This window comes from Solanum pennellii, chromosome 3, assembly GCF_001406875.1.
Source record: "Solanum pennellii chromosome 3, SPENNV200".
Taxonomy (NCBI): domain Eukaryota; kingdom Viridiplantae; phylum Streptophyta; class Magnoliopsida; order Solanales; family Solanaceae; genus Solanum; species Solanum pennellii.
Genome location: NC_028639.1, coordinates 57,688,276 through 57,760,364, shown reverse-complemented (window position 1 = coordinate 57,760,364; position 72,089 = coordinate 57,688,276). Strand labels below are relative to the sequence as shown.

Genomic DNA, 72,089 nt, shown 5'->3' with positions numbered 1-72,089 from the left:
TAATCTCTACAATTAATACCTCTTAAAGAAATATTTTTTAAAAGAAATAATTTAACTAGAAAATAATGGATTCATTAAATGTTTTGAATTTCATGAAAATTAGTAATTTTATTCTCAAGATGGAATATAATTATTGAAATTATAAATTATTATTTTAATTTTGTAGAGTTATTATCAATAAACTAATAAATATTACTTTAAAGAATGTTTTTAAAATTTAATGAATACACCTTATTCTCCTCTTAAAGTGATACTGAAACAGAAAGAATAAACAGCAATAAAAAATAAAAAAATTGGAAGAATAAATTACACTAAATGCTTCTTGGACAATTTTTTTTTATTGGACAGAAAAAGATTTTAGGCAGGATAATTTTTTGAAATCATCATGTGGTTTTGAGACTTTTATTTTAGTAATTTTACTTTAAAGAGTATTTTAAATACGAGAAATAAATGAATTTATCTAATCATCCTTTCTATCCGGGTGAAATTACAACATTACCTGAAATTTACTGCTATTTCGATTTCATGCCATATATATTTATTGAGATAGAAATAAATACGAATTCTTTGATAAGTGTCACATCCTAGTCATTTAAATAATTATGGCTAGTAAATCTTTTTGTAGAAGTGTCACATCCTAGTCATTTAGATAGAAATTGTCACATTCTAGTCAAATAAATAGAAATTATTTTACTCAATTTCCTTGTTATTGGTTAGTCTTCCAAAATAGTGTAACCAAGAAAACATCAATTTGCTGCTATGAACGCTCTTGCTGCAACCAACCGCAATTTCCGCCAAGCCGCTCGAATTCTTGGCTTGGATTCCAAAATCGAAAAGAGTCTTCTCATTCCTTTCAGAGAAATTAAGGTTTTCTTCTTTTTTTAATGACTAATGAGTATTCTGTTTTAAATTTTGAGTACAAAAAATAGAAATTTTCTTTCAGGTGGAATGCACAATTCCCAAGGATGATGGAACGTTAGTTTCCTATGTTGGATTTAGAGTGCAGCATGATAATGCTCGTGGCCCTATGAAAGGCGGAATTAGATACCATCCGGAGGTCAATAATAACTGTTACTTCACTGATCGTCTTTAAAATCAACTATGATTGTTTTGTTTGTACTGCAAATTTGTGATTGGATCTTGTATTTTATGAAAACTTTGTGAGTGATCGTGGATATGATATGGTAAAAAGATTACTGATTGGGGATTAGGTGTGGAATTTCAATCATGATGCATAATCGTCTGCCGTTGTGTTCTTATTCAAAGAGAATCCTTGTAACTTCTGATGTTGGTTTTTGAGGGATAGGTGATTATAGCAAACTATAGTTATGATGAGTAATTAAGTAGTATAAGCTTGCTCTGCCATTGCTCGACTTATCAAGACAATGATTGTTAGATGGTTGGTTATTGATGCTAGATTTTAGTGAATCCAAATGCAATTAGAAATGATAATTTATTCGAGTTCTAGTTTCAATAAGATTCACTACTATATATGCGTATAGACATTTGCTTGTAAAAAATATCATGGTATCGATAACTCATGTTATGCAACGCTTGATGAGGTGTTTCAGACATGGAGCACTGGTTTTATTAGAAAAGAAAAATGTTACCGTAGCTGTGGAATGGGATTTAGTTTTTCAGCTTTGCGAAAGTATTTTGCAGACGGAGGTTCCCCACATATAATTTTTGTAAAACTAGTAGTTGTTTTATCAGCCATGTCTAGAGACTTAAGTGTTTGTTGCAGTTAATTGTTGGTCGTTGTTGTTACAATTACGTTTAGTGAGGTGTTATGCTAAAAGCTGTTTTAGTTGATTAGACATTGACTGTAATCATAAGGATAAATGTGAGATTTAGAGAACTACTAATTTATTTTAAAAGACAAAAAGTATTTAGTATTGGAACAAGAAGTTCCAGAATACATCGGAATTGATATATAGCATTCACACTCTTGAGCTGTAGTTTATCGATTCTTCTGACGATCAACTCTCATAAATTTGGTATAACATTTGTATCGGAAGGATTTCTCTCTTTTATAGTTGATTTAACTTCACTACAGTCTACATCCTTCTACAAATCTACTACCGTTTTATGATAAGAGCTCCACTGATAAACGATTCTATACTGAGATGCTATAAAATTTCTGTAAGGTTGACCCTGATGAGGTAAATGCCCTTGCTCAACTGATGACTTGGAAGACCGCTGTAACCGACATCCCATATGGGGGAGCTAAAGGTGGAATCGGCTGTAACCCAAAGGATTTAAGTGTGAGCGAGTTGGAGCGACTTACTCGTGTTTTCACACAGAAAATTCATGATCTAATTGGAGTTAATACTGATGTGCCTGCCCCTGATATGGGCACTAATGCTCAGGTTAGTAACACAATTCTATTTGCAAGATTGTCGATATATGTTCTTCATTTTGAAACTTTAGAATAAGGTGCGATTAATAGTCTATGTAATGCTTGCTGTCAACAGACTATGGCCTGGATTTTGGACGAGTACTCAAAATTTCATGGTCACTCACCAGCCATTGTTACTGGAAAACCAATTGTAAGATTTTCATAATGTACTACTACCTTTTACTTTTAAAACTGAAACAATTCATGTGTGACTCTTGTAATCATCCTTTGCTGCATTTTGTTTAGGATCTTGGAGGGTCATTGGGAAGAGAAGCTGCAACAGGGCGTGGCGTCGTCTATGCTACAGAAGCTTTACTTGCTGAATATGGGAAGCACGTTAGGGATTTGACTTTCGCAATTCAGGTTATTATGCAATTAGATTAGTCCTAGCACATCCCGCAATATTTGGTCGAAATGATGTCATAAATATGTATTTGGATTCCTTAGGGATTTGGAAATGTAGGAGCCTGGGCAGGAAAGCTCATTCATGAGAGAGGTGGAAAGGTAGTTGCAGTGAGTGACATAACTGGAGCGATCAAGAACCCCAATGGGATCGATATACCAGCTTTACTCAGTCATAAAGAAAAAACAGGAAAGCTCATCGATTTTGCTGGTGCGGATGTGATGAATTCTGATGAATTGCTAATGCATGAATGTGACGTTCTCATCCCTTGTGCTTTGGGAGGAGTTTTGAACAGGTTCAACCTTTATCTTGTTGTTTAATTCTTGAAATTTGCTTTTGTGTCCAGAAAATGGAGAAGTCAATGTCAGCAACAGTTCCAAAATTATGGGCATAAGCTCTGCAAATAGAAACTTCTCCCTTTTTTGTGAGCTAAATGTACCTAATGTAGAGTATCTTACTTGTCCTTGTATGTTCTGATCTTTTTTTTTTGTTTGAAGAGAAAATGCTAATAACGTCAAGGCCAAATTCATTATAGAAGCAGCAAACCATCCTACTGATCCAGATGCTGATGAGGTATCACTTTTTTTCCGAGACTCTCGAGTCTCTTGGACTAGCATGAATCATAGTTCTCCTCACACAATTGCCTTCTGCAGATTTTATCGAAGAAAGGAGTAGTAATACTTCCAGACATCTATGCCAATGCTGGAGGTGTGACAGTCAGCTATTTTGAATGGGTTCAGGTAACTTTTGATATTTATGCCTCCCAAATATTTTTGCCATTATAACATAGAGCATCATGAAGGGTTTATGTTGAAAAATATTTGAAGCGAAAATCTAGTGGGAGATGCAACAGTATAGTTAATTGGGAATCTTGCATCTTTATCAAGACAGTCTTTGTAAAGTCATTTCTCGAGAAAATATAGTTACTAAATTCCAATTTGCTCAAACTTTAAATCTCGCTTTAACTGGTGTTGAGATATGTACTTAGTCTATTCTTTTTATCTGAAAACTGAGATGTAATGAACATTTGGAGTTCTTATTCTCAAGAAATCTTCTTTCATATGCAGAATATTCAAGGATTTATGTGGGATGAGGAGAAGGTTAATAGGGAGCTTAAGAAATACATGACAAGAGCCTTTCATAACCTCAAGGGCATGTGCCATTCACATAATTGCAATCTTCGGATGGGTGCATTCACATTGGGGGTGAATCGTGTTGCGCGTGCCACTCAATTAAGAGGTTGGGAGGCATAATGGCACTCTTTTCACAGCACAATGTACTCATCCTGCAGCAGATCATTCGCACTTCTTCCTTTCAAGTACGAACTGAAATGTGTACTTGAGACATTAATCATAACTTGAGTCATCAATTACTTAAAATTTTATGTTTTTTTCATTTGGGACCTTGGAGCCATTTGGCCCCTATCGCCATTTTCTTATGAGCTCAGGTGCTTAACTGTTTTTTCCCCTCATTTTCTAGCATGAGGATTGCCTGTTATGGAGTAACTTATACTAAGAGCATGCTGAATGCAGATTATTGCATTGGTTTATCTTTAGTCTGATGTGATGCGACAGAAGTAGTGGTTTTGAAATTCCTTATCTGTTCCAATTTCTTTGATATTATCTTCCTTTAAAAAACAGTTCCGTAATTTGGAAATAATTAACTTTAAACTTCTCATTTTGCCTTTAACGAGAAGTTTTTATAGTCACACAAATGTTATGACATGTTTATAACGGCTATAAGTTTTTAAAATCTTCATATCTTTCTTAAACATCTTGCAGAGTCAAACAATAAAGATGAAATCCTATCTGGTGCAATCAATAGGCCATAGTTGCATGGACATATATACTAAAAGCAGCAGGTTTCCAAATTCTTACTCCAAACTCATTGGGGCTCAAGGCCCCAAAATATAAACAGAACATGCTTGATTCACTGCTGGTGCCAGTAGTTTATACCCTGCTCATCATACAACAACATATCGAGTGTAGTCCCGTAAGTGGGGTCCGAAAAGGGTAGTGCGTATGCAGCCTTACCCCTACCTTGTGAAATATAAAGAGATTGTTTTCAATAGACCCTCAGCCTAGGTAACGCGTATCCTCTGCTCTTGTTATATTCTTAAAAATAGTCACCAAAAGTGGAAGCAGATATGGTCAGGATTAGACATGGGCTGCCATGCCCATGATATTGCAGAAAAAAGTTATAAGCTTTTTTAATTTCAGAATGGGCCTTATTGCTTCTTATCCTTATCACCATTTCATTCAAGATGAAAAGATCAGTAATTTGAGCCAAACCAGAGAAAACACTTACAATTATGGCTGCTTTTACTATTACTTCATTTACACATACACCTTGCACCTCCCATAACTTCAAGAAGAAACAATGGCCTCGTCAAGCCAAGTCGATGAAGATTACTAACGTTATGACTCCAAAAGTCGAAGAACAAACACACTTAAATGTTGTTGAAATCAAAGATAAATCGTCTTTGCTGATTGATGATAATGCAAAGACCACAGGGAATGATGATGAAGTGCAAGTTGATACTACTACAGGTTCATCAGAGTCTGAAGATCTAATAAGGTTTTCGGATAAGCGATGGAAGAGTGGGACATGGGATCTAAATATGTTTGTCAAAAATGGCAAAATGGATTGGGATGCTGTCATAGTAGCAGGTAAAATTACAAAAGAACAAGTCTTTCGATTACTAAAACACCGCGATTTTTCAAGTGAATTAATTTATTCATTAATTAACGGTATGTACGTTGCAGAAGCAAAGAGAAGGAAATTTCTTGAACTATTCCCAGAAGCAGCAACAAATCAACAACCTGTTGTCTTTAGAAGTTCTATCATACCATGGTGGGCATGGATGATGCATTCTCACCTCCCTGAAGCTGAGCTACTAAATGGTTTGTATTATCTAGAAAAAGTACACAAGACTGTACTCTCTGTGTTTCAATTTATGTGACATAGTTTGATTCACTAAGTTAAAAAAAAAATAAACTTTTGACCTTAAATATTGTCATAGCATTTGTATTTCTGTACTAATAAGGAAATAGTGTTACGTAAATTGAGACGGTACTGATAGAGTACGGTTATGAGTTTGCAGGAAGAGCAGCAATGGTGGGATTTTTCATGGCGTATCTAGTGGATGTACTAACGGGACTTGACGTAGTAGGCCAAATGGGAAATTTCTTGTGTAAAACTGCTCTTTTGGCAACAGTTGGAGGTGTAATTTTGTTTAGGAAAAGGACAGATTTTGATAATTTAAAGAAACTGGCTGATGAAGCTACATTTTATGACAAGCAATGGCAAGCATCATGGCAAGATCAATCTTCTACTAATGATGAGTCCGAGCGACAGTGAAAAAAATGAGACTAATTGAGTTGTTGTATTTGTATTTGTCACACACCATGATTGCCTAATTATATACCACAAATATGTTATATTTGGATGATACATTTAAATATTGAAATAGTTTCAAAATCGCTTTCTGATTTTTCTGGTAATTTTAAAATATTATACTAACTTTGTCTATATAGATATTTTTAGAACAAAATTTATTTAAATGATAAATTTCTATGTGCTTTGTAATTTATATACCCTTTCGTGACATGAATAGCCGGATATAAAAATAAAGTAACTTGAATGTTCAAATTAAATCAATTAGCTTATTTTAAGAGTTTTAGGCTAAAAAATAGTTTTTAAGTATTTTTGAATTATTTAGGTAAATGTAAAAGTGTTAACAATAGCTTCTTCTTTTTTTTTTTAAAGTAGAAAGGACAAAAATAAGCTAAAAGTTATAAGTTAGAAATCCTAACTTGTAACTTTTGACTTATAAGTGAAAAACAATTTTATAATAATGATTTTTAATGATAGGTTCTAAATTTAATATTTATACATATATAGTTAATTTATTAACAAAAATATATTGAGTTTGAAACTAAAAGTGACTAATAATTTAAAAGCAACAAGCTCTAAATTAAGTTTTTTTAAAAAAACAATCAGAGGAAAAATTAAAATTTAATTTTAATAGATTCTAAATTTTAAAATAATAATTTTTAGTGATAAAATTAGGTTATATAATAAATTCATTAACAAAATATATTAAATTTGACCAAATCGACAGGTGTGCTACTAGCCCCACCCCTACAGAAGTTAGAGGTGAAAATTAAAGGAGTAGTATAAACATGTTATTGTTGTAAAGAAAGCTCAGAATATAAGAAGAAAAAGACAAGAAGTATAAGATAGAGGAGATAATTTTCTTATTCAAGTATATATCAAATGGTGAGTGATATCTCTATTTATAGTGTTGAGATATCACTCCCAAAAGTCATTTAACTAGTAGATACATAGTTATCTACATTGTTATCCAAAAGGGGGGTTCATATCATCTAGGGAATACACATACATGAATTTAGTAGTTCATGAATAAACCAAATGGTCATCCACTATTCAATGGATTTATAACAGTTATAGCTGATTATTTTATATTTAAAATTAAATGTGTACATTTTTAGTTTTAACACGATATCAAATCTCTAAAACAAACAAAACAAAATTATGAGTTACTAATTTTCTCAAAAAATATTAAACTAAAAAATTATTTGTAAATAAATAGAATACAACAACTAATAGCATAATTTAAAATGACAATTTTGATCCTTATTATGTCTATATATTTTTTATCCATGAAAATAAACAAATATGTAATCGAAAAATTATGTATAATAACATATTATTAATTTAAATTAAATATATTATAAATATATTTTGACTTAAATATATTCGATATAAAATTATTGTTATTTTTGCTTCTCTCTGGTGGAATCTCGCTCGTCACTCTCGTTTTGGTGGCGATCTCGCTAGTCTCTCTCGCTTTTGTACAAACATACATGTTTAAAATTGTGTTTGTGTTTGTATAAAACGAGAAAAAATTATACAATTATTTTGTTTGTGAATGTATAGCGAATTAACGCATACAAATATAATTTTTATGTTTGCTAAATTATATTTTCTAGGATTTAAAACAATATTTTGGAATTATTACATCATCATATACAAAAATGGCTAATCGCTGCATATCTTTCAAAGTTACCCGAAATCATCTCTCCTTTTTCTCCCAGATCAGATGCGAGACCCCTCATTGATCGCCTTCTCTGCAAAATGCGTCCTCTGTCCTCTTCTTCGCCGCCGGTTTTACCCAACGACGCTTCTGAAAGCGGTGACTCCGCCGAGCGCCGTCTTCATGAGGCGGAGGAGCGCTTAAGAGAGGCAATTGAAGAGCTTCAACGCCGGCAACGTCGTGCCAGAGGTATCTATCCGCCCTGTGACCATGCCGATGAATCATGTGTTGCTAACGCAATTGGTAACGTTTGCCAAAGTTTTCTTCTCTCTTATGGTGTGCGCGTTGGCATCGGTATCCTCCTCCGTGCTTTTAAGCTAGCTCGTCGCCAGTCCTATTCCTCTCTACTCGATCTCAAGGTTCCAAAATTCTTACTTAAGCATTTGTTTAATTATGTAACTTATCATTAATTTGATTTATGAATGTTTTTAGTTTTACACTAGACTGATCTCAGCTAGGTTACATTTAGAAATGTTCCTGTCCTCGGTTGGACAATCTATTTTAATAGACTAAAATCTTTTGAACTGACTGTTACTCCTTTAGTTTTTCAGTTTCGTACTTTTGTTGAATGCTTGCCTTTGTTGGAACTAAAGCTTGCTCCTTTGTAGTTCCTGATACATCTACTTTAGTTTTGAGAAGATCATGATCTAGAAATAAACTTCCTTATTAGAAAGACATTCCTGTTGAAGTATAGTTTCAAGATCAAGATTTTCTTTTTTTCGAAATTGCTTCAGTTCTGATGAAACCAGTTTAGGATTTGTATTTTATTTTTCAAATTGCTCAAGTTTTGATGAAACTAGGATGAAATAATTTTGCACAGATGTTATACATGTTTTTCATAGCAGCATTCCTATGATTGCAAAGGAAGGGGCATTTTGGCTTAGAAGCACCCACAGCCTTGTTAGCTTTGTGTTCTAAATGATTTTTTTGATTTCCTCGCATGAAGAATATTGATTGCAATTCTTGATAGATTGAATGGATATGAGTCACTCGATATCTACAGATTGAAGCATCGCGCCTTATTTGATTGATTGATATGTTGATGGAATGGTTATCAATTCCGAGATAGGATATCTTGGTCCTTTAGTACCTTGGAGTATCATAGTAATGGTGATTACACTCCAAGGGAAATATGTTCTGGCAGTGTATGTATTGTGTTTCCATGATTTCACCTGCTACTGGGACATGTGGGTTACCAAAATGCTTGGCCATAAGGATATTTAGTCAATCAAAGATTACTGAGCTAACGCTACTCACTCTCCCTCTTTGTGTGAGTGTGTTGCACGCTCCTGTGCGTCATGCATTTCACCTGCATTAGTGTATCTTAACACCATTTGAACGTCAGCTGATGTCAAAAGTCCTACAGGAAACTTTACGCATGTGTTACTTTCCTATCTCTCACTTCCCTTCTCATCTTATTTTTTTGGATAAAAGTCTGCTCTTTCAGGAAGGGCGAACCATGTGGGGTTTTCTCCCAAACACTTTGTAAATCCAATTTTCCCTCTGTCCCACTTTTTGTTCCTTTTTCTAGTGGTGAAATGCTGATAGAGTAAACTTTGTGCTCTGCTCTCCACAGTTATTTTAAGAAATGAACATATTACGATCTAATCATTTAGGGTGTCTTTTTAAGAAATACTTATATTAATGCAGTTTTTAAGGAATGGAAGTTTGAAGGGGCTGGATCTTTTGACTATTTAATGGTTTAAACTTGTTTCACCTTAGTATTTTCCTCTTGATAAGTTTCTTGGAGTTGCGAACCTCACGAAGTTCTGTGAAATAATTTAGCAATCTCAACTGTAGCATAAATGATGAATGGAGGTTATTCAGATCTGACCCTATGCACAATCCTCAAATCCTAAGGGAAGAAGCAAAAGAGAAAATAAAAGAAGATTTTCTAGAAGAGGATATTATAATTTTTAGTGTACATGTGTGCTGATTTCTGTCTGTTCGACTGTCCTTGGTCTCATCTATGAATACATGGGAGATTTTATTCTTTTCTGCAATTGTTTGAATCCTTGTGGTTTTGCAGCAACTTGTGTCCGAAAAAGACCTAATTGTAAGAGAGGAAGCATGTCGAATTGGTTTGCTCTTTGGGGGATTTAGTGGTTCATATCATGCTCTAAGATGTTTGCTAAGAAAGCTGAGAAGAAAAGAGACACCCCTAAATGCGTAAGTACAGAATGCTGAATTCTCAACTTAAAAGTTTTTACTTACTTTTCTGTGGTTTTGCTTTGAGAAGCTTTTGATAGTTGATATCCTATCCGATATATTTGACTTGGCTAAAGGGGATGATGGGCAGAATTTTAGCAGGTTCAGTGGCAGGTCTGTCTATTTTAGCATTAGATGATTCCAACAGGCGGCGGACTCTTGCCTTGTATCTTCTGGCAAGGCTATCTCAGGTATAATCATGCTTTGGCTATTCCCCTACCCCGCACCCTCAGGCAGAACAGAACAAAAGAACTACCAAAAAAAAACGAAGGATAAAGATAAAAGCGGCTAGTACTAGATTTACCTGCTAAACACAAAGTCACCAGTACCAGTTTACTTGAAGTTTTTCATTTCTGTTTTTCTACTGGCTTGTATTCTGATGACTTTACAATTGTCAGTGTGCGTATAATTCTGCCAAATCCAAGAACCGGTTTCATCTCTGGGGAAGTCACTGGAGTCATGGGGATTCTTTACTCTTTGCATTCGCATGTGCCCAGGTAGTTCTCGTGTTGCTTAACCTTTGTGGCGAATGTTGAAGAGCCTTTTCCGTCCATGTTTTAATTCCTTGTACTTACCCACAATTTGGTGGTTGGAAAGAGGTGGCTGGGATATCATAAATGTTTAAATATCCAAGTTTAAACCCTAGGAGATTGAACTTCTTCTTCAGTTCTTTCTTGCTTTTCTCTTCTTTTTAAATAATGTAATTCAAATGTGCAAGGGGATTGAACTTCTCTGCGATACTAACGTACTAATGATATTAGATAACTTGTTCTCTTTTATATCTGGACAAAGTAGTTATATATCTATCTTTGTTCTTAAAAAAATGTTTTGCAGGTTATGTATTCCTTCATAATGCGTCCTGAGAGCCTTCCAAAAGCATATAGAGATTTCATTCAGAAGACTGGGCCTGTTGCAGCACCAGTATACAAAGCTGTTAAGGATTGCTGTAGAGGCTCTCCAGTTGATGTTGCTTCATTACATGCCTATTTGTCCAAAGCAAAGGGCTCTACTACTATAAAGTTGGAAGAGTTTCCTTCTATTATCCCATGCTCTGTAATTCACCCTGGGACCAAATCTTGCTTAGTTCACGATGCTAATGCAGCGGCTGCTACTTTCCGGAAAACATTTCCTCTTTACTTCTCTTTGACTTTTGTGCCCTTTGTCGTTCTACGCTTGCAGAAGGTACAATTTATTAATATTGGTTTCTGTTTCACCTGTCTTTCTGCTTTGATTTCTCATTAAGCTGTTTATGGAAAAAATCATATAACTGCGCTGCTGGTACTTCTGTTAAACAAGATGAGATCATAGACCGACATGATTTGCTTTTCCTTGGTATATATATGTTGGACTTTCTAGAGTTATAAGTTGTAAATACAATGATTAAGATACTAGGGGTGCAAAGTATGTTGTCGATTCGGTTATATTTGTCTTCTGTTGTTTGTTGTTTGAGTTGCTTGGGCCTGGTAGGAAGCAGTATTACGAGGACCAAGTGAAGGAAATTATGATGGTCTACACTTTTAGGTTATGTAATTGTAAGCTGGAGTGGTAGAATTGCTACTAAAGTAACGAAGTTCCAAAAAATGCTCCCGACACATTTCTCAAGGTAATACTCTTAAGGAATCCTGTATGAGGGATAAAAAATAATAATCCCTGGATAAATGCAGGATTATTTTATCTTGTATTTGCTTAGGGGTATTAGTTATCCCATCATTTAATACTATAATGATGGGAAAAGTTATCCCATATAGGATTGGAATACTTTATCCCATGAGATAACTTTGTTTATCTCATTCCCCATCCATACCAAACAAACCCTAAGGTCTTATTTTGTCTTCCCACCCTCTTCCAGAGAGAGACTGTTTTTTTCTCAATCATTTCATTAGTGTTTGATTGAAAACTTAGTTTAAGGGTTCAATGCAAAACAAAATTTATTTCATGGTGGAAGACAAATCTTTTCCAGGAAGTTACTCAAGAGCAGGGGGTGTGGTATCAGGAATGAATGTTTGAATGTTTGCAAAATTTCACTTGAGGGAGCAAGTTTCTGAAGGAGCTATTTCCAGACTTTTTCAGTCTGGTATTATGATGCAAGGATTCATGAGGTATGGGATTAACAGGGATGGAATCTAAATTGCAGAAGATTCTGAATGACTGGGGGGTTTAATAGAATGGCTGAACCTATTCAAGGTGCTGGAACAATTTCAAGGAACTACAACAAATGAAGATAGATAAATTTTGATGCAACATAGCAGAGAAATCTGCCTACATACACTCTCTGATCTGGAAACATCTGGCCTTTGAAGCATAGTTGGAAAGTTAAAATATGATGTTTTGACTTGATTTACTTGGTTTGGACTTTGGTAGTTATAAGAAGCATGTCAGCCCTAGAAATCTGAAGGGAAAGGGGATTCAACTATGTTCTAAATGTTATTTTATGGGAAGGAATCAGAGAGCAACCATTTATTTTTGCGTTGTGTTGTGATTTATCAGTTGTGGCAACTATTTTCAACATGTAAGAGATCAAATGGATCATGCCAAAGCTTCCTGGAGAAATGATTGCTTCGTGGAACATAGGAGGAAAAGTGAAACAGAAGAAATGGTGGGCGACAAATCCTGAATGTATTTGGTGGTCTATATAAAAGGAACGGAATGCAAGATCTTTTGGAGAAAGAAGTAGCTCTATTCAAAAAATTAAAATGATCCATCTGTTTTATTCCACTTTTGGTGTAAAGAACTTTTAGAAGCAGACTCACTGTTAGACATTATAGAACCCTTATGAGAAAGGACTCACTTTTGTTTTGTGTTTTGAACTGTTATATGACTCCCAGCAGAGACTTTGTGCTGAGGATATGTTATACTGTTACTTTCCTTAAAAAAAAACAAAAAAAGAGTTCCTACTGAAGTATTTCATTTCAAAACTCTTGCTGATCACAGTTTCAAAAATTTAATTCTTACTGGTCTTATGTAAATCTTATCCCAGTTTATGGACGCTCCTACACGCACCTGTTGGTATGCTCTTACAGGGGCTGTTCGCTCAACAACCTTCTTGTCCGCTTTTGTTGGAATCTTTCAGGTAGTTTATGTTCCCGATGACTCATACATCTGGGAGTCTCTAGGGTCTTTTTTTTATGCTGCTGGAGTGCTAGTTGACTTGCTTAGCTTTACTGATGATTAACTTCTCTATCTCAATAAAAGGCTGTCATATGTTGCCACCGGAAGGTGGCATCAAAAGACCATAAGCTTGTATATTGGTTAGCTGGGGCTCTCTCAGGCCTCTCTGTGTTGCTTGAGAAGAAAGCTAGACGTGGGGAACTTGCCTTGTATGTTCTTCCTCGAGCTGCAGATTCTTTGTGGTATATATTGGTGAATCGCCATTTGCTTCCGGATATCAAGAATGCTGAGGTATCTTGTCTCACCTTTCATGCAATTTGGTGTGTCTGCTCTGTCAATCACTCATAAATTCCATTGTACAATTTATGACTACTTAATTGTCTACTTGTATGATTAAAGCATATTGTGGATAAACATAGAAACAATTTAACTATTTAAGGGAAGTTTGCTCCGGAAATATTGTGTCTCTTGAAGTAAGTGCAGGGGTGATTAATTCAGAAATCGTGAAGTGAAACTTATCCAAGCAAATGTCATTCTGATTGTTATACAGGTGCCCTTGTTTTGTGCCTGTATGGGTGGTATTATGTACTACCTGGAGCATGAACCAGACACCATGGCTCCCTTCCTCAGAGGCCTGATCCGCCGCTTCCTTGCTAGCAGAATTAGCAATCCTACTCCCCCATCAAATAAGGGTGCCTCCTATACATATCTACACACTCACGATGCCACGAAGGAGACAAAAATGCCAGAAATCCGTGAGACTGAAACTTTAACTGCAGAGAAATACAACCTTGAATTAATATCAGGACTTTGAGCAACTTTTTGACGCTCGGGCCATGTTTTCCCTATTCATTATACCATTTCATATTGGTTATCAGGCGGCTATTCCATGCTCATTTTGATTAAACTAGAACTCTAATTAAAGCTTGATTAACCCCCTTTTTATTTACATAATTGATTCATGGCATAATGTTCTCATTTTGTACCTAGGTGAAAGCCAGTAGTTCTGGTGAGATAAAAATCTAACCAAATCTTGTAAATTAACGTGGCTTATTTAGTTTTTGCTTGGACTGTCAGATATATGGTGTAGTCAGTTCTAAGCGTTAAAGTTGATAGAACTTGTTTTTTTCTGGTACGAGTTGATATACGTTAGCATTTTTTTCTGGTACAAGTTGATGTACGCAAGTACTATATCATAATTGATCCATTTTGTTTGATTTACTATGTGGAGTCAGTTGTGCTCCTGTATCACAGCCAAGTCGTTACACCATTATTACGACTATGCTGGTGTCTGTTACTTTTCTTGCAATAATCAAGCTGCGTGAGCAACGGATGTCCAGAAAGGAGCTGGGGTTCATTGCAAAAATTATGTTGGGAGTGGATTCAGCTGGAACAAGTTGCGTCGAATTGTGTTGAGTTGGTAAAGTTGGGTTTGATTTTGCTTCCTCTAGTAGTGGCCCTCAAGACTTCCTGGGAGTTGGCCTTGTCTTGGCATCCTTGCCATTGCGAATCACATGAAAGTTTAAGAGGAGAAAGCAAGTAAAGGGCGTAGGTTTAGGTACAAAGCTATGACACGGGTGTGGCTTAGTGGTGAATTTTAAGTGTTTTATTAAATCTTAGGTTCAAATTTTAGCGGAGACAAAATAAAGATTAGGTGGGTTTTTTCATTTTCATAGCTTTGGTGGATAGAGTTACTTGGTATTAGTTGGTGGTGGTAGGTGGTAGGTATTCCGTGGAATAAGTCGAGGTGTATGAAAACTAGTTTTGAAAACCACGATTATAAAAAAGAGAAGGGTGCAAAGTTATGGTAGAGCTAGAGTTGGAAATACATGAGGGAATTGCTTGAATGGTTAAGCATCCAAAGGCGGAGCCAGAATATTCAATAAGGGGTTCAAAATATGTAGAATTAGACACATGAAGTAGTCGAAGGGAGTTTCACAACTAATATATATTCATATAAAATTGTTTTAACTATGTATAAATAATATAATTTTCCGCCGAATGAGGTTCGGATGAACACCTTTCCTACAAGCTAGCTCCGGCCCCTGTAAGCACTCCTCATTTCCAACCCTAAAGTTATGAGTTCTTTCCACCAAAGGAGCAAAAAGAGCAAAAAGGTAGAAGCTTTTGCGGTAAGTTAAAAAAGACTTAAAGAGTTGGAAATACACTTTTGGAGTAGTTACATGAAGCCAAAGTATGGCAAAGGTGACCATCCGACAAGCTGCCTGGGCAAGCGAGTAGCGTCTGGTAATTCTTCAACTTGGGAGAGAATGGTTCAAGCTTGAAAATAGTCCATTAGTAATATTAATATCAAGTGAGGAGGAAGAAATTAAAAAAGAAAGTTAGGGACTATTTTTTATATATATATACATAATTGTAGTGCTCGGTTTAGTTTTTCGCTTATCTATCTTTTACTAATAACAGATATCAGGTAATTTATCCATCTAATGTTTTTGTTTACATTGAGTTTTGAACTTGAGACCTCAGAATTCTCTGTCACATCATTGATCACTAGGCTACACTCTTGATAGAAATTTACGGACTTTGTTTGCAACCATGTTTAGAATAAGGCCACACTTAAAGTTGTCCTCATATTTCACTTAAACACCTACCTATTGAAAACTTAAACCATAAAAAATTTATACCTATTTGACACAAACTGACAATCAATTGAAAAATAAAAATGCGTGTATTTCAAACGCGAATTCATAAATAGTTTTACCAATAATATGATAACAATTGGCATTAAATTTAATTTTTTTAAAACCTCTATATAATTAATTCAGAAAGTATTTTAAAAAATTAAAAAAAATTCTTTTTTTAATTAAAGTCTCCCCGCCCCCCACCCCCCAACCCCACTTTCCTCCTTCTTCAGATAGAGCCATTTCTGATTTTTCATGGAGCCGGCGTCGCTCCATCTCTTTATTCTCTTCCATTGGTATCAACACTACAATGATATACCATTGTTGTCTATTCAAGTTAAATACGCATTTTTTTTTCATTTCGATAGCATTAAAAATTTTCACTCATTGACTCCATCTTTTATACATTAGTAACTATTTATTAGAAGGAAAAAAAAATAACAGATTTTTGCCCAAAAAAATCTATTCGTATTTTTTTCATCATGATGAATTAAATTTCTTCGAGATATTTGAGACGTAAATCGACATAAGAAAAAAGAGGAAAACAGGAAAGAACAATGAGGGTGAGAGAAAGAAAGGTGGAGGGAGTGTGGTGTGCGTGCCGATGTAAAAAAAAAGAGATAAAATGGTGAAAGAACAATATGACAGAAAGAGGGAAGAAGATGACTGTCCTTCTTCTTTATTGTTAATTAATATTTTTTTTATTAATTTAGGGGTATATTAAGAAAAAAAAGGAAAAAAATTATTTTTAATAAATTAACGCGCTCAAAGAAGGTGAATTACACATTTTTTGTCATGTTAATATTTTGTATTTAGTAGGAATAACTTTTGAACAAATAAAGTGTTCAATTAACACAAAAATTAATTAAGATATTTAAATGAATTATGCGGATAACTTTAAATAACTTAAGCCTTTGGATAAATTGAAAAGAAGTGACTCAAGCTTTAAGATTAGTGTAGGTGACAAATTTATGATTAGGATTTAATGAAATTTGATCATTTCAAAAAAGTCCTCAAGTTCCCTTATTGAATTAAAAAAAGGTGACAACAGACTAGTCAAAGTTAAAGCTTCTAGTGCTTCGTTTGTCCAGAATTGTTTGTCATATTGTGCTTATCGAAAGTTAAGATTAATTTTTAAAAATAAAATTAGATCACATTAATTTGATATCTTAAATAAAAAAATTAGATATTCTAAAACTACATGAAAAGTACTATATATTATAATTTTTTGCATATCAATATGATGAAAAAATACATTTTAAAATGTTAATCAAAATTTTTATAGTTTGACTCTAAAAATAGAAACAATGACAAATAATCCGGACGGAGGAAGTACTAATTAGAGATTAACTTAAGTAAATTTCAAAATATATATTTTAAAACTTTGATAAAATACAAAAATAATCCATCCTTTATTCATAGGTTCAAATTTATTTTTCCTTTTTTCTTTTATAAATTCAAATTCTCTCTCTCCCCTTTCCTCGAGAGAGAACTAAGAAAATTTCTCAACTTGTTCTTCTCTATTGTCTTACTCCTCTTATTGTTAGGGTTTCAATTTTTCTTGTGAAAATGATGATTTAGGTTTAAAAAAAAAAAGAGACGAAAAAGCATATAAATTTCACAAATTATGTTTTTGCATATCCTACTTAACTTAATCCCTAATTAGTAAAAGCTTTGATTTTGGCTAGTTAAAGTTGTCACATTTCTTTTTTAATATTCACCTCCTACACTCATTTTTCACATGATTCAAGAATGAGAAGAGGCTTTTGCTTATAAAAATGTGTATTTAATATTTAAGGGTGTAGTACTCTGAAATTAGACATGCTTACAATGCTAACGAAGATGGTGTATACAATGCCCCATGCCTTCTTTTTATGTGTTAGCTAAAGCAACTTGTGTCCATGAGCTCTTCATCAATTAAACATGATATTTTTAACAACTTTAAATTAATGAGTTTACTTTCTATTTTGTGTTAAGGGATTCAATGTTTATATAATATACATTAAAAAAAAAAAAAACTTTATAAATTAATACAATGTATATGAACACTCTTACGACCGTCTTGATTAGCCTATGACAGTGTGCGCGCCGAAAATTGGCCACCTAATCATATTTTGTGACTTAAAGATTATATGTCAAAAACAAGGATTATCTATCTAATCTAAGGATAGAAAAGAACTTATCTTATACTTTCTTCGTTACATTTTATATATCATTTTTTTTAGAAATAGTTGGATCACAATACTTATTTTTTATAAAATTTATGCACAAATTATTATATTTTGCCTATTTTACTATTGATAGTGTAGTTAATTAATCTTGAAAACATATTCATCATTTATTATAAAGTTGACTTAATAAAACATTAAATAAAAATAGACGAGTAAATTACATCATTTCTTAATACAAGTGTAAAGTAAAAAAGTGACATATAAAATAGAAAGAAAGTAAATATTATACTAAAACAAACTTTGGAAGGTTTTTTTTTTTTTTTTTAATATGGATAATAGAGAGATGGAAAATACACAATTTGTACTTCTAGTAAACACGGAAATAACTTTTTGAGACTATATGGTTTGTCTCACATGAATTATTCGAAATAGATTACTTATGAGTTACATTTTTTTTATTATATTTTGTGATAAAAAAATATTTTTATCATTATTTCATGAAACAATAAATATCATTAAAAGTTAATATTTTAAATTTTTAATTTCATGGCATGAGGGACTGACCCCTCCACTAACTTATCAATTCATCCTCCTAAATCAAAACCCTAGTTTTGAGAAAAAAATTAAATAATTTTCATTGAACCCTCTTGTTCTCAATTCTAAAAATAAATATTTTATTTTACTTATTTATTTTAGCAAATCAGGTGTTATTATTATATTTCATATTATTCTTAATACTAATTAACCATATAAAAAGATAATAGTCAAATTTTGGATTTGAAAACATAATTAGTAAAATTAATTTCATAAAATGCACCTCAAATGAAAAAATAATAATCATTTAAAAGGTAATGTATCAAATATAATATGAAGCGTAAATTACATAAATCTCATTGTTTTAAATGAAATTACAATCGATCCCTAATAAGTTTTCAATTACTTTAATCTCTTAAAAATTAAAAAAGTCGGATACAATAATTGAAGCTTAGATACATTATATGTAGTTCAAAAATACATTAAATTATACTGTCTCGAATACATTAATATGTAGTTCTAATACATTAAAAATTAGCCCGGATACATAATATATAGTTTAGATACATTAATTATTAATTCGAATACATTAATATGTAGCTCGAATAAATAATATATAGCTCGAATATATTAAATACTAACTCAAATACATTAAGAAATAAGAGATATTCTAAATTTTTAAAAATATAATAGGAAGTAATGAAAATAAATAAAATAAAAAGTGTCTATTTCTATAATTTGTTGTGAATGCATGGATAATGTTCCATATTTAGTTGACTATTGATATTCCCCAATAGTTCAATTAATTTATCCCACGTCTTTTTACCTTCAAAATGTTTCAGTTTTCCAATGCAGAGCGAAATGGACCGTCACACTCAATTAATTCTAACGTAAAGTTTAACCTTGTCTTTATAAATATGGGTATTTTGTTTAGTACAACTAAACAGAAACAAATATTTTTTTCTAAAAATAAAATAAAATTATAATGGGTTCCTGTGAAAGTAGTGCAAAAAACTCTGATGAAAAAAAATGTGATGAAAATATTGAGCAGTTGAATCTAGGTATGGTTTCATCAGAAGAAGAGGTAATTAAAAAAATTGCAATTGGAGCAGGAATAGTATTGCTAGGATGGGGCTTGTGTAAACTCATTAATGATGGAGGGTCTGTCAACAGGAAAATGATGAAAGCTCCAGGAAGAAACGGCAGTTACATTTACAGGGATCAATTTGAGAGTAACCCTTCTCAGTATTTTCGCAGACTTCGCGATTAATAAGATATTTTTAATATGGTGTGATTGGACGTTAGAGTTGCTTTATATTTAATGGTTATGTCATATGTATGTTTGCGTTTGGTTAAACTTTTGTTTTTTAGTTGATGTACTTTGTTAGAACATCATTTTGCTGTATTGAACTACTATTAAAGCTATTAAGTCGATTATCTCGTAGTGATGTTGAATGATCATATTGTTATATTTCCTTTTAATTCTTCATTGTTTGTTGAAAATGTCTTATTTAAGTAACGTTTTACTAATCGTATAACTAGGTGCCAAACTGTCATGTTCAGTAGGTGATTTTTAATGTTTGAATTTGACATTGAGAAATTAAACTATTTTAAAATATTTATTTAGTGATTACCTATCAAAAGATATGACAAACTATTACTCCCTTTTTGTCTTTTTTTCTTGTTGAATTTTGAGCAGGCATATTTATTAAAAAAATAATGATTAAATTAATAAATTTATTATCTTGTTATAAAATTAATATATTTGCTGACTACACTTTTTAGAGACTAACTCAATTGTTATAAGAAGACTGTTGTTCCCAGGGCCGGACCCATGTGATCTTGAGTGGGTTCACTCAAATCCGAATAAAAAATTACATTATATATAAAATAATTTTTTATATTTTTATAAATATATATATTTTAAACTCGTCGATAACAAAGAGAAGTTGCTGCTGCAGTGGAAGTCCTCTAGAAATTAAGTTGTGCGTCTCTGATCCAAATTTCAATGAATGAGATTTATTTTCTCCTTTTTCAATTTTTTTTTTAATTTTCATTTTTTTAGTGTTTTTTTTAATTTAAAAAAACGTGTTAAAAGTGTAGTTTTAAATCCCATAAAATTTAAGGTTTTCATTTTGAAAAACTTATTTACACATTTATGTTCTTACTTTCGAACCTTATGAACAAAAATTCTGGTTCCGCCACTGATTGTTCCTTTTGACAAAATTGATAAGTTAAAAAAGAAAGTTAAATTACATAATATTTGACAAGTAATAGTGATGGAGAAATTATTTTGTTTGAAGAATACGTTGGAAAATGACGTTTTTACATTGATTAAAATAATACTTGTAAAAACACTAGATGATTCTTCTCATCTGTTCTTATTTTAATGGACAAATGACCATAAGAATTTTTGAAAATAAAAAAATAAAATGTACTACTACTCACCTTATTCCTATTTACTTATCTATTTTTTACTTAGCACATCTATATATATAAAAAATTTAATCCCCCGTCCCATTTTATGTGACATCATTGTCTTTTTGGTCAGTCAAAAAAAATGTCATATTTCTTTGTATGGTAAATATTTAAAAGTATAATTTTTTTTATTCTTGTTGGTTCCACTTAATTTTAAAGATAGTACCTAATACTTTTATGGGGAGATAGAAAAATAAGTTTACTTTTTTAAAGGACAATTAGATAAATATTTCATAGTCTTCATTATTTCTTAATTCTGCGCCTGATCAAATATTGCCACATAAAAATGAGACGAAAGGAGTAATTTTTTATTTTATTACTATTAATTAATAGAATATCAAAATCAATTTGCAAATTAGAAAAAGTCTAATGGGTAAAATAAGAAGGATAGAGGTGTATCATTTTCTTTCTCTAATATCAAAATATTGGAAAATAGAGTAAATTTATCCGTATATATAGGAGTTCCCAAAGCTTTATTTGAAATTCCAAAAAGCTTTTTGGCGCACATCAAAAACATGAGAGAACATCATCTTCAAACACCATTGAAGGAGCTCGGAAATCGCCGATCAAAATCCATCTCCGCCGATCAAACTAAGAAGCAGATCAAAGTATACAGAAAATTTCAGCAATGAACATTCATATGTATCCTCTGTTTTCTCTTCTTATATTCATCTTATTTTTTGTATGCAGAGCACTAGGAAGAACTTGAATTCTGTGTTTGAATCGCAAGCTGCCTCCTCATTTTCTCAATCATCTATCGGCACTTCTTCTCTGTTTTCAGATGATCATAGTCTACTCACTGAATCTGCCTCTGAGGTAATTTCTGAAATGCCTCCTGTTTCATCAATTTTCTAGCTATTTATTTGCATTTTCATCGCTAATTGTACTTCTCACACAAGCCTAACAGCGAACAAGTTCTAATTTCTTCTCTGTTAATTTCGTTCACTGAAACCGCCGCTGAGATAATTCAGGATGTGCGCGCGAATTTTCATCACTAATTGTAGTATTTACACAAAATTGAGTTAGCTGAGTTCGTTCATTAAATCCATTTTCGTATGTATTTTTTGATCTTCTATTGATTTAAAGTGTTTTTCTCTGTATTGTTTGAATTTCGCATCTATGACTCCGTTTTCACTTTTCAGCAGTACAGTGTGTGTCTGTTACGGTTGAAAGTGTGCAATTCGCTTTGATTTTACTAGTATATTCAAAATCTGATCATAATTTCTTACTCTGTTTGCGATAAATAAGCTATTTGTATCTCAATTGTGTATGTTTTCAGTTTTGAGATATTTGAATTGAGTTTCATGTCTGCGAATTTCACTACTACTTATAGTATTTGAGATGAACTTTCGGATCCCTATTCCTCTCAGGACTTGTTGATTCCAGAGACTTCTCCTTCATCAGAGGCAGTGGATCCTCTAGTTGATCTGACTCCATTGTCATCGACAGTAACTTCTGACAAGTTCAAAGAATGCACTGGTTCGAATAGCCGTAATGGAATTCCACAAATTAGTGATGTGAAATTTGGTTCTGTTGAGGTTGAAATGGCAGTAAAGTACCTAAGAGAAGCTCAAGTGCAAGTGGTGAATGCAACAGATATTGATATTCGGTATAAGAACCTTCTCGATGCTGTCATGAACACTGTAGTTGAAGAGTTCTATGGACTGCCAGAAGACAAGGACTGCTATAATGCCATTGTCTCAAAGAAACTCCATTTGGTGACACTGACTTTCTTGCTGTGGATAATTGCTGTTTTCATCGGATTCTTCTTCCATTCTGGCGAAAATCACTCTTTCCATGGACCTGTACCTACCTAAAATGTTGTGATCTCAGTGGCTGATGTTTGCAGGTATATTTCTCTTTTCACCTATGGTACATGAACTCTTCATTTTGCGCTGATGTATTCGTGTCAATCATATTCGAAAAAAGTGTTTGTAGTTCTGTTTTGGATCTTCATTTTGGCATTTGGTATAACTTGTGTGAATCATAACTGTGTCGAGCATGGATGTATGTGTTAAGCAGATAATTCAACTAGATCAAGTGTCATTCTGAAGCATTTTGGTAGATATCAGCTGAATATCTGATTGTTTTGATCTATAGAGAGCACAATGATATGCTGCAATTTGCTTGGGAATTGAATTTGATACAAGATGGAAGAATATCAGATGAAATCGTTTTTACCTACGACCAAAACTAATGCATTTTACAATATACTGATAAATAATTGTTAACTAAAGTTCAAATATAGAAGACATGAAATACTCGCAAGTATTTGATTTCAGAAGACGTTGACCATTTTGGTAATGACTTTGGCTCTTGAGTGACATATGTTGGACGCAGGGAGCTGATGTAACCAATATCAATCTACAGATTGTATGGTTCTACACATATATCCATAGCAAAACATAAGGTCTAAAGGGTATATTTTAAGTGCGTCCAGAAAATGGACCAATCCGTCCAAAATAAATTACCCTCACGTAAACAGAAGTTGAACCATTAACAGTATGATGTAACTTTCTAATACTTGGTAGGAACGACATCAAATCATCGCAAGATGTTAAAAAATTGAGAACAAGTAGAAAGAGTCCACACATTTAAGAATCCAACCCAAAGCATTTCACAATTAACTTTAGTTCCAAATTGCAATAGTGGTAGTTGGTGTTTCCCTTTATTTCAAAACAAACTTGGTTAATTTTCTTTTTGGTTGATATATAGAGAGATGATACACATAGGAGTAGAATGCACATCTAAATAAATTTTGCCTGTTCAAGATTCTTTTGAAATCTGTTCCGGAATTGTAACTTAAAAAAACAGAGTGCATATAGAATGAATTTTCTGAGAATTCTCAGGTATAGATAAATTTTCTAAAGGCATGTCGAAGAATTTCGCAGCGTAAAATTTCACAAAATTGCCTCAACTCTATGGTGCAACTGAAAAATCAACCAAGAAAAAAAAAGCTCAGCCCCAAAACCTACTAATAAAACCTTTCTTATCTTTCTTCATACGAGCGTCCAGCGATGGAAAGTCAATAAGGTTATAAGCCAGGTCCAATACGATGGGATTACGAGGAACTGGTTGGAAGGCAGGCGGAAATGTTTCGATTCGAGGAGCAACCTTCATGTTGGCTTCACCAACAGCTGATTCGTATGTATCCAATTTTTCCATGAGAAGTTTCTCCATCTGAAAGAAGTAAAAAACATGGATTTACACACATCAGGGGAATCACAAGACCGCAAATGTGAATGAAAGCAGAAACAAGACAAACTAGAAAAGGAAGAATGCAAAATATAATGGCAAAAAACAAACCTGAATAAATAAGGATATAAAGGACCCAGTTCTTGGATTTAAAAGAAAATAGGCAATCAACTGCCGAGGAATCTAAGTTGCACGGATTCAAAAACAACCCCGACCAAATAAGGATATAGAGAAGTAGCATGAACATTTGAAGTAACTACCACATATCAAGTATAAATCAAGGCAGAATCATACTTGATGCTTCAAACATTCAGGTTACGCTAATATTGTGCTAGCTTATATAAAACTATTAAAAGAATATTTCCAACAGTTGGGAGCATCTATGTCGTACTAATTGGATAAAAACCTGAAATGAAGTAAAACTGAAATTTCTACTGTGTGGGGTGGAGGTGGGGATTTGTGTCAACCACAACGGTGAAGTGCTCAGCAAGAATTATGAATGAAGGAACACCACTCTTAGTAGTTCATATCTGACCACCTTTTGGGGACACAAGCATAATTATAACACCAGAAGAAATTCTCTAACTGTATTATCGTTTCATGAGTTGAAACCTTCAACGAAAATTTACAGCTTCATGTCACATTATGCCTATTAATTTGAAGAATCATGCACACAAAATGCAGCATCCTCTAAAGGACATGAGATAGAGAAAACTATTATTTTTTTTGCTGAAAATAATCGAGAGGCTAATCTAATGTTGACTAGATTTTGAATTACCAAAATTTCAAAATTCTTAATTCAAACTAATACTTTTAGAATAGAAGTTAAAGAGGGTATTTATGCTCGTCGTGTTCTTTATATGGACATCCGAGGCCAGGGGTCCATTCCCTTGACCCGTACTGATGAGAAATTGACTCCACGAGAAATTGAACAAAAGGCTGCTGAATTAGCTTATTTCTTGCGTGTACCAATTGAAGTATTTTGATAAATTGAGAAAAGGTCATAGAAGAAGATGGTTGGAAGTAATTCTATGACACAGAAAATCTCCATAGTTTCTTTCCTAGTTTTTCATATAGTAGTCTAAGAATATGTGGTTCCATATGCACCAAGAACATCACAGAGAAGGTGAATACTACAACAAATTAACTAATGGTAATGATTGCAAAAGTACTCAACAGACATATGGAAGGCTGAATCGTACCTTCTTATCAGTTCCATTCAATGAAATATTTGATATCTTTTTCGAGAGATTTTCTGGAGCCTTTTCCTCCTCCATAATTCCTTTGGCATGCTCAACACAGCTGTTAGATCTGCTCTCGTTACACAGTGTTCTCAGTTCATTGATGATGACCTGATACAGATGGAGAGAAAACAATGACAGAAGAAGATACAAAAAAAAAGAAGCATTCACATTTCACACTCATATACTAATTGAAGCGACATGAGTAGAAATTAAAAGAATGCTATAATTATGCATCAGAATTTACTACAAGGGAGAGTTAGCAGTTGAAGGTCAACATGGCTGCTTAAAGTCACAAAATCCATTATATGGCATTTTGGTTAGTTTGTGTTACTTTTGTGCATTTTTACTGGTAATATAGGCTTCAGTGTGCACTTAAATGACGAAAACACCAGGAATCGTTTACTTATATGCCAGGTGTTGTCCTACCTTTAACAGCATGGGCTATAAGTTAAAAGAAAGATAAAAAACATAACTAAAGAGTATAATATACATTACTAAATTTAAAACCATAGAAATTTGTATCACATTTTATCCTTTTGAAAAATTTAATCAACTTACGCTTAATGTTGTAGTATACTATAAGTTAAAAAAAAGATCTTAAGATGAGATTTTGAAGTTCTGAGGAAGTTAGGAAATCATGAATACATATAGATACAAATTTGATAATTTTGGGGTAGAATTTTTTTGGAGTTGGGCCTGCCTCTAGCACGGGTATCTTTGTACTAGTCATCCTATAAGAAACAGCTAGGAAGCTTTATCAATGAAAATTAAGAGCACATACACCATAACACAATATAATAAAAGTAGGTACTTAGACTAATAAAATGTTTACCTGATCGGCAGCATTCGCAGACTGCAGTTTCATAAGAGCTGCATCAGCTAAAGAATGAGCTCGAGAGTACAAGGCATAAGCTTCTGTCCTCTTACCCGCCGAACTATAGGACTTTGCTAAGTAGAAGCACCTGGAGGGAAATTGAAATAAAAGCTTTTAATTGATTTCAAACAAGAAAATATACATTCTATGACTACATTAAAATACACCAAGGTTATTGCATTGATCATCACTTCAGCATTTTGTACATTGAAGTTGTACAACTTCCTTATCTGAGATACTAAAAGTTTAGGATCTCCCTTCTATAAATTCACCAATAATATTAGCTTTATCAAAAAAAAACTTTCACCAATAATATTAGTTTTCGAAGGCTACAAGAAGTGCTAAAACCATATGAAGATAGTCTTTCGCTCTCCCCTTCTCACCAGAAACGTCATTTCAACTATCGCAAAATGAAAGAAACAATACAACAACATACAGTCCCACAAGTGAGGGCTGGGGAGGGTAGTGCATACTCAAACCTTACCCCTGCCTTGGGAGGTAGATATGCTATTTTGGATAGACCTCGGATCAAAGTAAACATTTCAATTGAATTAAGTAATAAAAGTCGAACCTTTCTGCTCGGAAAACCATACTTTTCAGCTCGCACTCTTCAGCTAAGGCAATTTCTTCCATTTTTCTATCTCTACCAGAACTAACTAGATCAGAAAGATCAGCAGTATTCTGCAACAGAGCAAGCAGTTAATAGTGCAGTCCAATAGCCATATAAGTGAATCTTGTCATATTGCCAACTCTGATCTAAAATGCACTGATTAAGAATGTAATTAAAAAATTACACTCCAAAATTGTTACCTGTAGTAGTAGATCATACAGCCGAACAAGCTCCTCTGGTTTTGTGACCTTTTCATTTTTATCATCACGGACCTTGTTGAGCTTGCTTTTAGCTATTTTAACTAGCAACTGATTCCTCTCAATGGTTCGCTGCCCTAAAATTGCACCAATGGCTTTATCCAGTCCACTTAACTCATCCTTAACATTTTCCGAATTAGCAGCCGTAACCTAGAAGAAAAACCATGTATTAGATGGACCAATTCAGGACTTCAAATTGATGTACGCAATATACAAGAGCAACTTGAAATTTCCAAGAGACAGCTACTTCCATGTGATATAAGGAGTAGTCCTCACCAGGTCATTCCGGATGCAGCTCCTGGCTTCGTGATATGCTGCAAATATTTTGTCATACAACACAAGTTTCTTCTCTGCTGGAAGAGAATCAGCAGCTGAACCATGGATATCTTTCTCCAGTTCCTGGGCTGATGAATGGAAGTGTGGAATATAAGCTTAAAATAAAGTAAAAACCAACATGATGTTTTAAAGGCAGATATGCAAATATGCATTTAGTTGACCGAAATCCAAAGAAGTGATTAAAAGTTACTCCCACCATTTCAATTATGTGGAAGGCTTTGACTGAGAACAGAGTTTAAGAACGGAACTTTTTTAGATCTTGTGGTTTTATACATGCCATGATATTTTTGTGGTCATAAACGCATGTCATTAAGGGTAAAATGAGAAGTTTAAAGTCAAATTGTGTCCCAAGTATAGAAATTTGTCTTCTTTTTGGAACAAACTAACAAGGAAAGAGCGTCACATAAAATTGAATAAATGGAGTATTTCATTAGAGATGCAAAAATGAGGAGGAAAAATTTTAGGACTAAATTACAGGCCTCTTAAGTTAAATCCAGTGAAGATTCTCATGTCCCACTCAAGTTTGTAAAAGCAACAACGTTAATGCAATTTTTTAGGTACTACCTTTAGTCCATATTAAGTGAATTGTTGAGACTTTTTCACAGTTCAAAATAAGTGAATTTTTCAAAGTTCAAGAGAACTTTGGGACTGTTTCCATATTTACCTTTCCCTTAAATGAGGTTCTTCACTACTTTATATTTTCTAGGAGAATAGTTTTGGAATAATCAAAAGGAATAATAGTGGAAAGTAGCATTTAATTTCAGTCCTTAAATATTTTTCTTAAGGGGTGTGCCATATCCCAAAAATTCACTTAATATGGACTAGAGGCGTATAATATATACATATGTATAATTCATTCTTTGTGAAATAACGGACTCGTTGCATTATAACATAGCATCCCATCAGTTTCAAAAATGAATAACATAGCATTCCTAGTGGACAATTCGTTACAATTTTGGTTTGCCTCCTATTGTTACATATTTTATACTTCGTTAAATTTATCATCACAGTTGCTAAGACTAGACATGCAAATCTGCAACTGTTAACGCCCTTAACATTAGAAGGCAACTCATAAGGGTCATAGAGAGTGCTCCGCAACCTACAAGAACTTCAAGTACATACATCCACAAAAAAAGTAGAAAATATCAGCAATGCCCTAGATATGCTTTGTTGCATAAAGAACACAAATATGCAGACCACAATATGAAACTAGGTTGAAAGAATAAATTTGGTTCAAAATCGTAGAGTGGAAGAATTCCAAACTTAAGAGATCAAAAAATCCTATTGTTAGAACCTCCCATAAGTTGGCTATGGATGCATTTATCTAAGTGCTACCTTTTGTATCGAAGTAATTACATACCTTTCAGAATGGACACCCGTGTCTTTGCATTTGAAATTGGAAATCTATTTCCAAGCCAATGGAATTCTGTCATAGATGCTGCCTGCTGAGATCTTGCCTCTGCCATAGCAGCCTGTAAACAAAGAAAAGAGAGTCATAGATCAATAAGGAGCAAATAGTCATCAAAACTCATTTTTCAAAAAAAATCTTGACAAAGACAGCACCCAAAGTACAATTGAAGCATTATCTTACAACTACAAAAAATAGTGCCTATAAACTGTACAGACTTTTATTTTATCGGGTGAAATCGTAGATACACACTTAGAAATGACAGCTCACCTCCAACTTTGCTTTGAAAAGGTCCAGTGCAGGCCCTTCCATTTCACCGATGGAAACGAGTTCAGAAGTTTGTAAGTTCGACTCACCAATCTTGTGTAAGCAATATCTGATACTAGGTTCTAGTTCCTCAACCCGCTCACGGCACAATACTTGGTTCTCTAGATCTCCATATTTTCCAAGCTCCTCATACACAGCCCTATCCAAATTAGTCAGATATTGAGCCTTCAGGACCTTGTTGAGACAATGGTATAATTCAAAAAGAGAAGCGGATACCGAGCAGAATGAAGAGATTATTCTACAACATCCTCTATGGGTATCAATTTAAAACAAACTAGACAGTCTGGCCATTATACTGTCAGGCGTCAGCAATAGAGAAGTATAAATCTCCATAACGGCTACGGTACCTGGCACTTTTGAAACACTTTAGAGCAACGTCCCAGTTTTGATCTTGTTCAAACAATAAACTCCCTTTCATGTATGCAGCATAAGCCTGTGGATTAGGAAACCAGATTGCTGAATCACACTATAAAACCAAACTCTTGAAGATTAGGGTCAATAATTAAAAACTATATTGAGTCGCTTTAAGCATTGAGACACAAAATGAAACACCACACCTACACAAGAGCAATGAAAAAGAATAATGACAATGCTAAAAGGATGTGATTCAGTAATTTAGATGAATTAACTATTGTCTATGCAAAATCTCCACAAAAAAATCCAATTTCGACAATCTGCAGATATGCAAAGCTTGACTCTCTGTTTTACACAAGGTAAATAATTTTACTAATCACAAAAAAATCTCCCCCAAATAAAAGCAGTACATTAAGAAAATAGAGGATTAAAAACATGATCTGATGGTTTTTTACGTTTTGATTCTTTGTTCTACCACCAACATACAAAGGTAAGGTGCCAAAAAGGCAAGGTGAAAGGAATTACCAATTATATAAGCTTAAAAAACAGATTTAACATTGTACTAACTTCTCATTAAACAACATTGATAAACTGGGTTGGGCAAATGACTAGCAGCGACAAAAAAAAGGGCAGAAAGATGAGTGAAAAATCAGCAGCTTTTAAAACCGTTTTTTAGAACAGAATAATAGGGAAGGAGCTATAGTTATTCATCTTCTGAGACTGTGGTTGAATATCACATCCTTGACCATAGCCAACATTAATGACTGCAGTTGCACAGATCAGTACTGTCCCGTGTCCACCACAATTGATAATAAACACGTTCTCTCTCGAGCATTTACACATATGCACCGGCTAGTATATGTATATTTCTTTTCCTCAAAAGTTTCAACAACTAGTTTGGCCCCCCAAAAGGTCATCCAAATGAAGCTCTTTTCTTCGCTTTATCCTTTCTATCCAAGTAAGTCGCTTGGATTAGTTTCTTTTATCCTTCCCAAGAGTATAAGCTACAACCTAGACAAGGATTCTAACACTTTGGAACTTATTCAGTTTATGAAGTCATTAGCAAGTACAAGACAACTCCTCTATGTATTCGAAGCCTGTTCCATTAACAAATTAAAGATGATTGTGGTAAGTGGGGCAGTCAGTATAAAGAAATAGTTATACTGTGATAAAACTTCATAGTAATATTATCTGCTTGTGCCATATCCACTTATAGGTGCACCACGAGGTAAACTTAAAACCACAAGGAGAGAAATTGTCTCAAGGATATACAATTTTCTTTGGGGATCACAGTCGGCTTAACTAAAAATTAAACAGAACAGAAGCAGAAGATCCATCCGTTGATCAAGTAGAAGAAAAAATCCATATAGGCAATATCAACTAGTCGGGGTTAATACTCAATTGTTGTTTATACACTTAGATCCAGATATAGATATTCTAAAGAACATCTAATTTGCGTCAAAAGATACATTATCTTGCCAGTATTATAATGGCATGGACCCAAATAGAATAAAATATATAGATGGATTATTTTGTCCATCCCAACTAATTTGGGATTGCGGTATAGTTGATTGTTGACTAACAAGTTGAGGAGAAACACATGACAACATAAGATGACCTGAAACCTGTCCCATCTAAGCTCTTCAAATGCTAATTCGTGAAACTTCCTTACAACAAATGGCCCTCCTAAAGGCTAAAACTTCAGGTGTCATTTAAAGGGGCAGGTTCTCAACCGGAAGTAAAAAGTCCTCACGGACCAAAAAGATTGTTGCCAGATAAAGCTGTGGTAGTGTCAGCTATTAGAGTAATTCTGTGAAATAAGTCCAGACTTTTTAGATATAAATCCAGTCTTTTTTTGGATAATCGTAACATAGAAATAGATCACCAAAAAGCAACGTTTGGAAGGTAAACAGAGAAATAAGTCACATAAGCATCTGTTTTCTTTCAGTATAATTTTTAGGTCACAAGATATTAACATATGAATCAAGCCTATCCACCAAAATCTGTAAACACTGTTATTCTTAAGGACCCAATGACTTTCCTGTTCCTTTATTATTATTTTTTTGGTAAAGAAGGACCCAATGGTCTTCCTGCCACCACTACATTTTTATTTATTAGTGGCATGAGTTTCCTTTCCCTGACTTTATGTATTTCAGAGAGATCATCTTAATCAAAAGAAAAAGAACAAAAAGACGGCCAGAATAGAAAGGAAAAAGCATTTTGAGAAGATTAACAAGTCAACACCTCTGGTAGCACGTCAGGGATCAAATGACCAATGGTTTGGATGAATGACTAAAATCAAATGCTCTGATGAGCAAGCATAATGCCATGTATATGAGAATCATGACACAAGAAGCATACCTCCGCTTCTAAAGATGTTCTCGAATCTCCCTTGATGGAACATAATTCCTGGAAAAGACTAGCCCATTTAACTGCCTTTCTCAACCGACCAATGAGATAACTTCTTTGGCGTGCATTCGGTCCGTCAGGCAAAGTTTTCTTTTCCATAGCATGACTCCAAGCTCTCTCAGCTGTATAGAGAACCACGTGAAGAAATCTACAACGAGCGTAAATCATTTACATTGTAAAGTATTAATCAAGTTTGTACATTCAGGAGATGACAAAGAAAATTATGAGTCATATTAGGCAGAGTAAGATTGTTCATCACTCAATAGACTTCAATCTAACCCCGAAAATATAGATCATACTACAAAAAATAGTACACTCCTCTCTTTATACTTCTTCAAGAAACTAGATCTTTAACATGTCAATATTTTAGATATTAACTCAAGAAAATGCACCCAAAAGTTCCAAGAAAAGGCGTCATGATAGCTTAATCAACAACAAACAATGACATAGATTAGAACTTTTTGATGAAGTAAGGAGAATTCATTAGAAGGCATCAAGAAGATACAAGGCAAAATATTTACAGCAAAAAAGGGTCTGCTCCTGTACAAGAATTACTAGATGACTAAAGAGCAGACAAAATCCAAATAAAGATCAATCGTGGTTACAGGGGCCTGGTTGAACCAACTATATAAGAAGACTAAACAGTTGGATTTAAGATTGTGGTTAGGAATTGAAACCCCATCAAAACATCTACGATTCCTTCCATTCCAGATGCACCAAAAAATAGCTGCAGGCACCATACGCCATGCTTTTTTGATGGGTTCCCCAACTCTCCATGAGCATAGATTAGAACTTTTAAGACCTCCAAGCATACACTTGCTGAATCAAATAACCCAATAAAGCAGAAACTCCTCGACTCCCTCTCTTTTTTCCCTTCTCTGACAAAACCCTTCACTAGACAATGCCTGTGTGAATTTTCAACTGATCTCTTTTTTAGTACTGTTAGATTTATAATTCATCTGTATTAATAACTGTAGTCTAGTGATCAATGAAGTGGGATGAAATCATATGAGACTAGCATTTGAATCCCAATAGAGAAACACTAGGTGATTTGTTTCCAATTGCCTAAATCCTGGTGGATAAAATTACCAAGTAACTCTACTAGTAGGAGGTAGCAAGTATGCGGTCGAATAGTTGAGCCACACGCAAGGTGGCCCAGACATCAGCGTAATTTAAAAAAGAAAAAAGTGAAATTTGGACCGAACAAAATGTAGAGATTTCATATAATTGACCCTAATTAGTTTGAGCATGAAAGGTAATTTTTGTTGTTGTAATAAGTAATACAATCTTAAAGACATATTTCTATATGTTGTGGCATGATAGGGTTCTCTTACTTCATAGGACAAAACAAAATCCAATTTTTCAACCAATCCATCACTTAAATAGTAAACCAAATTAACACTAGGAATAGAAACATCACAAACGAAATACAAAAGCACACACCTCACTTCAGTAACCGTAGTTATTGATATTGGACGCTTAGTGTACTTCAACCGTCCGTGAGTGAACTTGAGCGATTTATATAATCTCCTTAATCGAGCAGTACAATACCTCCTGCAAATTCCAATTTTCTTAAATCTTTTACACGAAAATCACTCAAAACAAATTATACCTAAATCACTAATTCATTGCTCTGAGGAGCATATGTGTAATGGAATAGCACCTATAACGAGCGTAATCGCCGAATCGCAATCCATGCTGCATTTGAGCAGATTTTAAAAGCTGTAACACTACAAAAGCATAAAAATGTAGCTAAAATTCAGTAATCTAGAAGAAAAATAGATTCACAATTTTCAAATTCAATTCAATTGGGGAAAGGAATTAAGAAGTTCCATCGGATAAGCTCTGGGAAGGCAAGGAGGGAGAGAGAATACCATTGACGGAGAACTTAGGGTTACTGATCTGATCAGAAGGAATAGAACTCTGATCGTCGATTTCCATGGCGGAAGTTTCCTTCTGCTTTGCCATTGTCGAGCTTACGGCGGAGCGTTTTCTTAATTCTGATTCACCTTTTTTTTTCTTTTTTTATTAGCTAAAAATATTCGTACTTTTTTAAGTTCAGAGAAGAAGGGTATTTCTGGGATTTACTCATTTACTGTAATTTAACATCCATTTCTCCCTAATGGCCTACCAAACAATTGGTTGTCGTGAGGACTGAGGTCCCACTAATTTCACCGAACTCAAGACCAAATACATATGCAGTTCTCTAAAGTTGTTTGTGCTTTTCTCTCACGTACTTTAACTAACCCAGATTTTTATTAAATTCTTTAACCCTTTATAATTTGATCCTTTTAAATATTCTTGATTGATGTGGAGCCGAACGTGATCTCACGTCCTTTAAGCGCGTGCAGACGCTTTAAATGTACTGATGTGGATCTTGAACCACCTACCAACGATCTTCTTCCCCCTTTTAACCTAATTTCTCCCTTTCTTCCCTTGTTTCTCCTCTTTTGTTTCTCTTCATCATTATTTCTTCTCTTTAGCTCATTATATTATATCTCTTTTTCATTGATTTCTTCTTAATCATCAAGTTCCAATGTCGAATTTATCTTTTTCATCAATTTCTTCTTCTTCAACTGCGAAGCTACTATGTCAATGTGAAAACGTTGTGGAAATGAAGACCTCATGGACGCAATCCAATCCTCTGGATGTAGGTTTCTTTGTTGTAAAACTTCAAAGGTAAATCAAATTCATTTTTTTTTGTCCAATATAGTAAAGAATCACCTTATTTATATTTTAATTTTTTTCATTAATTTTGTAGGCACGAGGTGGATGTGGATATTTTCGATAGTATGATGATGAAATTTCTGCTCAAGTTAGGAGGGTGATATGGGGTTTGTTGTTAAGAGTCAAAACATATGAATTGGAGAGGAATCGATCAAGAAAAGTATGGATGATGTGCATTATTATACCGGTGATATTGGCTACTTGGATTTGTGTAACAAAATGATCTTAGTTGGTTCATTTGTCTTCTAATAGATTCCTTCATAAAAGTATGTATGGTAGATTGCAGTGTCCTTTATGGGCGATTTTGATCGATTTTTCTATTGTAAATGCCTTGTGTTTTTATTGTAATGATTTAATTGAAGGACTGAAGATAAATTTGTGCCTCAAAAGCAGTAAAAATTGATTATTCATGCCATTAATTTGCTCTAGTGAGCTCCAAGTTTCAAAGCAATCAATACAAATTATTGCTGCTAATTACACAACCAAAAAGTGACTTTTATACATAAATTAGGCATTGTTTGGTGCATTAGATGTTCCACGCTTGTTTTTCCTTGACTGAGTGATTCGTTGCAACTGTGAACCAGTGACAGCATCTCCACCATTCCACTTGAGTCCTCGAGGCTTATAATCAATATCAATATTTGTTGGAGATGCATCATTATAAACTCTCAGATTGGTAGCTTTTTCTCCTGAAGTACCAGGCTGCATAGAAATATCTTAAAATGAGACTTTATATAGTAGAGTAAGAAATGAACAAAATTATGTATACACTTACATTAAAGGTTTGACTACCACTTGCATTTGTATAGATGTCAAATCATATAGTCTTGGTCCTCTTTTGTCTTCCTGTTGATATTGAAGCTTCCACAGCCCTTGGTTGATCAGGTTGCTGACTTGATACACCTCCAATGTCTCTAACAGTGCCTCTTTCAATTTCTCTGCCAGTGCCAGTACCTCTATCAGTGCCTCTATCAGTACCTTTCCCAGTGCCTCTGCATGTGCCTCTGCTTTTAGCAGGTTGTTACTCTCTTCTAACAGCTGAAGAATCAAAACACATAGAACTGCCTTGATGAATGAATACTGGTGGCTGACTTGAGCTTGATGGTTTACTAAAAGTGATGGTTGGCTTGAGCTTGATGGTTGGCTAAACAATGATGGCTGGCTTGAGCTTGATGGTTGGCTAAACAATGATGGCTGGCTTGAGCTTGATGGTTGGCTAAACAATGGTGGCTGGCTTGAGCTTGATGGTTGGCTAGACATTGGTGGTTGGCTTGAGCTTGGTTGCCTGTTTGGGTAGCCTCCAAGTTGTCCCATTCCAGCCTATTAATACAGTAATAATAATTGATTATTGTAAATAATTGAAGCTTATTGTAGATGTATTAGAAGAGAATAATAACTTACCAATGTTGGATAAGATTTTTTGTTGTGGCCTACTTGATGACACAGGGAACAAGTCATTTTTACTCCTCTTTTGGACAACTTTTCATACTTTTTCCTAGGCTCATTATTTACCTTTCTTCTGCACTTTGGTGGCCTACCAAGCATGACTTTTGGTTCAGGAGGTTCAATGACTACACCACTATTGTGAGGCCACATTTTCATGTTTGGTATTGGCTGTAGAAAATTATTATAAGCCTTCAAAAAAGTCTCTTTCCTATACCAATGTACCACTTCATGTTCAGGTTCTATGCCTTTGTGCTGATATGCAAGCACAACATGTTGACATGGTATGCCCCTCAATTGCCATATTCTACATGTACATGTCTTCTTCCTTATATCAACAATATGTCTGTACTGACCATCTAAGATTTCATACCCGATATCACCATTGAATCTAACTTCACAAAATCTAGCAAGATCTTTGTTCTCTTCAAGTACTAGTCTAGCCATAGGAGAGATATCTGAGATCCAAGTTTCAGCAAATTGCCTCATAGCAATATTTCTGTCCATTATCTTGTGCCTAATCTCCTCTAACATAGTTATGCTAGCCTTATGCCTAGCAACTAGTATCCAAGAATTAAAAGTTTCTCACATATTGTTTTCAACAATGTCACACTTAGAGTGCTCTTTAAAGTATGCTTTGCACCAAGTAGTTTTTCCATAATGCAACAAGTCCTCACAAATTTTATTACCTAATTTGTTGAGTTTATCCATCTCATCTTCAAATTTCACTTCAAAACTTAACTTAGCACATCTCCAGAACTGTTTCCTTCTTTCTTCACCACTCCATAATTGATGCTAGTTGAACCAGATATTTCTAGCACACCTTCTCTGCTCACTATCTGGTAGCGCAACTCACATGAAGCTGGTACAAGGCCCCATGTAAACAGTTATAGCACAAACATTAAAAAGTATTAACAACACAAGAAAATAAAAAATAAAAGAACAAGATACAATACAAAAACCATCTAACCTTCTGCATATCTGACATAACAGTCAGTCCATAACCTGTGCCTAAGTTCAGATCTTCAATCAAGTACTTGAGAAAAAAACTCCAACTATGTTTTGTCTTTGTGTTAACAACAACCCATGCGATTGGAAACACCTGTTGATTTTCATTTCTACCAACAGCAACCAACAATTCTCCCTTGCAAGAACCCTTCAAAAAAACATCCATCAAAACCAATAATTTTTTTGCATCCTTCCAACCAACCCCTCTTCAATGCATCAAAGCAAACATAAAAGTAAACAAACAAAGTTTTTTCTGGCTGAGACTCTCTATTTGTCCTCACCCAACAGGAAGTACCAGGATTAGTATGTCTAATCATGTCTGTATAATCACACAATCTTGAAAATTCCATCTTCTAATCACCTAAGAACTCTTTGATAATCCTCTTTTTTGTCCTATAACAAACAGTTCTTCTAAAATACAACCCAAATTGTTTTCTCACCAATTCCTGAATTTCCAATAATCTTATATATGGTTGACAGGTAATTTCATCCTTGAACTATTCTGCAACAAACTTAGATGTACACAACTTGTTCTTGGTTGATTGAGGACATACATGCACAGTATAATAATTTTTGACAACAAAATCACCAGAACCTTTATCTATACTAGCAAACAGCAACCATTTACATTTCTTGTCCTCACATTTAACTCTAACTCTTTTTTTGTCATTAGGCTTCAATTTTAACCTAGTTTTATATTCACAAGAATAGTCTACAACAAATTTTCTAAATTGTTCAGCATTTTCAAATACCATACCAAGCTCAAAAATTGTTACAACACAATCAGGATCAAATCTTACCTTTTTACTTTTTCTTCTTCTTGGTAAATCAACACCCTTCACAAATTCTGGATCCAATTCATCCCTACTGTCTTCATTGTCCAATTCTGAGCTATCTATATATTGCTCACCACCCTTTAGTCTTTCAGTGTATCTAGCAGCCTTATTCCTTCCTATATCTTCAAAGCCTCTATCAATACCAGCTGTTCCAAGCTTTATTTCCTCAGTTTGAGTAGGTTTTTTCTTTTTCACTTTGTTTCTCCTTTCATTTCTAAGAGATCTTAATTCTTCATCAACCTCAGAGTCATCCACATCAGGAATAGTATCCTCTTGAGAGTCATCACTACTTTCTTCATTTGATTCAGTCCATTCCACATCTAGATCAGATATATCCCCTGGCTCAACTTCCACATTAACATTTTCAGATTCAGCCTCATGATTTAACCCTTCACTTGCAGTTACATTTATATCTTCTAAGTCTTCTTCAACGACAGACCCACAAAGCAAACCCGTTGTGACCACTTCCACATCATCCACCACATGCTTCACATAAAGGTCTAAAAAGTCACCATCTTTTAGGTCTTTGATGAGATTTACTAAAGTGAAATCCACCTCAATAAAGCCATTTTTTGTGGGGTCTTTAACACTGAACCCACCAACAGTAATATACCACAATTTTTTAGTGTAAAAAAGTAACTCGATTATTATAAAGTGGTCCTTGTCGATATTAACATATTCCACCTCGACTTTTCCTTTATAATTTATTCCAGTTTTGTCCTGAATAAACTTACCACCATGATGAAAACGAGTTATAATAATGGCGTCCATAAGATTTCCTGAAACAAGGTCCCAAAATTTTTCTAACACGTTATGAACAATGAAAACCAAAAAACCCTAACTTTATCCAGATATTAACAACAACAACCACATTGATACTAAAACCCAGTATATATCAATAAAAACACAGGCTAAACACATATATTAAAAACACACAACCACTACAACAATAAAAATTACATAGAAATTAGGGAATGAACTTACCTCACACTCGCCAACTCGAAAATCATAAATGAACTCCAAAATCGTCTGCAATCTTCGATGATTCCTTCAACAAAACACTCGAAATCACTTTAAAATCTAAGAATTTCATATGTAAAAGTCATTGAAAGGGAGAGAGTCTTAGGGTTTTCTCGTTTAGAAACGGGTTAGAAGTGTTTTAGGGGAAATTTGTTTTTAGGTTTGATGATTTAATATGTGGCACTGACGTGTAATTGGGTTGGAGTGTATTAGTCAAAATTTCCTCGTGGGGAAGGTTCATCTCATGCGTCCAATTACCAAAAATAATTTATTGAAATTTGGCTCCACATCAGCCAAGAATATTTAAAAGGATCAAATTATAGGGGGTTAAATGATCTAATAGGAATCTGGGTTAGTTGAGGTACCTGGGGAAAAGCGCAAACAACTTTAGGGACCTGCATATGTATTTTGCCCCAACTCAAATACGCGTAAATTAAGGGTGTGTTTGGTATGGTTTTCCTAGAAAATGTTTTCCCGGAAACAAGTAGATTTTGGACTTATTTTCTCATGTTTGGTTGATGAGTAAAAAATATTTTCCGGAAATGATTTTTAGTGTTTGATTTATGAATGAAAAATGCTTTTGAGAGACATCTTTTATTTTACTAGAGTAAAAAATAATTTATGAAAGTGAAAATATTCTTTAAAATCAAAATTATTTTTTTTTTGGGGTGGGGGTGGGGGAGGGGGGAGGAGTGAAAAAATAAAAATTTGAAGTTGATAGTATTTTTAAAAAAACAAAATTAATTTTTTTGGGGGGGTGGGGGTTAGAGTTTTAAAATAAAAATTTGAAGTTGAAAATATTTTTAAAAAAGCAGGGGTCAGGGATCGGGTGAAAAAATAAAATTTTGAAAGTGAATTTTTTTTTAAAATTAATTTTTTCCCCCAAAAAAATATAATTTGAAATTTGAGGAGAGTTTTGGAAAATGTTTTCCTTAATTTTTGAAGGGAAGTCATTTTCCTTAATTTTAAGGAAAATGAGTTGATTTGGAAAACATTTTCCAAAACTTTTATCCCAACCAAACATGGGAAAATTGGAAAACATTTTCCAGAAAATGTTTCCTTCATACCAAACACACTCTAAATCGAATATTATGGTTTTCAAAAAGTATACGTCCAAAAAAATAATGAATACGTATCTAATATCTGGTGCAAAGGCAATATGCTCATTCAATATCATTTTTATTAATAATATGGCGTAGATGACTAAGCATCAATGAGACAAGACACATGCAGGATACATTGTGAACAAGGGCAGACCCAGTAAGTAAATTTCGGATGCTTGAGCATTCATTGACTTCGAAATTTTTTTGTATATATATAGAAAATATAATAAATATGTTATTGAAAATTAAATGAGCACCCATAAAACAAAAACATTCATTGGCGCACTAGTTTACACCTGGAAATGAGAGGCGCGCGAAGCACATTGGCAAGGGTTTGAATCCCGCCAGTGTTATGTTAAAAAAACTGAGCACCATAACCTTTAAATCCTAGATCCGTCACTGATTGTGAAGAGTGATATTAATTGCAATAGGGATAATACACAAGTATCCCCTCAACCTACGCCTGAAATCTCTGAGACACACTTATACTATACGAAGGTCCTATTACCCCCTGAACTTATTTTATTATAATTTTCTACCCCTTTTCGGCTTACGTGACACTATCTTCTGGGCCAAACGCTGTTAACTTTTTTTTCAAGCTAGTGCCACGTAGGCCAAAAGGGGGTAGAAAATTACTTATAGAATAAGTTCAGGGGGTAATGGGACCTTAGTATAGTATAAATGTGTCTCTGGGATTTCGGGCATAGATTGAGGGGATACTTGTTTATTTTTCCATTGTAATATATATATATATATATATATATATACAAATATATATATATATATTCCTATTTTATTGCATTGATCATTGACTCTATGAAATGTATTGCTTGTCTAAGGAGATTTTTCTGATGTTGTATAAGCCATACAAATGAAGGAATGTGGAACGGACGCAGAGGGCGGAAAACCAAAAAAAAAAAGAAGGAATATGAAGAATTTATTCAATGATTTTACTTTCTAGTTCTATTATATTCAAATATTGGTATTTGAATGACATAAATTCACTAATTTTCTTGCTAAGTAAACAATTTTCACCTTTTTCTTTGCTCAAATCATTGCATTTTCTATTCTTGATCAATAATAATATATCTAGAGAAATTTTACATGTGGAATTTGAGGAGGATAAAGTGTATGTAAATCTGATCATTATCTTGTAAAGGAAGAGATGTTATTTCTGGAAAGACCCTCTAGTACAAAAAAAGCAAGCAAAGAAAACAAGAAAATAATGTAGAAATATAACAACTACACATTAAACAATAAAGTAATGTGATAATCGAAACATAGTACACAACTAAAGATGCAAGATATATCAAAAATAAAACTAAAATAATAAAGCCAATATATATAAAAAAAAAGTAGTGTGGAATATAAATGGAAGGTGTGATCACTTAAACACATGAATAAGTGATATCAAATATCAAAAAGTTGTAGACTACATGAATAGTTTAGTAATAAAACAACTGGATAAGGTAGTGTCTTCTTTAAAATAATCCTAGAGCCAGTTGGAAAAGAAGTAACCGAGGAAGTTCTGAGGGGAAAAGGTTTGAAATAATTCGAATTTTGACCGTAATTGTTATAAAAATATTAAACTTTGAAAAAGATTTTTTTACCTCCTACGTTATTTAATATGTATTTTAAATGTGGTCACGTTGTACATATATACCTTTAAAATACATTATTAAATAGTGAAGAGGTAAAATGTCCTCTATAAATTTGATATCGTAACAATAATTTCGGCTAAAATTAAAGTATTTTTAAAATTCTTTTTCCGAGCTCTAAAACTCGTTAAGAATGGGTAAGCCAGACAATAAACTCCACTAATATTGCTCTTATAACGAAGGTTGACTATTCTGAAGTTGCAAGCCAATATAGACCAATCTCTCCATGCAATGTAGTGTACAAATGCATATCTAAAAGGCTACATAGTAGATTGAAAGGTGAAATTGCTCATACAGTTATACACAACCTATGTATAGGAGAGGTCTGTGGTCCATAATTTACTTATATGTCATGACTTTTTAAGGCACTATGATGAGAATATAAGTTAGTTATTACTGTATCTTCACAAAGTTAGTTAGCACTTGTTCACTGTTAGTTAGAGTTAGTTACAGAGAAGTTAGTTTTTGTATAGTTTGTTAGTTAGCTAGTTTTAGTTTATATATATATATATATATATAGTCTCCTATAAACACATTTTACATGTAGCTCTTTCAGAATCTTCTTCTTCTTCCTTTCCCATATGAAATCAAGGTTCATCAATGGAGGAGGTGTTGACACCTAATTTTGATCTTCCACAATATAAATTGATCATCGCGGCTTTTCATTTCAAACAATTTAAAATAATTAGTTTTATAAAATTTGAAAAATATTTTGCAAGTTATTTGAAATAGTTGTCACTTTTTTCTTTATAATTTTTAAATAATATATATGTTTTATATAATTTTGTACAAAATATATTTTATAAATTTTTGAAAACCATCCAAAAAAAATTATTTTTTAGAGTTTATTTGTGTTTGGAGTCACTATTTACGGTATTAGTTGTATAGGCTTTAATATTTGCTTTTTTTTCTTAATTCTTGCATCGTTAAGTGCTAAATATTGGTCGGTTGATATATAGTAATTAACTCTGCTTTGTTTCGAGTCATTTTTTATTGTGATCTAATAGTGATTTCTATTTTCATTTTGGATCTTAAAATACTTGAGTGACTTTGTTTTCAATTAAATTATGTCTCATTTGTCTTATTTGATTCATATGTTAATTATTGGTTTCTTTCTTTTCTTGTGTGAACCTTTTCCGAGTAAGTGGTAGACTCCTACTCTCTTGATCCTCGAGATGAGCCATGGAGGCTCAATTTTTCCTTCATCGAGTCAGCCTCCATTTTATTTGAATGATTGGAGGAAGAAACCAAGGGCTGGAAAACAGACAAGGCAAATCTTTGGAGCGAAAAGCAGGTCATATACGTTCTGTATACAGAAGTATAAACAGTGATATAGGAGATATACAGTAATATACCATCATTGTATACACTGTACATATAGTAGAAATGGGCCCAAACAGCCCACTTAAATTTCAGCCTCGTATTGTATCGTAATCGGGCCAAATGTCCATCTTTATTTGGTTATTATTTGTCTTGTTAGTTTAGGACAGGTGAAATTGGACCTAAATCCCAAAATAAATTCAATTTGTATGATAGTCTAGGAAAAATGCAAGTGGGCTAAAGGCCTAAGAATGAAATTAGGCCCAAGTACTAATCCAGCGGACAGAAAACTAAACTTGGACCCAAAACTCTCTTTCTCTTTATTTTATTTGTTTGTATTTGTGTAATTGTTTATTTCTAGTCAATTTTAAGGTTCTTCTAATTCGATTTCCCCAAAAGATAGTCATTTCGAGTTTTTCTTAAAGACTAAATGAATAAGTCCTTATTTTTTTTACTTAAACTACTTTGAAATAATTTTCTTTAAATAATTCCTTATATTATCTCCATTTCCTCTAAAAATAAGTTTTAGTCAGAAGTTCGTTTAATTTCTCAACTTATTTAAGCATGCTTGTCTTTTAAAAATTATTAGCCAAATAGTAAATTATCATATATCCGCGTGTTAGCGAATGTTCTATATGCTTTATACCCTTCCTAGAACATTGATATGAACCCCGAACCTCTTAAAGTTTTCAATTGAATTACTCTTTAATCTTTTGAATAAAAAACTTTTCTTGATTTTTCTTAAAAATTAAGTGGCGATTCTTAAAATTAATCTAAGTAATTTATGAATCTGAATGGTGTTAAGAGTGTGTTACAGATCTGAGTCATTGAGATTATTCAGATCCATTAAAAGACTTACTAGATGTCCAAAGATATTAAATTGTATTTTAAACATGGAGGGGAGAGAGACAGATAAGAAGGAAGAAGAGACATAAAATTACAATTTATTTTGGTCAAATTTTAAGGGTCGTTTGATAGGGATATAAGAATTACTAAGGCCTCATTTGTTTCCATTAAGATTAATCGTTTGAATCTAAACACACATCTGAATATTAAGATATGCATTAAGATTTAAATGTGTAAATCTGAATAAACATCTGAATATTAAGATATTGTCTGAATCTGCACACTGGATTATTAGGGCTGTTTGTTTTCAATATCTGAATGTATATGTGAAATTAAAAGTTATATCCATAAAACATTATAAAAACCTCATTTTAGTAAAGTATTTTTTTTTATAGAAAATAATATTTTGAACACTTTTATCGTAACAAGGTATTATGATTTATCTATTAAGAATTTAACATTAAGTTACATCATTAATATGACTATTCTTTGCACTCAAAAACTTTGAGAATCTAATATGATGCATTGTAAAACAAACCTACCCCTATTTTTTTTTTTGTTTTACAAATACAAAAAAAAAAATCTGTTTTGAAATAAAAAAATTACACCCTTCCCCGGCACCCTCACACCCTTGCCTTATGATCTACCTTCAGGACGACAACCAATCCCATCCACCATGAATCCGTCCTTAATGAACCCCCTGATATTGTGCTACTGTTTTAATGAATATTGATGACCCAACATGCACTAGTATGTGTACGTCGTGTTCTTTTAAGTAAAAATTACTTGCACAACATCCAAGTTCTTCACACTGTTTTTCCCACCTGATGGATCAGACTCTCTGATCTACATGATAAGATTAACCCAACTAGTGATAACGTTAATTTCATTCCAATCAGTTTTGAAGATATAGTACGCATTTACTCTTCGTGAAAACACTCAGTCATAATTAAAATATTCGGAAAAATAATTAGTCACCAACTTCTAAAACAAAAATTAACAAAACTTTGGCGACCTACAAAACCTATAAATCTAAATGACTTGGGTAATGATTTCTCTTTAATCATGTTCCAACAAGAGGATATTTGCTTACAGCCCTTCATAATGGACCATGGTTTATCTTCAATGACTTTTTATTAGCAAGAAAGTGGGAACCAAAATTTGTCGCATTATCAACCCGACTAACCTTTTCGGCTATATGGATTCGCTTGCTCGAACTTCCGTCTGAATTCTATGATAAGGACATTTTATACATAGTTGGCAATGCTATTAGTAAACTACTAAAGATAGACACGACCACCTCCAGAGGCCGATATGCCCGGATTTGTATAGAAGTACCACTGGAACAACCCTTAAGAACTCACCTATATATTGGTACTCATAAACAAACTATATTTTACAAAGGTCTATACATTCTATCTGTCACATGCGGACGATTGAGACATTCTCAAAAACAATGCCCCAATATCACACAACGCCAGACACAGGCTCAACTCAACTTGTTGTCTCCAACACGAAGCACATCGCAGGGGACAACCCAATTAAACGTGAAAAGGTAGCAGTCATTCACGCTACTCGAGCTCTACTGCCGGACAATGGCGGTTTGCCTAAGGTAAGTGCTGCCCCAAGTAAGTATTCTAATCCAAAGAAAAACTTTTCTTTAACACTTGTTAAACTAAATACTTTTCCTAACACTAAATCTTTTAATTATGACGTCCTTCAAAACTTATTAGAAGTAGACCATTATACCCCTCAAATCGATTCTCATAACACTTCTAATATGGCTCACGAGTCTCAATCTTTCCCTCTACTGGCCCCTTTCCTCAAATAATTAATAATGCGTAGGAGAGCTGTTTTTCCTCCCAAAGTCATATTTCGACCAATCAAAATGTTCCAATATACACCACCTCTTCTACAAAAAAATGTACTTTTGTGACTACACTCCACAAATCATCCTCGAAATTTGATGCGCAACTAATACATGTTCTATCTAACCCTGCAAATACCTGTTCGAAAGATACCTCACTTCTAAAGCCATCCAAGGATAAGACACGTCAACTAGCTATGGAGCTAGAATTCAATAGTAATCATGATTGTAATACTCAAGCTCCGACTATAGATATATTAACTAAAATTAACTTTTTTCCCTCCTTTCCTCACATTACACACCATATCTCTGCTTCTCAACATGCCTCGTCTTCCATGGCAATAGATTCATCGTCGACGGTCGTCGGACAATACCCCAGTCACAATAAACCAGACTCCATTCCCCCTCCGAACATTCCTTTGCAAAATCTCATTTATACAACAATACTTCCACCGATCTCGGAGGTGCCAAAATCTTTGATCGCATGGGGGATGAACGAAATGTCCCTAACTTTTGGTCTGGTTTACAACAACCAACTGCTCATGATCCATATTCAAAATCTATCTTATCTAGCCCAAATCATCACGGAGAGGATAAGCTTGGGAACAGAAGTATACAATTAGTATCACTTGGACATGAACCCATACTACCACCCTCATCATTCTAGGAAACCTATTACCCATACTGGGACCAGTTCTCACTTGCCCTATTACCTCCGAATATCCCTTGGGGGGACATTGCCTTCTATCACCCCCTGAATCAAGAGGGCTCTCTAGCATGGATCCAACCCAGTGTATCCCCAAACAATCCGAAAATAATCGATCTCCACCCGATAAGTCCTTTTGGCCAGCCAACCAACCTTTCATCCAATCTAAATCCATTCAATACTCCATTAGAAACAAACCACGAAATATCAACCGAGCCCATCCCTACAATGGCGCAACAACTAGCAGTGCGAGACAAAATGTTGTGTCTCCACAAAACTCATGTGATCAGTATTTAGGAGGGGACGACCGAAAAATTCTTTCTGGAATGTCCACCAAGACTCCGCGCACTGATCATGGACATTCGTCCACTGATCAACCCAGAATCGAGGAAATTTTCAATGTTCCTAATTCTTCTCCTTCACAACAAAAAGAATCAAGACCGACCAGAGTCATTGACTTAAGCATAGACGAGGACCTCTATGGTAACCTCTGATGCTGACTCATAAACCCCTCCTCGTAGAATGAATTTTATACTTTGGAATCGTAGGGGCTCTTTTAACCCTTACCTTACAATAAGCTTTAGGAATATGGTTGACTATCATCGTCCTGCTATGGTTGTGTTACTAGAGACTCATATACATAACCATAATTATTTTGTGAATGATTACTATTTTAAGAACTTAACTCAATTGGGAGTTGTGGGTCAGTCGGGTGGTATCACCATTCTCTGGGATAATAATGCACTCTCTGTGGAAGAGGTAGGAATGACATCTCAAGAGATCCAATGAAATGTTAAGGTATGTGCTTCTTCTATGTCTTGGCTATTTTCAGCTATTATGCTAGTACATGTACTCGTAATCGCTATACCCTTTGGAATAACCTTATGCATACAACTGATAATCATAACGGTCCTTGGTTAATCGGAGGCGACTTTAATGAAATATTAAATCTATCCGACAAATGGGGAGGTAGACCCATAAACGATTACATAGTTAATAAATTTGATGCATGTCTAAACCATTGTAACTTTATAGACTTAGGCTACAAAGGTTCTCGATTAACTTGGACAAATAAAAGGAAACGACGCCATTATATTTTAGAAAGGTTTGACCTTGCTTTTGCTAATTATGATAGGATACATATGTTTCCTGAAGTCGATATTTGTCATTTCCCTCGACTTCACTCCGATCAACATCCTATTTTAATTAGTCTATTTCCAAAACTTTCCTACTGGCAACTTTATTTTTCTTTTTGAGACAATATGGCTTTCTCATTTAGATTTTCCTAATATGCTTAAGACGAGTTGGTGCGAAAATCTTGCATTACAAGAAAACATAGACACTTTACAACACCAAGTTAAATCATATTCACGCTTTTGGGAATATATTTCACCGATAAAAGAAACTCACTAGGCCCCTATAAGGAATTCAAAACTCCATACACTATCCAACTAGTGACTTTTCTCAGAATCTTGAACAACACTTACTACTCGAGTATACACCTATTCTTCGATTGGAGGAAGTTTCTGCAAACTCAAATCTAGAATTAATTGGCTCAATGATGATGATGCTAATACAAAAAATTTCAACTATCTACTATTCAACTACGTTGTCGAAATCGTATTACCACCTTAATGGATAATGTAGGGAACTGGATATTTGAACCCTCTCTCAATCATAACCACATCCATCATCAGTATTACCTTTCGTTCTTCAACACTGAACTGGATAGGTCGTTCAACCACTCCCCATCCCCATCTTGTCGACAACAAACTATACTTTGCTACTTTAGATAGACATTTTTTCAGAATCTGAAATCCACTCAACCATGAACTCTTTTGGTCCTTTAAAGAGTCCGGGTCCATATGGTTTACGTCCCATTATTTATCAGAAACATTGGGACATTGTGGGTCGATTATTGGTGGATTTTTGCCAACAAATATTTAAATCTGGAAGAATGCCTCCTGAGATGAATAAGACTTTTCTATGTCTTATTCCTAAAACCAAGTCACCTAGTACTATTCAGCAGTTTTCACATATTGGTCTTTGCAATACATCTATAAGCTCGTCACAAAAATGATCTGCTTGAAGCCTTTCCTTCAAGTCGTCATTAGTCCTAACCAATCTAGCTTTGTCAAGGTACGTCGGGCGGTTGATAGTAGGAGTATGCTTATTAAATTAGATTTGGAAAAGGCCTTTGATCGACTTGAATGGTCCATTATACGCCAAGCCCTAATCTATCTTGACATTCCTCAACACGTATCGACTTTGATTATGTCTTATGTTATGTCATCCTCCGTCTCTATTCTCATTAATGGTACTAGAACGAATTTCTTCCAACCTACGCATGGTACTCAACAAGGTGATACTTTTTAACTTATTTATTTATCATGTGTATGGAGCTTTTATCACATTTCATTCACCAAAGTATCCATCAGAACATATGGAATCCAATTAAGCTCGGATGATAGGGTATTCCAATCTCATGTATTTTATGCGGATGACATTATCCTTATCTCCAAAATAACCCAACAAAGTTGTAACACCATCACCGACACCTTCAATAAATTCTCCTCCTTTTTCGTGTAAAAAATAAACTACAACAAATCTCTCATCTTCCTATCCAGAAATTCTTCATAAAAAGATAAGGAGTATGTTACTAGTTCCCTACATATGAAATAAGGAACTGTAATGGGCTTTCCTCTTACCCACACTCATTATTGACGTAGTGATTTCCAATCCCTCATTGACAATTTCAAACAGCGTCTAGCAGGATGGAAAATAAAATTCTTGACCATGGCAGGGTGTACTATTCTTATCCGCTCCATTCTAAACAACCTTACAAACCATGTCATGCAATTCACATTTCTTCTTAAATAGGTAATCTTTACTCTTACCAAGTTTCAAAGAGCTTTTTTGAGGGGGTCTACTACCAAAGCTCGTAAACTACACCTTATCAAATAGAAAACCATCACTGCGAACTGATCTTCATAAGGTCTTGGATCCGAAGACCTCCACCTCAAAAACTAAGCTGTTATAACAAATATTTCATGGCGATTGGTGATGAACCCCTCGGCTCTTTGGTCAAAATTACTCATAACTCATTATATTCCCTCTAATGGCTACCCCAAAAAGACGACTACTCTCTTATGGAGAACCCTCCTTAGAGGTTGGATAACTAGTCATCAAGGCATTCTGTGGGAAATTTGTAATTGAAAAGACATTCTCTTTTGGGAAGACGCTTAGTTAAATCAAACGAGACTCCTAGATACAAATTTATGCCCTTTACCTCGAAATACCCTAATACATCGAGTGATAGACTATATTCTTAATCGTCGATGGAATTTAATCTAGGTCATTCACACTTTAGATGACACAACGACCCACAACATTAAATCAACATATATCCCAATATACACTCATGCTAAAGACATTCGCACTTGGGGATTGACCTCCAACGGGATTTTCATCACTAAGTCTCTTTACAAAGCCATTCATCAAACCATCAATGATACCAACACCACCTCCTTTAGCTGGATTTGGAAACTTTCTATACCATCTAAAATACGTTTTTTTTGTTTGGCAGGTGTTGTCATCAAAGACTCCCCACTATATTATACCTCGCTCGCATTGACATATCTCTGACTGATACTTGTCCCCAATGCCACAAATCAGTCGAAGACACCAACCACATTTTTTTATTCTGCCCCCATGCAAAATTTTTATGGTCTCATCTTCAACTATTACATCTGCTTAATGTTCAGGATTTGATCACTGCGCCTCCTATGGACTGGATTCCTACATTAATCAAGCAATTCGAGAAAACACCTATCTATCCCATTTCTTCGGCCACCCTTGTTTGCTTTGGTCTTTGGACTCTCTGGATTAATCAAAATAATAACCACTTTAACCATACCAATAAATATGCAAAAGGCTATTGAGTTTCATTCTTTGGGACTAAGCAAACGCCCTCGAATTTCCATTTCCATCGACTTATCTTGGTCCCCTCCTATTAACGATTTCAAATTGAACACTGATGGGGCATGCTCGCAGACTACTCGAAAAGGAGGCTTTGGTGGAGTTATCGCGATTCTGCCGAATCGTGGATTATTGGATTCATGGGATCGATACAAAACACATCTCCTTAAGCTACTGAAATGGTTGCGCTATTCCACGGTCTTCGCATTGCCCAACTTCACAACATACAACCATTAGAAATTGAAATGGATGCTCAGGCAGTCGTACATCTACTTTGTAATCCTCATACAGTCATACTAATGAATCTAATCTTTTGTTTGGTTTCAGGTTGCTGCTTCACCAACTGAATAATCCTAAGCTAAGGCACACGTACAGGGAAAACAACATAGTAGCGAATAGTTTAGCTAAAGAAGTGTTGACATCCTTTGAATGGGATCAACGTCGCGGCGACTCAATTAAAAAAGAATTTAGTTAAAAGAATTTTTAAAACAGGTAAAAGGGGTTAAAAAGTGGTAAAATGAAGTTAAAGGGAAAAGGGAGTTGCCACCTAATTTTTAGGAAAACTAGGAAACCGATTAACTAATTAACTTAAAAGAGAGTCTACGAAACCAATTTGATTCTAGGTAAGGGGTTCAAGTTATTCCGAAGGGAAGGAGTTAGGCACCCTTCGAAATCCACAATTGTGGTTCCCGACTGAGTTCATTTTTTCAAATTGAGGAGAGAACAATAATATACAAGTAATATAAATATGCAATAAACACTAATAATAAAATAAAACAACAACATGAGAAACGGCCTAAGGTTTACCTAGCATCGATGTATACAAAATAATGAATTGTAAAATATAATTCGAACTTCTTTCGAATAACTTCAATGAAACAAGTCTTGGGTACCTGTAAACACACTTAGTAAAAGTGTTAGTAATAAATAAATAAATATGAATTAATCAAATGATAACTTAATAATAAAAATCCGTCTTATGAACATGGAAGGCCTTGGAAATCGACGGTAATTTCTTCATCGGCCCTTTTAACAATTTAAGAAACAAGTAATATGAACTTAAACTAAAAATTTCCGTCTTTTAATATTGTGGAGGCCACCAAAATCGACGGAGAGTTTTTTCATTGGCTAGCTTAACAAATAAACATATATGAACTTAAATTAAAATTTCCGTCTTTTAAAATGGAAAAGGCCTCTAAACCCGACGGTTAGATTTTTCATTGGCCAATTTTAATAAATAAGACTAATTTAAATGCTAACCTATACAAAATAATCAAGATAACACAGTGACAATAAAGAGACAACGTAAAAACCTAGATGAAATTGAATTAAATTCATATGCATCCACCAAAATATATAAAATAAACCCAACAATCTCAAAACAATAACTATTTAAAAATAATGAAATGCCAACACCATAACTAAGAAAAGGTATAGGCTAAGATGTGGTTGTCCAAAAAAAAGGTTTAAGGCTCAAAGTGGGGACATCCAAGGATTAACATCATTTGGTAGGCTTTGAAAGGCTCAAACGGATCAAAGAAGGTCTGCAATCATTTTTCAAATCAAACATTACTCAGAATTTCGCTTCAATAACATTTAAGCCAAGTTCTAGATCAACAATGCAAAATAATTGAATTTGATTCAAAACTCACCACACAATGCACATGAAACAATGAATCTGATTTTGTTCTAATCTTGAATCTATACAAGACAACATTTGCAAGTGTAACAAAGTATGAATGAGAGGTACCAAAAGAATCCATGGTTTAACAAGAAGTTAATCCTCTTTATTGTAAAAATTATTTTTCACATGTACACTTGAATTGTGTTGGCGTCCACCAAGTAAAAAAATGATTTAAAAATTATAAACGTTAAAAGAAATAAAAATAAAAGATCTTTTGAATAAAGAATACCGAACCCTCAAAGGGCTGCCTACGTATCTCAATGATGAGAATTAGGTTTGCGTAGTTCGTCCAAATATGACATAAAATTCATAAACAACAAATTACTTTTTGAAAGGAAATATAATGAGAATAAAAACCAATGAGCCACATTGAAAGGCGGGCAACCCAAATTGAACAAAATATTTTTTTATTTACTATTTAAAGAAAATTTTACAAGGACAAATGAATCAGTGAGTCACATTGAAGGGCAGACCACCCAAATTTAACAAAAGTAACAAAAATAAAATAAGAAAATAATGAGTCGCGTTGAAGGACGAACTACCCAAACTTAAAAAATGTCAATTAAACTAATTTTTTCAATGGAGTATAATAAAAATCAAAGATATACCATGAATGTAACATCATGTACAAAAAATTAATGAAAAATATACAAACCAACTCGGAGTGAAGCCTCAAATTCTAGAGTCTACATACAAATTGGGTGAAATTTTTTAGGGCATTTCTTGAAAATTTTGCCCCTGTTTCAGCTTCAACAACCTCCAGTATTTAATCTTGTACTATCTCCTTTATAAAAATTTTGGAGACCTCCTCAAAAAATTTTGCCCCAGTTTCCGTTTTCAAATATTGGAAAGCTTACAGGGAGGATGACCGAGCCTTTAGGGCGCCTACGTATCCCATTGAAGTAGGAATCAGGTCAAACGTAGTTCCAATAAATTGTAACTCAGATAGAGATAGACTGAGATTATGAATGTTCAAAAATAGCTGACCAAGAGTGGTTTTGAATGACTGGGGACCCAAGCGGACAACTTAGGCTGGCACTCACGACAACCATTAGACGCATGACGAACTAATAAATTGTCGATCAATTTGAAAAAAAGATTGAGTATAGAAAAGTCCGATCTGCGATTCCGCAAAATCGTTCTTTAATATACTATACATATGTGTTGAAAAATATCATTAATGTAATGACAATATACAATAAATAATGAATGAATAATGAGTATAATATGCAAATGATTACCAAAAAAATACAAGATATAATGAATAACACAGTAAGAAAGAATTTAGTTAAAAGAATTTTTAAAACGGGTAAAAGGGGTTAAAAAGTGGTAAAATGAAGTTAAAGGGAATAGGGAGTCGCCACCTAATTTTTAGGAAAACTAGGAAACCGATTAACTAATTAACTTAAAAGAGAGTCTACGAAACTAATTTGATTCTAGGTAAGGGGTTCAAGTTATTCCGAAGGGAAGGGGTTAGGCACTCTTCGAAATCCACAACTGTAGTTACCGACTGAGTTCATTTTTTCAAATTGAGGAGATAACAATAATATACAAGTAATATAAATATGCAATAAATAATAATAATAAAATAAAACAACAACATGAGAAACGGCCTAAGGTTTGCCTAGCATCGATATATACAAAATAATGAATTGTAAAATATAATTCGAACTCCTTTCGAATAACTTCAATGAAACAAGTCTTGAGTCTCTGTAAACACACTTAGTAAAAGTGTTAGTAATAAATAAATCAACATGAATTAATCAAATGATAACTTAATAATAAAAATCCGTCTTATGAACATGGAAGGCCTTGGAAATCGACGGTAATTTCTTCATCGGCCCTTTTAACAATTTAAAAACAAGTTATATGAACTTAAACTAAAAATTTCCGTCTTTTTATATTGGGGAGGCCTCCAAAACCGACGGAGAGTTTTTTCATTGGCCAGCTTAACAAATAAACATATATGAACTTAAATTAAAATTGCCGTCTTTTAATATGGAAAAGGCCTCTAAACCCGACGGATAGATTTTTCATTGGCCAATTTTAATAAATAAGACTAATTTAAAGGCTAACCTATACAAAATAATCAAGATAACACAGTGACAATAAAGAGACAACGTAAAAACCTAGATGAAATTGAATTAAATTCATATGCATCCAACAAAATATATAAAATAAACCCAACAATCTCAAAACAATAACTATTTAAAAATAATGAAATGCCAACACCATAACTAATTATAATAACAAAATAACACTAAATATAATGACTAACACATCTGTTGCCCAAAATTAATTAAAAGATTAAGAACAAAGGCTATATTAAATAAAACAACCACATAACTTACTTGAGATTTTTTTTTTTACTTTTTACTAAGTGAAATGAAGCTAAACGGATTAAGAGTAGTTATAAACAAAATAGATTATCAAAATGACTAAATATAACAAATCAAGATGAAATGTACTTAATAATATTTAATATAATAATGAAGATGAAACTAACAACTTTTATCATAATGCAAAACAAATTTTAATAAACGTAACGAAGTGATAAAAATGATATAATTAACATTATAAGACAATAAACAATGGAAAAACTATGGTGCTGATAGAATAAAGGGAAGACAATAACAAACAAATAATTTTTTACCAACAAACAAAAACACGGTGCTTCTTAAAAATACCAAAACATTACAAAATAAATAACTTAAAAGCCATAGGAAAGCTAACAAACAACCCTTCATGCTAAACAAAAATACAATAAATAATAAAAATAAAAAGATACAATAAAACAAACATGGGAAGCCCATTAAAATAAAAATAATAATAATAACAACTAGCTAAATGGAAAAGAGTGAAACAAGACTAAGAAGATAGAAGAAAAGATAAACTTCACCAACCGGAGAACATAAAGATGGAAGAGACAGTGGCCGGATTTTGAACTCTCCTTTCGGATCTAGAACATCAAGGTAAATAAAAATAAATACATGGAAGATTACCTATTCCGCCAGGGTTGGTTTCAATGATTTGGTTGTTATTTTGAGCCTTGATGCTCGTTTGGTTGTATTGTTTGTTTGTGGCAGCCATCAATGAGTTTCGCCGTAGAAGGGTCGAGCTTATGACTCACGTGAAATCTGCAAAAACAACAAAAAAATTGTGAAAGGGGAAGAGGGGAACGGACTGGCCATTTTGGGTTTTCAAGTGGGGGTTTGGCGGTCGTTTTGTCGGAGTTCGGCGGTTGTTTTAATCGGAAATGATAACGGGAAAAGAAGGGCGCTGGTTGTTCGGTGGTATGGTTTTCTGGGGTTGTTTGAGCTGCTGAGTTTGGGGTGTGAGTTATTTTGGTCCGGAAGAGAAGAAAGGGGTGGTGAAGGCTGGTTCTGGGAGGTTTTTGGGTGGTTCTCACTAGGAAAGAAAGGTGTTGGGGTTTTGTGTATTGGCTGCTTGTGGGTGGACCTGTTTGGTTGATTCAAGGCTCGCCGAAAAGCAAAGAAAAGTCTGAGTTACTGGTGTTTCTCGCTGAAAAAATGAGGAAAACGAAAGGGGGTTTTGGGGGCGGACTCGCCGGAATTCAGCGGATTTCCGGTGACTTACCGGAAAATAAAAAATAATAAAAGAATACTTTTTTTTGGAACCTAGATATCTGAAAATTTAACCCCCTAAAATTTATTCACCCCCAAAAAACCTAATGGACCAACCTTTCTTTAAATATGAATTGTTATGAAATGGGCCCAAATTATGGGCTTGAGGTTATGATCCAAAAATTATCGATTGATAAAATATCTGTGTATGCAAATTGTATTCGAATTTGAATGATTTTTTAGACTGCATAGAATATCAAAATGAATATTAACAATGCAACAACGAAAAAAAATGAATATGAAAAAATGTAATGTACCTAATCAATTACATGTAAAAAATACAGTTTAACATAAATAATGATTTTATAAGAAATGAACAAATATTTGAACGTCTGGCTGTGGCAAAATAATATAAACATAACAATCGATAAAAATCCTAATACTTTGAACAAAGTGATGATTATCAACAAATTTCATTAAAATAACAAAAACATCTATTTTGAATTACTTAAAATAAAATACTTAAAATGTATAAACTATCAAATCGAAATTTGGTGTCAACAACTTGCCCCTTTGTTTGATTAGGATCGATGAAAGAGATCCTGGTCAAACAAAGTTGACGAACACAAATTTGGTTTGATAAACTTTGAACAAAAATGATATGTTAGTGGAACTTTTGAGCAAGAATCCACGTACGTCGACTGGGTTGAAAATAATAAACAAAATACAGAGATTGATTGTAAACTGAGAAAGTTCACATACCTTTGACGTTACTTGCAAAATTACACAATGAAGGTGGTGTACCTTTTTGAAAAAAGAATGATGTGAATAACATGTCACTTTGAACGAGTTGACAACCCAGCATCTCTTTGAAAGGATGATGATGTGGATAACATGTCACTTTGAATGATGTGACAACCCAACATGTCTCGTTGAAAGGCGGACGACCCAACTTGAACTTAACGTGTCACTTGAATGGAGGTGACAACTCATCATGTCTCCTTGAGAGGCGGACGACCCGATTTGAACTTAACGTGTCACTTGAATGGAGGTGACAACCCATAGTGTCTCTTTGAAAGGTGGACGACCCAACTTGAACTTAACGTGTCATTTGAAGGGAGATGACAATCCAATCTTGTCTCTTTGAAAGGCGGACGACCCAACTTGAACTTAATATGTCATTTGGAGGGAGATGACAACCCAATTTTGTCTCTTTGAAAGGCGGACGACCCAACTTGAACTTGCCATTTGAAGGGAGATGACAACCCAATCTTGTCACTTTGAAAGGCGGACGACCCAACTTGACCTTAATATGTCATTTGAAGGGAGATGACAACCCAATCTTGTCACTTTGAAAGGCGGACGACCCAACTTGACCTTAATATGTCATTTGAAGGGAGATGACAACCCAATCTTGTCACTTTGAAAGGCGGACGACCCAACTTGACCTTAATATGTCATTTGAAGGGAGATGACAACCCAATCTTGTCACTTTGAAAGGCGGACGACCCAACTTGACCTTAATATGTCATTTGAAGGGAGATGACAACCCAATCTTGTCACTTTGAAAGGCGGACGACCCAACTTGACCTTAATATGTCATTTGAAGGGAGATGACAACCCAATCTTGTCACTTTGAAAGGCGGACGACCCAACTTGACCTTAATATGTCATTTGAAGGGAGATGACAACCCAATCTTGTCACTTTGAAAGGCGGACGACCCAACTTGACCTTAATATGTCATTTGAAGGGAGATGACAACCCAATCTTGTCACTTTGAAAGGCGGACGACCCAACTTGACCTTAATATGTCATTTGAAGGGAGATGACAACCCAATCTTGTCACTTTGAAAGGCGGACGACCCAACTTGACCTTAATATGTCATTTGAAGGGAGATGACAACCCAATCTTGTCACTTTGAAAGGCGGACGACCCAACTTGACCTTAATATGTCATTTGAAGGGAGATGACAACCCAATCTTGTCACTTTGAAAGGCGGACGACCCAACTTGACCTTAATATGTCATTTGAAGGGAGATGACAACCCAATCTTGTCACTTTGAAAGGCGGACGACCCAACTTGACCTTAATATGTCATTTGAAGGGAGATGACAACCCAATCTTGTCACTTTGAAAGGCGGACGACCCAACTTGACCTTAATATGTCATTTGAAGGGAGATGACAACCCAATCTTGTCACTTTGAAAGGCGGACGACCCAACTTGACCTTAATATGTCATTTGAAGGGAGATGACAACCCAATCTTGTCACTTTGAAAGGCGGACGACCCAACTTGACCTTAATATGTCATTTGAAGGGAGATGACAACCCAATCTTGTCACTTTGAAAGGCGGACGACCCAACTTGACCTTAATATGTCATTTGAAGGGAGATGACAACCCAATCTTGTCACTTTGAAAGGCGGACGACCCAACTTGACCTTAATATGTCATTTGAAGGGAGATGACAACCCAATCTTGTCACTTTGAAAGGCGGACGACCCAACTTGACCTTAATATGTCATTTGAAGGGAGATGACAACCCAATCTTGTCACTTTGAAAGGCGGACGACCCAACTTGACCTTAATATGTCATTTGAAGGGAGATGACAACCCAATCTTGTCACTTTGAAAGGCGGACGACCCAACTTGACCTTAATATGTCATTTGAAGGGAGATGACAACCCAATCTTGTCACTTTGAAAGGCGGACGACCCAACTTGACCTTAATATGTCATTTGAAGGGAGATGACAACCCAATCTTGTCACTTTGAAAGGCGGACGACCCAACTTGACCTTAATATGTCATTTGAAGGGAGATGACAACCCAATCTTGTCACTTTGAAAGGCGGACGACCCAACTTGACCTTAATATGTCATTTGAAGGGAGATGACAACCCAATCTTGTCACTTTGAAAGGCGGACGACCCAACTTGACCTTAATATGTCATTTGAAGGGAGATGACAACCCAATCTTGTCACTTTGAAAGGCGGACGACCCAACTTGACCTTAATATGTCATTTGAAGGGAGATGACAACCCAATCTTGTCACTTTGAAAGGCGGACGACCCAACTTGACCTTAATATGTCATTTGAAGGGAGATGACAACCCAATCTTGTCACTTTGAAAGGCGGACGACCCAACTTGACCTTAATATGTCATTTGAAGGGAGATGACAACCCAATCTTGTCACTTTGAAAGGCGGACGACCCAACTTGACCTTAATATGTCATTTGAAGGGAGATGACAACCCAATCTTGTCACTTTGAAAGGCGGACGACCCAACTTGAACATGTCATTTGAAGAGAGATGACAACCCAATTTTGTCTCTTTGAAAGGCGGACGACCCAACTTGAACTTAATATGTCATTTGAAGGGAGATGACAACCTAATTTTGTCTCTTTGAAAGACGGATGACCCAACTTGAACTTAACATGTCATTTGAAGGGAGATGACAACCCAATCTTGTAACTTTGAAAGGCGGACGACCCAACTTGAACATGTCATTTGAAGAGAGATGACAACCCAATTTTGTCTCTTTGAAAGGCGGACGACCCAACTTGAACTTAACATGTCATTTGAAGGGAGATGACAACCCAATCTTGTCAATTTGAAAGGCGGACGACCCAACTTGAACATGTCATTTGAAGGGAGATGACAACCCATTCTTGTCTCTTTGAAAGGCGGACGACCCAACTTGAACTTAATATGTCATTTGGAGGGAGATGACAACCCAATCTTGTCTCTTTGAAAGGCGGACGACCCAACTTGAACATGTCATTTGAAGGGAGATGACTACCCAATCTTGAACTTAATGTGTCATTTGAAGGGAGATAACAACCCAATATTGAACTTAACGTGTCATTTGAAGGGAGATGACAACCCAACATGTCTCTTTGAAAGGCGGACGACCCAACTTGAACTTAATATGTCATTTGGAGGGAGATGATAACCCAATCTTGTCTCTTTGAAAGGCGGACGACCCAACTTGAACATGTCATTTGAAGGGAGATGACAACACAATCTTGAACTTAATGTGTCATTTGAAGGGAGATGACGACCCAATATTGAACTTAACGTGTCATTTGAAGGGAGATGACAACCCAACATGTCTCTTTGAAAGGCGGACGACCCAACTTGAACTTAACATGACGTATCACAAAATCTGCAATATCAATGTTAGTAGCAAATATAACATAAATTATGCAAATATGACCATATGAACAAGGTATTAACCAATGCAATGATTCAAACTTAATAACATCATGAATTAAATAAAATGTCAATTTAAAATTGAATAAAAAAAAGTGTCATATTGAACGACATGACAAACCAATCTGAAATAAATCATTTTATTTGAGATAACAAATCAATTTTGAGAATATACCATTTTGAAAGGTATGACGACCTAAATTTAACAAAATTCCATGTTGAAAGGTATGACTACCTAACTTTAAAAGATGTCATTTTGAAAGGTATGACTACCTAAAATAAAAGATGTCATTTTGAAAGGTATGACGACCCAAAAATAAAAAAGATGTCATTTTGAAGGATATGACGACCCAAAAAAATGCAATTTGAACCTTGAAATGGTCCACAGAGTTATTTGGACGAATATTAGGCATAAATATAAAATGATGTCAGTTTTGAAGGTATGACGGCCTAAAATAAAAAAGATGTCATTTGGAAGGGTATGACTACCAAAAAACTAAAAATATGTCATTTTGAAGGGCATGACTACCAAAAATGCAATTTAAACTTTGAAACGGTCCACAAAGTTGTTTGGACAAATATCAACAATGAAACGGTCCACAAAGTTGGTATGGACAAATATCAACAATGAAACGGTCCACAAAGTTGGTATGGACAAATATGAGGCATAAAAATAAAATGATGTCAGTTTGAAAGGTATGACGATCCAAATTTAGAAGATGTCATTTTGAAGGGTATGACGACCCAAAAATAAAAAGATGTCATTTTGAAGGATATGACGATCCAAAAATAAAAAGATGTCATTTTGAAGGATATGACGACGCAAAAAATAAAAATATGTCATTTTGAAGGGCACGACTACCCAAAAACTAAAAATATGTCATTTTGAAGGGCATGACTATCAAAAATGCAATTTAAACTATAAACGATCCACAAAGTTGTTTGGACAAATATCAACAATGAAACGGTCCACAAAGTTGGTATGGACAAATATCAACAATGAAACGGTCCACAAAGTTGGTATGGACAAATATCAACAATGAATCGGTCCACAAAGTTGGTATGAACAAATATTGTAAAGTGGGTTTCAACCCATTTTTTATTTTATGAACAATGAAACATATTTTAACTTGGTTAGCGCCAACAATAGTATTGTACAAAAATTTCTCACAAATTTTCTCTTTCAACTGAAATTGACATCGAGGTAATTCCTATGGATTCAAGTGGTACCTCAAATGTACTTAAGAAACAACAAGATTTGTCCATCTTGCTATAAACAAAAGCTTAGAACTAGACCTAACATCATGTTTCATGTGCCCTCACAAGAACTTTCAATTTGCGCACATTTAAAGTGTTTTGATTTGGAAACATCTGGAAAAGCACACTCACACTCGAAAAAAAATTTCAATGCATGCAATTGTGATATCATAGGCTTGACCTTCATGTAAATCTCCGCTAATGTGGAACATTTGAAATGAAATCATGTAGGGCTTGTTAATAGCTTGTAATGTTGGCTTAGGAACGGGTAGGATAGTCATTTGGGATTAAAGTGACTTATTCCTTCTTGAGCATTGCATTAAATAGATGCTTTCAACATTTATTACGCTTTTAGCGTTTGATTCTCTTTGTTATCCCTTTCTTTTGCACTTTTGACTTCTTTGAAACTTTTTTTGTCTGAGTTTTCTCCCTTTTTGAATTTTCTCCTTTTTGTTTGGAATGTTTTTGAAATTTTGCTTTCTTAAATTGGTGGGGAATTTTGAACCCTTTTTTTTTTCTGAAGTCATTTTTATTTTCTGGACATTCAGGAACTTTGATAACTTTTGTCTTTGACAAATTTGAACTTTGTATCTTCTCTTATAACTTGCATGTCTTCAGTGCGCTCAAGAAAGTCTGGTCAAAAGAGAGATAGTGTGTAAAAGCACTCAGAAAAGGTATAGGCTAAGATGTGGTTGTCCAAAAAAAGGCTTAAGGCTCAAATTGGGGACATCTAATAACATCATTTGGTAGGCTTTGAAAGGCTCAAACGGATCAAAGAAGGTCTGCAATCATTTTTCAAATCAAACATTACTCAGAATTTCGCTTCAATAACATTTAGGCCAAGTTCTAGATCAACAATGCAAAATAATTGAATTTGATTCAAAACTCACCACACAATGCACATGAAACAATGAATCTGATTTTGTTCTAATCTTGAATCTATACAAGACAACATTTGCAAGTGTAACAAAGTATGAATGAAACTACCAAAAGAATCCATGGTTGAACAAGAAGTTAATCCTCTTTATTGTACAAATTATTTTTCACATGTACACTTGAATTGTGTTGGCATCCACCAAGTCAAAAAATGATTTAAAAATTATAAACGTTAAAAGAAATAAAAATAAAAGATCTTTTGAATAAAGAATACCGAACCCTCAAAGGGCTGCCTACGTATCTCAATGATGAGAATCAGGTTTGCGTAGTTCGTCCAAATATGACATAAAATTCATAAACAACAAATTACTTTTTGAAAGGAAATATAATGAGAATAAAAATCAATGAGCCACATTGAAAGACGGGCAACCCGAATTGAACAAAATATTTTTTAATTTACTATTTAAAGAAAATTTTACAAGGACAAATGAATCAGTGAGTCACATTGAAGGGCAGACCACCCAAATTTAACAAAAGTAACAAAAATAAAATAAGAAAATAATGAGTCGCGTTGAAGGGCGAACTACCCAAACTTAAAAAATGTCAATTAAACTAATTTTTTCAATGGAGTATAATAAAAATCAAAGATATACAATGAATGTAACATGTAACATCATGTACAATAAATTAATGCAAAATATACAAACCAATTCGGAGTGAAGCCTCAAATTCTGGAGTCTGCGTACAAATTTGGTGAAATTTATTAGGGCATTTCTTGAAAATTTTGCCCCTGTTTCAGCTTCAACAACCTCCAGTATTTAATCTTGTACTATCTCCTTTATAAAAATTTTGGAGACCTCCTCAAAAGTTTTTGCCCCAGTTTCCGTTTTCAAATTTTGAAAAGCTTACATGGAAGATGACCGAGCCTTTAGGGCGCCTACGTATCCAATTGAAGTAGTAATCAAGTCAAACGTAGTTCCAATAAATTGTAACTCAGATAGAGAATGGATTGAGATTATGAATGTTCAAAAATAGCTCACCAAGAGTGGTTTTGAATGACTGGGGACCCAAGCGGACAACTTAGGCTGGCACTCACGACATCCATTGGACGCATGACGAACCAATAAATTGTCGATCATTCCGAAAAAAAGATAGAGTATAGAAAAGTCGGATCTGCGGTTCCGCAAAATCGTTCTTTAATATACTATACATATGTGTTGAAAAATATCATTAATGCAATGACAATATACAATAAATAATGAGTATAATATGCAAATGATTACCAAAAAAATACAAGATATAATGAATAACACAATAAAAAAGAATTTAGTTAAAAGAATTTTTAAAACGGGTAAAAGGAGTTAAAAAGTGGTAAAATGAAGTTAAAGGGAAAAGGGAGTCGCCACCTAATTTTTAGGAAAACTAGAAAACCGATTAACTAATTAACTTAAAAGAGAGTCTACGAAACTAATTTGATTCTAAGTAAGGGGTTCTAGTTATTCCGAAGGGAAGGGGTTAGGCACCCTTCGAAATCCACAACTGTGATTCCCGACTAAGTTCATTTTTTCAAATTGAGGAGATGACAATAATATACAAGTAATATAAATATGCAATAAATAATAATAATAAAATAAAACAACAACATGAGAAACGGCCTAAGGTTTGCCTAGCATCGATATATACAAAATAATGAATTGTAAAATATAATTCGAACTCCTTTAGAATAACTTCAATGAAACAAGTCTTGAGTACCTGTAAACACACTTAGTAAAAGTGTTAGTAATAAATAAATCAATATGAATTAATCAAATGATAACTTAATAATAAAAATCCGTCTTATGAACATGGAAGGCCTTGGAAATCGACGGTAATTTCTTCATCGGCCCTTTTAACAATTTAACAAACAAGTTATATGAATTTAAACTAAAAATTTCCGTCTTTTAATATTGGGGAGGCCTCCAAAATCGTCGGAGAGTTTTTTCATTGGCTGTCTTAACAAATAAACATATATGAACTTAAATTAAAATTTCCGTCTTTTAAAATGGAAAAGGCCTCTAAACCCGACGGATAGATTTTTCATTGGCCAATTTTAATAAATAAGACTAATTTAAAGGCTAACCTATACAAAATAATCAAGATAACACAGTGACAATAAAGAGACAACGTAAAAACCTAGATGAAATTGAATCAAATTCATATGCATCCAACAAAATATATAAAATAAACCCAACAATCTCAAAACAATAACCATTTAAAAATAATGAAATGCCAACACCATAACTAAATTATAATAACAACATAACAAAATAACACTAAATATAATGACTAACACATGTGTTGCCCAAAATTAATTAAAAGATTAAGAACAAAGGCTAAATTAAATAAAACAACCACATAACTTACTTGAGTATTTTTTTTTTTTACTTTTTACTAAGTGAAATTAAGCTAAATGGATTAAGAGTAGTTATAAACAAAATAGATTAGCAAAATGACTAAATATAACAAATCAAGATGAAATGTACTTAATAATATTTAATATAATAATGAAGATGAAACTAACAACTATTATCATAATGCAAAACAAATTTTAATAAATGTAACGAAGTGACAAAATGATATAATTAACATTATAAGACAATAAACAATGGAAAAACTATGGTGCTGATAGAATAAAGGGAAGACAATAACAAACAAATAATTTTTTACCAACAAACAAAGACACGGTGCTTCTTAAAAATACCAAAATATTACAAAAATAAATAACTTAAAAGCCATAGGAAAGCTATCAAACAACCCTTCATGCTAAACAAAAATACAATAAATAATAATAAAAAAAAGATAAAATAAAACAAACATGTGCAGCCCATTAAAATTAAAAAAATAATAATAACAACTAGCTAAATGGAAAAGAGTGAAACAAGACTAAGAAGATAGAAGAAAAGTTAAACTTCACCAACCGGAGAACATAAAGATGGAAGAGACAGTGGCCGGAGTTTGAACTCTCCTTCCGGATCTAGAACATCAAGGTAACTAAAACTAAATACATGGAAGATTACCTATTCCGCCAAGGTTGGTTTCAATGATTTGGTTGTTGTTTTTGAGCCTTGATGCTCGTTTGGTTGTATTGTTTGTTTGTGACAGCCATCAATGGGTTTCGCCGGAGAAGGGTCGAGCTTATGACTTACGTGAAATCTGCAAAAACAACATAAAAATTGTGAAAGGGGAAGAAGGGAAGGGACTTGCCATTTTGGGTTTTCAAGTGGGGATTTGGCGGTCGTTTTGTCGGAGTTCGGCGGTTGTTTTAATCGAAAATGGTAACGGGAAAAGAAGGGCGCTGGTTGTTCGGTTGTATGATTTTCTGGGGTTGTTTGAGCTGCTGAGTTTGGGGTCTGAGTTATTTTGGTCCGAAATAGAAGAAAGGGGTGGTGAAGGCTGGTTCTTGGAGGTTTTTGGGTGGTTCTCACTAGAAAAGAAAGGTGTTGGGGTTCTGTGTATTGGCTGCTTGTGGGTGGACCTGTTTGGTTGATTCAAGGCTCGCTGAAAAGCAAAGAAAAGTCCGTGTTACTGGTGTTTCTCGCTGAAAAAATGGGAAAAATGAAATGGGGTTTTGGGGGTGGACTCGCCGGAATTTAGCGGATTTCCGGTGACTTACCGGAAAATAACAAATAATTAAAGAATACTTTTTTTTTGGAACCTAGATATCTGAAAATTTAACGCCCTAAAATTTATCCACCTCCAAAAAACCTAATGGACCAACCTTTCTTTAAATAGGAATTGTTATGAAATGGGCCCAAATTATGTGCTTGAGGTTATGATCCAAAAATTATCGATTGATAAAATATCTGTGTATGCAAATTGTATTCGAATTTGAATGATTTTTTAGACTGCATAGAATATCAAAATGAATATTAACAATGCAACAGAGAAAAAAAATGAATATGAAAAAATGTAATGAACCTAATCAATTACATGTAAAAAATACAGTTTAACATAAATAACGATTTTATAAGAAATGAACAAATATTTGAACGTCTGGCTGTGACAAAATCATATAAACATAACAATCGATAAAAATCCTAATACTTTGAAAAAAGTGATGATTATCAACAAATTTCATTAAAATAACAAAAACATGTATTTTGAATTACTTAAAATAAAATACTCAAAATGTATAAACTATCAAACCGAAATTTGGTGTCAACAAGAAGCATCTTCACATAACTTTTTGGAAGAGATTGTTGTATTGGACGCGCAACCAAATTTTGTCAACACCACGCTTGCTGATGATCACACAGGGAAGCAAAGGAAAAGGACTATCTCAACTTTCTCATATAATCATGTTAGTTTAGATAGTAGTAATGTAGGTAACTCTACTGTTTTGGGTAGCATTGACCCTACGGCTCCCACTCCATATATGATGTAGTAATATATATTGATAAGATTAGTTAGTTTTAGTGTACTGTTCATTCACAGATTTAGTTAATTATTGTTCATTCAATTAGTTAGTTAGTTAAAGATCACAAGTCATAGTTAGTTGAGTTTTATTAGAAGATTCTATTAGTGTGTATATATACACATACATTGTATACATTACAGTTTAGTTTTCATTTTCTTAAATTTTTTTGTCTTCTTATTCTCTGATTGTTGATGAAAGATCAACCTCCATTAATGAAGGCAGAGCATTGTTTCGCAGCTTGTGTTGTTGTTTTCGTTATGGTATTAGAGCAGTGAGATTCCTGATCCTATCTCTCTCTCTCTCTCTCTCTCTCTCTCTTATTGTGAGTAATGCATGTAGTTTGATTCGTCAACATTTTTCTCATCGTCTTATTCTTTCTGATTTTCTCTTAACGATCTCACTATCGTTCCTCCGTTTTTTATTTGAACTAGCTCATGTGAGTTCATCTTCAGAAATCCTCTGTAATTGCATTCTTCTTCATCTTCTACTATAGAAAACGCTTCAGCTGACATTACTGCTATCAATACTTCAACTCGATTGGATTTCAATTCTTAGGGCTTTATTAGTTAATAGTAAAAGTGGATTCATCAATGAAAAATCGTAAAGCCAAATTCTGCAGATCCAACCTTCATGCAATGGGAAAGTTGCGATGACATGGTAACCTCTTGGATTTTGAATTTTCTTTCACCAGATCTGCGAGATAGCTTGCAACAAGTCAACAATGCCAATGAGCTTTGAGAGGAGTTGGAGGATAGGTTTGACCAAACTAATGGTTGCAAACTCTATCAACTACAAAAAGGAGATAAATGACCTTGTGCAAGGTAATTTGGATGAAACTGGTTACTGTACTAAGATGAAGAAGTTGTGGGAAGAGATGAACACTCTTGATGTGAATTCTCAATACACTTGTGTGTGTGCTTGTGGTGGAAAAACCAAGATGCATAAGACTGAGCAAGATACAAGACTTATACATTTTTTTATAGGCCTAAATGAGATGTATACTGTTGTACGTAGAAACATCCTCATGATGTCTGATCTACCAACTGTGGCACAAACATTTGCCATTTTGTCACAAGAAGAAAGGCAAAGGGAAATGAAGCCCCTTAATCACATGGATTTGGAATCTACCTCACTGAATGCTTCTATATCACCTCAAAACAATGCAAGTTTCAATACAAACTACAGTTCTTCAAACTATAGTTCCTACAGAGGAACAGGTAGAGGTACATGTAATTCTAAAACCAACACTTTTAGGGGAAATTCTAGCACTGGAAATAGATCAAATCTGTTTTGTGAATATTGCAAGGAATTAGGCACACCTAAGATAGGTGCTACAAACTCCATGTTTATCTATCCAACACAAGAACCCCAAGATGAAGAGGTAAAGGATCTGCAGCAAATATGTATACTTCTAAGGATAATAGAAGTCAATGTGAGCAAAGTTCTGAGCAGGGAAAACAAGTGCCATTCAATTTGTCCAAAGGTCAGTATGAACAACTACTCAACTTTCTTGGGACCTTACAGGCTAAAAATGAAGTTGATTGCTCAGGCAATATGTCAAATGGAGTTGTAATCCTAGCAGGTATACTTCCTTGCTATTCTTCTATTAATAAGATAGGTGATTTATCATGTAAATGTGATAAATTGGCTGCTGACTCTTGGATAATAGATTCAATAGCATCACACCATATGACTTACACAAAAAATGCTCTCACAAACCTTAGAACATTACCCTACCCTTTCCTCATTACATTACCAAGTGGATACAAGGTTAAAGTGACTAAAATTGGTGATGTTTGTTTGACTTATACAATGAATTTGTACAAAGTTTTGTTTATACCTAGTTTCAAGTTTAATTTGATATCTGTTCATTGTTTAGCCTTTCAACTCAAGGGAATAATTAGCTTTAATAGCTCTTCTTGTTTACTGCAGGGCCCTTATCTGAAGAGCCCTTTGGCACTTGGTAAAGCCAAGAATGGTCTGTATTTTTTTTGTCCAAGATGACACAAGTGTCCACCTGCAGATGGCAATATTGCTTCTCATGTCAAATATCAACTTGTTCCTTCTCTTTTTAACTGCTGTAAGATAGTTTCTGTTGGAAATAAATGTCAAAGTTCATCTCAAAATGTAAAATACCTTTATGCAGTCAATAAAGAAGCTTATATTGTTGATCCTATTTCATGTTCTATTGTTAATTCTTTTTCTGGTATATATTCTACTCATATTCTTGACACTGAGTTTGTATGGCATTCTAGATTGGGACATGTACTTTTTGTAAAAATAAAATCTATCTCCATAATACCTCTGATTTTTTACAGTAAGCAACTATTAACTCTTATTATATGTCCTATGGCTAGACAAACTAGAATGCTCTTCCCAAAAAGTACAACCACAACCGGTACAATATTTAAACTTCTTCACATTGACTTATGGGGACCATACCACATACCTACCCATGATGGTCAGCGTTATTTCCTGACTATGGTGGATGACTATAGTAGGTCAACTTGGACACAACTATTAAGGTGCAAAAGTAATGCATTGCAAGTCATAAAAGCTTTTATTTCTCTTATAGAAAATCAGTTCCATACCAAATTGAAAACTATCATGTCTGACAATGATCTGGAATTTACAAGTGCTTAGGCAACTAGTTTCTTTAAAGAAAAAGGTATAATACATCAAAGATCATGTCCTTATACACCACCACAAAATGGTATAGTTGAGAGGAAGCACAAATATATTCTAGAAACAGCAAGGTCACTTCTTTTCCAATCAAAAATGCCTATGAGATGCTGGGGAGAGTGTGTCTTGACAGCCACATATCTTATTAATAGGCTACTTACTAAACTCTTACAAAAGAAGTCCACATATGAACTACTATATCAAAGGAAACCAACTTACTCCCACCTTAGAAGTTTTGGATTTCCTTTGTTTCCCGACTACCTTGAAAACTCATAAGGACAAATTTGAACCAAGGGCAACACCACATGTTTTCAGTGGATACCCTTTCAATACAAAAGGTTACAAAGTCCTAGATTTGGCTACCAAGAGAATTCATGTGTCTAGAGATGTTTTTTTATGAAACCATTTTTCCTTTTGTTATTTCTCCTGTTGGTTCCAATTTAAATTCTATTCTGAAATTTCTAGTAAGCAATTCTAATACATTGCGTTGCATGTCTGGTGAAAAAAGTAATTTTGTTCATGATGAAGTGTTAAATGATGACACATTAATTGAAGTCACTACTAATCATTTTTCCTCAAACACTGATACACAAACCACTGAATCTACAGTTCCTATATTCTCACCTAGACTTGACACCTCTACCCTTGCTAATGCTCCACTTGCACCAAGAAGATCAACTAGGCCTCTTCACACCCCAAGTTACTTAAAAGATTACACTTATACAATACCTAACTTGTCTTCTTCCACATCTACATCTGATCCATACTACTCACTCACCTCTTTTATTTCTTACTCGGATCATGTATGTTTCAATAGTCTGTGTCCTAGTAGACAACAGTTAATCAATATTGTTTCACGTGATATTAAACCTTCTTCTAATGAAGAGGCAATCTTGAATGTTGCGTGGCAAGTAGCAATGACACAAGAGTTTGATGCCTTGTATGCAAATGATACTTGGGAACTGGTTAGTTTGCCTAAAGGGAAGAATTTTATTGGGTGTAGATGGGTGTAGATGGGTGTACAAGATCAAACACAAGACAGAATGCTAGATTGGTGGTAAAAGGATACACTCAGCAGGCTGGAGTAGACTATAATGAGACATTCTCCCCTGTGGTGAAAATGACTACTATTAGGACTCTAATTTTTTTGGCAGTCAAAAGAGGCTGGAACATGTGTCAATTAGATGTTAACAATCTTTCCTTCATGGTGATTTAAATGAGGAAGTTTACATGGCATTACCACAAGGGCTGGCAGTGGATAGTAGTAACATGGTTTGTAAATTGAAGAAATCATTGTATGGCTTAAAGCAGGACAATACTAGCCAACAGTATCTACTCAAAAGGATACACCCATTCTAATAGTGATTAATCACTGTTTTAGAAAAAGAATGGGTGTTCCTTGGTATTTGTTGCAGTATATATTGATAATATCATTCTAACTGGGATTGACATAGATGAGATTACTTCTTTAAAGATGTTCTTTCATGATCAGTTCAGAATAAAAGATTTGGGCAGGTTGCATTACTTTCTTGGTTTGGAAATTTTGTACAGAGAAGATGGTATTATTGTATCCCAAGGAAGTTTACTGTTGACCTCTTGAAAGAATTTGATTCTATGAGTTAAAAACTGTTATTTCACCATTTTTGACTCTAATGAAAATTTTAAACTTACAGAAGGCACACCACTATCAGATCCAACTCACTATAGAAATCTAGTAGGGAAGCTTAATTTTCTCACTAATACGAGAATAAATATAACATATAGTGTGCAACACCTAAGTCAGTTCATGCAATCTCCTAGAGAGCCTCATTTCAAGACATCCTATCATGTGCTCAGATATCCACAACAGGACCCTACATTAGTTGGAAGTCTAAGAAACACCCCACATTGTCATTGTCTTCAGCAGAAGAAGAGTATAGAGTTGTGAGACAGGTTGTGGGTGAAATAGTATGGCTGGAAAGATTACTTGATGAGTTATCAGCAAGTTGTTCCTAGCCTAAAATGTTTTATGTGATAGCCAAGCAGCAGTGCACATCGTCAAGAATTCAGTTTTTCATGAGAGGACTAAACACATAGAGGTAGATTGTCATTTTGTCAGAAACAAGTTGCAGCAAAGATTGATTGCACTCCAATACATTCCCAGAGATTCTCAATTGGTTGATGTCTTCAGTAAAGCCTTGACTAGAATCAAGCATACTAATTTATTGAGCAAGTTGTCTGTATGTAACTCACCTCCAACTTGAGGGAGGGTGATAAGATTAGTTAGTTTTAGTGTACTATTTATTCACAGAATTAGTTTATTACTGTTCATTCAATTAGTTAGTTAGTTAGAGATCACAAGTCACAATTAGTTGAGTTTGTTAGAAGATTATATTAGTGTGTATATGTAGATACATTATATACATGACAGTTTAGTTTTCATCTTCTCAATAATATTTTTTTCTCTTCTTATTCTCTGATTGTTGATGAAAGCTCAACCTCCATTAATGGAGGCAGAGCATTGTTTCGCAGCTTGTGCAGTTGTTTTCGTTATATATAATATCCTTATTTACCAAATTAATAAAAATAATTATGTTCTAATTCTTTCAATTCTATATATCAAATAAAGGAATTAGTTTAATATTGAATTGGTTTGTCTAAAGAGTTCAATTATCGGGGCTTATGTGTTCTCGATCGTAACAAAGTAATAGCATAGCTTTAGATTAACCGGTTATGGGTCTCTTTAATAATGTCTACTAGAGGCTCGAA

The 72,089-nt window shown here is 34.1% G+C and overlaps 5 protein-coding genes and 2 pseudogenes across 8 annotated transcripts; 5 read left to right on the top strand and 2 right to left on the bottom strand.

Moving 5' to 3' along the window:
* Nucleotides 1-700: 700 nt before the first annotated feature.
* On the top strand, nucleotides 701-4,353 carry LOC107012673 (glutamate dehydrogenase A). Of its 2 annotated transcripts, XM_015212578.2 has the most exons (9): nucleotides 701-867; nucleotides 944-1,057; nucleotides 2,148-2,369; nucleotides 2,475-2,549; nucleotides 2,645-2,761; nucleotides 2,846-3,096; nucleotides 3,299-3,374; nucleotides 3,455-3,541; nucleotides 3,869-4,353. In XM_015212578.2, the coding sequence occupies exons 1-9, from the start codon at nucleotides 760-762 to the stop codon at nucleotides 4,052-4,054; spliced, it is 1,236 nt and encodes a 411-aa protein (XP_015068064.1). In that variant the 5' UTR covers nucleotides 701-759; the 3' UTR covers nucleotides 4,055-4,353. The 2 variants fall into 2 exon arrangements, with proteins under 2 accessions (XP_015068064.1, XP_015068065.1); XM_015212579.2 differs by lacking the exon at nucleotides 944-1,057 and having other exon boundaries at nucleotides 3,869-4,342.
* A 170-nt stretch (nucleotides 4,354-4,523) lies between these two features.
* On the top strand, nucleotides 4,524-6,292 carry LOC107013983 (light-harvesting complex-like protein 3 isotype 2, chloroplastic). 2 transcript variants are annotated; one of them, XM_015213856.2, is made up of 3 exons: nucleotides 4,549-5,470; nucleotides 5,567-5,704; nucleotides 5,905-6,286. In XM_015213856.2, exons 1-3 carry the CDS (start codon nucleotides 5,113-5,115, stop codon nucleotides 6,159-6,161), a joined length of 753 nt encoding a protein of 250 aa, XP_015069342.1. In that variant the 5' UTR covers nucleotides 4,549-5,112; the 3' UTR covers nucleotides 6,162-6,286. The 2 variants fall into 2 exon arrangements, with proteins under 2 accessions (XP_027770937.1, XP_015069342.1); XM_027915136.1 differs by having other exon boundaries at nucleotides 4,524-5,704; nucleotides 5,905-6,292.
* A 1,579-nt stretch (nucleotides 6,293-7,871) lies between these two features.
* LOC107012155 lies at nucleotides 7,872-14,404 on the top strand. The gene is made up of 8 exons (XM_015211918.2): nucleotides 7,872-8,279; nucleotides 9,950-10,089; nucleotides 10,220-10,319; nucleotides 10,527-10,625; nucleotides 10,963-11,310; nucleotides 13,106-13,198; nucleotides 13,321-13,527; nucleotides 13,787-14,404. Exons 1-8 carry the CDS (start codon nucleotides 7,962-7,964, stop codon nucleotides 14,048-14,050), a joined length of 1,569 nt encoding a protein of 522 aa, XP_015067404.1. The 5' UTR covers nucleotides 7,872-7,961; the 3' UTR covers nucleotides 14,051-14,404.
* Nucleotides 14,405-21,558: 7,154 nt separating this feature from the next.
* Nucleotides 21,559-23,075, top strand: LOC107014146. Its single transcript, XM_015214001.2, has 3 exons — nucleotides 21,559-21,669; nucleotides 21,752-21,877; nucleotides 22,432-23,075. The coding sequence occupies exons 1-3, from the start codon at nucleotides 21,577-21,579 to the stop codon at nucleotides 22,876-22,878; spliced, it is 666 nt and encodes a 221-aa protein (XP_015069487.1). The 5' UTR covers nucleotides 21,559-21,576; the 3' UTR covers nucleotides 22,879-23,075.
* Nucleotides 23,076-23,822: 747 nt separating this feature from the next.
* On the bottom strand, nucleotides 23,823-34,109 carry LOC107012190 (signal recognition particle subunit SRP68-like). 2 transcript variants are annotated; one of them, XM_015211958.2, is made up of 13 exons: nucleotides 33,950-34,109; nucleotides 33,739-33,805; nucleotides 33,519-33,629; nucleotides 32,028-32,223; nucleotides 29,660-29,745; nucleotides 29,256-29,451; nucleotides 28,938-29,049; nucleotides 27,518-27,645; nucleotides 27,185-27,391; nucleotides 26,946-27,055; nucleotides 26,333-26,462; nucleotides 25,459-25,608; nucleotides 23,823-24,241 (listed from the first exon to the last, which is right to left on the bottom strand). In XM_015211958.2, exons 1-13 carry the CDS (start codon nucleotides 34,041-34,043, stop codon nucleotides 24,020-24,022), a joined length of 1,809 nt encoding a protein of 602 aa, XP_015067444.1. In that variant the 5' UTR covers nucleotides 34,044-34,109; the 3' UTR covers nucleotides 23,823-24,019. The 2 variants fall into 2 exon arrangements, with proteins under 2 accessions (XP_015067444.1, XP_027771689.1); XM_027915888.1 differs by lacking the exons at nucleotides 33,739-33,805; nucleotides 33,950-34,109 and having other exon boundaries at nucleotides 32,028-32,197.
* A 1,200-nt stretch (nucleotides 34,110-35,309) lies between these two features.
* LOC114076400 lies at nucleotides 35,310-36,116 on the bottom strand (annotated as a pseudogene).
* A 12,883-nt stretch (nucleotides 36,117-48,999) lies between these two features.
* On the top strand, nucleotides 49,000-49,489 carry LOC114076502 (annotated as a pseudogene).
* Nucleotides 49,490-72,089: the final 22,600 nt, after the last annotated feature.

Coding starts and splice junctions, on each gene's coding strand:
- LOC107012155 (XM_015211918.2), top strand. CDS start 7,962: ATGCGTCCTCTGTCCTCTTCTTCGCCGCCGGTTTTACCCAACGACGCT. Junction 10,090..10,219: donor AAAGAGACACCCCTAAATGC/GTAAGTACAGAA, acceptor GATGATGGGCAG/AATTTTAGCAGGTTCAGTGG. Junction 10,626..10,962: donor TTGCATTCGCATGTGCCCAG/GTAGTTCTCGTG, acceptor AATGTTTTGCAG/GTTATGTATTCCTTCATAAT.
- LOC107012190 (XM_015211958.2), bottom strand. CDS start 34,043: ATGGCAAAGCAGAAGGAAACTTCCGCCATGGAAATCGACGATCAGAGT. Junction 33,630..33,738: donor GGCGATTACGCTCGTTATAG/GTGCTATTCCAT, acceptor TGGAATTTGCAG/GAGGTATTGTACTGCTCGAT. Junction 26,463..26,945: donor ATGGTTTTCCGAGCAGAAAG/GTTCGACTTTTA, acceptor ATTTCCCTCCAG/GTGCTTCTACTTAGCAAAGT.
- LOC107014146 (XM_015214001.2), top strand. CDS start 21,577: ATGAGAGAACATCATCTTCAAACACCATTGAAGGAGCTCGGAAATCGC. Junction 21,670..21,751: donor AAACTAAGAAGCAGATCAAA/GTATACAGAAAA, acceptor TTTTGTATGCAG/AGCACTAGGAAGAACTTGAA. Junction 21,878..22,431: donor TCACTGAATCTGCCTCTGAG/GTAATTTCTGAA, acceptor TATTCCTCTCAG/GACTTGTTGATTCCAGAGAC.
- LOC107012673 (XM_015212578.2), top strand. CDS start 760: ATGAACGCTCTTGCTGCAACCAACCGCAATTTCCGCCAAGCCGCTCGA. Junction 868..943: donor TTCCTTTCAGAGAAATTAAG/GTTTTCTTCTTT, acceptor ATTTTCTTTCAG/GTGGAATGCACAATTCCCAA. Junction 1,058..2,147: donor GAATTAGATACCATCCGGAG/GTCAATAATAAC, acceptor AATTTCTGTAAG/GTTGACCCTGATGAGGTAAA.
- LOC107013983 (XM_027915136.1), top strand. CDS start 5,113: ATGGCTGCTTTTACTATTACTTCATTTACACATACACCTTGCACCTCC. Junction 5,705..5,904: donor TGAAGCTGAGCTACTAAATG/GTTTGTATTATC, acceptor ATGAGTTTGCAG/GAAGAGCAGCAATGGTGGGA.